The 71,503-nt window shown below is 48.5% G+C and overlaps 1 protein-coding gene across 1 annotated transcript; it reads right to left on the reverse strand.

Moving 5' to 3' along the window:
• Positions 1-22,044: 22,044 nt before the first annotated feature.
• On the reverse strand, positions 22,045-48,454 carry TRIB2 (tribbles pseudokinase 2). The gene is made up of 3 exons (XM_019451644.2): positions 46,759-48,454; positions 41,710-42,002; positions 22,045-24,587 (listed from the first exon to the last, which is right to left on the reverse strand). The coding sequence occupies exons 1-3, from the start codon at positions 47,026-47,028 to the stop codon at positions 24,119-24,121; spliced, it is 1,032 nt and encodes a 343-aa protein (XP_019307189.1). The 5' UTR covers positions 47,029-48,454; the 3' UTR covers positions 22,045-24,118.
• Between the last annotated feature and the right edge of the window lie 23,049 nt (positions 48,455-71,503).

A 71,503-nucleotide genomic window follows, 5' to 3' on the forward strand; every position in this document is an offset into this window, starting at 1 on the left:
ACGTCTTTGAGACGTGAAGCACGGGAGGCCCAGACAGGGGGGTCAGGCAGCATGGCTTCCGGTTCTGGTTTTGTCACTAGCACCTGCGTCCCTTGAACACTCATTTTCACCTCTCGGAGACTCAGTTTCCTCATCTGTACAATGGGAAGAGCACTGTCTGCCCATCGTCCCAGAGGGGGTATCGTTAGACTCAAGAGAGATGAGGATGTGAACGACCAATGTCAACTATAAAACACCAACATTTCATTGATAGAAACTCACTGCCTCCCTGGGAAAAGACACTTTATCCCCCAAACTCTCCCTTTTAGGATTCAAGTGCCCGCTGGTTGGAGGCAGGGCTTGTGACCAGGGTTTTGGAGATTGGAAGGACAGAGAATGATGAGGGTCTTAGAGGAAATGGGAGATGTATTGCTAGATTGCTGGAGTTTGCTACGTACAGCTTTTCTTCTTTCCCACATTTCCTGCTCCCCACTCTCCCAGCATCCCTTTTTGAGGAGACTCTGGGAGTCTCTCCTTCTCCGCACATGACGCTGGAGACACAGTGATGTGAAATCTCCAAGGAGCTGAGAGAGTAACGGGGGAGAAGGAAGAAGAGGGCAACTGGAATATGGCTTGTGTGGCTGTGACAGAACAAAGCACCGGACTCGGGAGAGAGTGAACTACTCAGCTGGGTGCGAATGGTCTCGGAAGCCTTGTGAGACAGATGATACCACCTGTGTCTCACACCCGAGGAGACGCACACTCAGGAAGGTTGGAAGACTAGCCTCAGGTCATAAATCAGCACGTGATGTAGCCTGGTCTCAACCCAATTTCCTAGGGTCGCAAAGATGATTCACCTCCCATTACACCATTTTGAGCAACTTTGGCTGCAATGGAGGAAGTATGATGTGAAACAAAGAAAGAAAGAAGAAAGAAAGAAAAAAGAAAGAAAGAAAGAGAGAGAGAGAGAGAGAGAGAGAAAGAAAGAAAAGAAAAGAAAGAGAGAAAGAAAGAAAGAAAGAAAAAGAAAGAAAGAAAGAAAGAAAGAAAGAGAAAGAAAGGGAGAAAGGGAGAAAGAAAGAAAGAGGAAAGGGAGGGGAGGGGAGAGGAGGAGAGGAGAGGAGAGGAGAGGAGAGGAGAGGAGAGGAGAGGAGAGGAGAAAGAAAGAAAGAAAGAAAGAAGGCTTTTGCCTGTATCAAGATTCTTAGAGTAGAAAGAGCTAATAATGCTCTTCATAACCCTCTACTTCACTAGCAAAGGACTTTTGTTCCAGGAACCCCTACTTAATGTAAGCCTGTCCCTTCTTCCACTAAGACTCCAGGCTTGGGGCACCTGGGTGGTTCAGTCAGTTAAGCATCCGACTTCGGCTCAGGTTATGACTTCATAGTTTGCGGGTTCAAGCCCCATGTTGCACTCTGTGCTGACGGCATGGAGCCTGCTTAGTATTCTCTGTCTCTCTCGCTCTCTCTTCCCCTGCCCCCCCCCCCCCCGCTCTCTCTCTCTCTCTCTCTGCCTTTCAAAAATAAATACATTTTTTAAAAAGGCTCCAGGGGCTATTGAGATGGCTTTTCTGATACTAACACTGACCTCTCCTCTTTCCGGGTCACGGGGCCAACTCTTGAACCCCCTTGATGCCCTCTGATTCTCCTTCCAACTGACCTAACCCTCCCCAATTTTCTCCAAGTTCGCTCAATCAAACTTGACATCTGTCCTTATTTCCTGAGGTCCCAGCAGCTACAGGCGCAAGGAATAAAAAGAACGTAGCTCTTGGAGTCCCAAGATCTGGGCTCAGGTCCCAACTCTGCCATGAATAGTCTGTCAACTTGAGAAAGCTCCCTGGGGTCTTTGAGCCTGTGTTTCCTTGTCTATAAAATGAGAACATTAACACTGACCCATAGGCTTGATGGGAGGTTTAAGTGATGTGATTTATTACTGAGAGCCTAAGGAAGTATTAAGCTTCTGATTATTATCAGCACAGGGGGAAATCCACAGATAGGCTTCTGATCCGGAATCAGCTCTTTTCTCTTTTTCCTTCTTTCTCCCAGCCTCACTGAGATATGATTGACATGTAACATTGTACGAGTGGAAGGTAATGACCCGATGACTTGATGCATGTATATATTGCAAAATGGTCACCACATCCACCACTCACATAGGTACGATCTTCATGTGTGATGAAAACTTTGAAGACCTACTCTCTTAGCAACTCTCAAGTGCACCAACAGTACTGTTAACTATCGTCACGGTGCCATAGTTAGATCCGTACAAACATCCGGTTATAAGCTCCTTCTCTTTCAACACCAGACCGTGTTGAATGCCTTCATTTCTATAAACTTCAAGCCATCTCTCTGGAAATAATCACCTTTCTGGCAGATGCCTCTTGCCCTTAAGCTCTGAACGTATAAATCAGCTCAATCTCAGACCTGCCTGCTTCCAACCAACGCATAGTTTTTCTCCTCCTCCTCCTCCTTCTCTCCTCCTTCTCCAACTTTTCCTCCTCCTCCTTCTCCTGTGCTTCCTCCTCCCTTTTCCTGAAAACTGGGTTTCTCTTTTCTCATGGAGTTTCGCTCCTGATATTATTAGCTGTTTTGAGCCCAGGAAGAAAGACATCATCTTGAATGAAGGCTCTGTGAATCCACCTTGGGACGTTTGGGTCCAATATCAAGAGTGATCACCTCCAGCACAGTCTACAGTGTAACTGGGGCTCCGAGGGGGAAATAGCAGTAGCAATGCTGCCTGAGTCGTTAGCATTTGGGCCAGGACCCAGGTTTGGCGTGAGCGGTCTGTGTGTTCTCAGGAGCGTGCTCTGGCCGGCAGGGCCTGGCACGTGGTGACCTTAAGGAAGTAGGATCTAGCCCTCAGTTCTTGGAATCGTCACCTGTATGCCACTGCAGCTAGCTGTGGTTTTTTCTCTGTAGTTACCCTGGAAGACTTAAACAAAAGGGAGAAGCCACCCCTTGTGAGATTCTTTTTCCCTTGCTTCGTCTTTAAGTTCTAAGCCTACATAGAAACCGAGGAGAGAGGGAGCGTATACCTCCACGCTCTTGCGAGAAGACTGATATCTGACAGCGTTCTCTGAACTCCATTGTGCGTCTTGGGGAGAAAGTCTGTATCATTTCCTTTCAACATGGGGGTGGTGGAAGGTCAGGGGGACAAGACTTTCCTGAGGCTGTTTTCTCAGCTGCAGAAAATACATGATAATGTTGCATTTAGTCGAATCCAAGCTGCCATTATTTTATGCGCTTCTACAAAAGACAGAAAAATGCTGCCGATTATACGGACACGCTATTGACAATGAAATGCATCCTGAAATCGGAGATGCTGAAGTGTTAAGCAAAGCAAAGAAAAAGCGTGCTAGAGCAAATTAAATATGGCACCTATTCCAGAGGGTTCCTATGAAGATTAATTAAGATCATGCATCTGAAAGTGTTTTGAAAACTGTCAAGCACTGTAGATACGCTGTAATATGTAACCGAGACAGCACATCGCCATGGAAAAGCATGGGCTTTGCGATCAGCCAACGTGGGTTCAAATTCCAGCAACGTCCCTGTGTGATCCTGGGTGATGTCTTCCATCCTGGTGGATCTTCGTTATCTACCCTGTGCCATGGAGGTAGGAGTCCCTGCTCTGCTTCTGTCACAAGTGCGGGATCACTAGTATATGCTTTCCCTTAAAAGTACTTATTATCTGAAATTTGAATTTAACTGAGGATCCTGTATTTTTTTTTTAACTTTTGTTTATTTTTAAGAAAGGAGAGACAGAGCATGAGCGGGGGAGGAGAGAGAAAGAGGGAGACACCGAATCTGAAACAGGCTCCAGGCTCTGAGCCATCATTACAGAGCCCGACGCAGGGCTTGACCTCACGGACCACGAGATCGTGACCTGAGCCAAAGTCGGACGCTCAAACGACTGAGCCACCTGGGTGCCCCAAGGATCCTGTATTTTTATTTCTAAATCTGACAGCCCCCTGTAAACCACAGGGATTGCAAAATGTCACGTTTTGGGGTCCGCTGGGTGAGAAGAATAAGACTTGGCAATGTTCAAGGGGCAGAATTAAGGGAGACCTGATGATAATCTGAGGCTAGGAATTCTTATAAGCTTCCTGGGGAGGGCGACGGAGGGGGCGAGGGGGCGGTTCTGAGAGTCAGTGTAGGGTGGGGGGCTCTGAGAGACCACGGAGGCAAGTAGACACAGCCTCTGAAGGCTGAAGGCTTGGGTGGCAAGAGAAAGCAGGCAGTGCTCAGATGGTGTCTTAGGGAAAGCCAGGAGCAGCAGGCTCCAAATAAATGTCTGAAGAAGAAGAAGAAGAAGAAGAAGAAGAAGAAGAAGAAGAAGGAGAAGGAGAAGAAGAAGGGGAAGAAGAAGGAGGGAAAGAAGAAGGAGGAGACAAAGAGGATGACTGCTAAGTGATTTCTAGCTGCAGGAAGAGAACCCAAGAATTGCATTAAGAACATGTTCCAATGTTTTCCAATAAATGAAGGCAAAGCTGTAAATTATCCATTTGTTATTTTTGTAAGATTTTCAAATCTATGATTTTTTTTTTCCTATTTCGTCTCCAGTTTCCGTATCCACCAAAAAGGCTTCTCCTCCTCCCTTGTAAGGAACTTTTTTTTTTCTTGCAAATGAAGTCTCCAACCACACCAAAATTGTGGATGTAAAGCTCATTTCTCCCTTTCAGGGCCCACTGGATAGATCCTAGGCCGGCTCCGGGCTTAATACTACCACCTTGTTCCAAGGAGAAGGCTGGGTTTGTGTGGTGCTCGGTTTGTTTTGACTTTAGGAGCTGCTAAATTCGGGTCTTTGATATTTGACCATGTTGCTGAGCTATTGAAATAGACTTGGATTTTAGTCAGTAAGAACTGAATGGCATTTGTATTTCCTCAGAACACACTCATACCTGTGGATTAGGTAGACTGGGGTGAGGATTCCTGGCTTCCCAGCAGGGAGACCGAGTCCCAGGACCACAAAGTGCTAGCCCACACTCTTGCAGCGGGTTGGCAAGAGCTGGATTCCAGCCCTGGAGCCCCTCCTTCCCCACTAGTTGTCTTGGCACTTCAGTTAAACCATCTGGGCCTCCATTGCCTCATCTAGGAAACACGATGGATACTGTCGATGTGCAGGGTTAGTTATGCAGATCTTGTGAAATAACATGTACGCAAGGGTATTACAAACTGCAAAATGGCGTACCAGCATCAGCAACCCGTATATATTTAGTTTATGGGCAGAACCGGGAGGAGAATCTCAATATTTCTAGATGAAGCCTTTATTGCCTATTTTCAACACACGCACACACCCTCACGTAGGTAAATGAGCCAGCTTCCCAACGTGAAGTGTTGTTCCTATGCTGAGATCTCTAGCCCTTTCACTGGAGGCAGGGAAAGCTGACCATGACTTTGGGATGCCCTCATACAAGGCAGGACGGCGTGCATCAAGGCTCTTTGGGGACTGACACACCCAAGTGCGTGTCATAAGAAGCTACAGAGAAGAAAGATCTTTAAAGAAACTTCGAATCTTTCATCATATTTGTGTAGGCAGAAGAGGGCTGTTCATAAAGAGTAAACTAGTAAGAGCAATAGACGTTCAAGATCTTTTTCAGCGCAACGTAAGTTTTGTTAAGAAAAACAGGAAAGAAAAAAACCAAGAATATGCTGGAAATATGAGAGTTTACTGCCAATTAACAAGACCGACTTCCAGAACCTACATGTGGAAAACAGTATTTGTACTTAACCAAATAGGCATCATTTTCTAGAATTTGTATTATTAAAAAATATGATCTAGATATGGACATTTAGAACCCAAAGAAATCTTACCAATCATTTAAACCACGATGTGCCTTGAACACAGAATTTGAGAACAAAGTCCATCTAAAAAGAGATTTTGACAGTCACTCATAGCAGAGGAGCACAGAGCCAGAAACAAGCTACAGTGCCCGGCTCTCACGAGCATTATGTTTTAAGAGTACCAAGCCCTTTTTGCCTTTATGTGGAATTCGTGTGCATTCTCCTACCTGGAAAATAGAGGGGTTGCTTCTTCGCACTTCTTGTCCCCGAAATGACAGTGCAGCGGTGATGCACCGAGCATTAACACCGTTGGTATCCAAGTTTTTTGACGGTGACCCCTGTGTAGTGACTTTCTCGAAGAAGCTGTCTTCATTTACAATGAGTTCTCATGGGTCCCCTATTCTTACTGAGACAGCAGGAAAACAGTCCCCTCTCAGGACAGCATGGTGGTGGCCGGTGCTTCCTGTGCCCCAGAAACTTCAGGAGTGGTCAGTTGGCCCTCAGTTTTGTTACCTTTTTCTGTACTCTCCAGCCCTCAGTAGTGTGCCACTCTCATTTGAATCACGTCTTCAGAAGATGCTGGCTCTGTTTACTTTCCACAAAGGTTAGGAAAAGAGCCATTTGGGCTGTAGAGATTGGCTAGAAAGATTAAATACTGGCCAAACAAACAAACAAACTGACACGAATTACACAAATGCCTCAGAGACAAAGGTTTCTGGGACAAACTCAACGCAGATATCAGTGTTAGAAAAAACCTAGTTACCTCCGGGCAACTAGATTCTAATATTAGACAATGAAAATCGTGCACCCTGTCTTCCTCCCCCACCTTCTCCTTCTCCTCCACCTTCTCCTTCTCCCATACCTTCTCCTCCTCCTCCTCCTCCCCCTCCTCCTTCTTCTTCTTCTTCTTCTTCTTCTTCTTCTTCTTCTTCTTCTTCTTCTTTTTCTTCTTCTTCTTCTTCTTCCTTCTTCTTCTTATTTCTTCTTCTTCTTCTTCTTCTTCTTCTTCTTTCTTCTTCTTCTTCTTCTTCTTCTCTTCTTCTTCTTCTTCCTTCCTCTTCTTCTTCTTCTTCTTCTTCTTCTTCTTCTTCTTCTTCTTCCTTCTTCTTCTTCTTATTCCTTCTTCTTCTTCTTCTTCTTCTCCTTCTTGTCCCCTTCCCCCCTCCCCCTCCCCTCCCCCTCTCCATTCCCCTTCTCCTTCTCCTCCTCCTTCTACCTGGAATGCTAGAAATTCACAGCTAAGATTGTGTCTTCTCCCAGCAACATCATCTAAGAAAAGTGTGATGGTCACTCCATCATGCCTTTTACTTTGAAATCAAAGATTTGAGTCCTAGTTTTGCTATGCTTTATTTTGAGCTGTCTGGAATCGTTTTTAGAGTTAGTCAATATTACAAAAGAATAAGTAGAATAGGTGAAAAGTTATCAAGGGATACTGTAACAATTTGAAGAGAAAGAAGTAATATAAGAGACTATGATACCATAGCTTTGGTCTTCCTCTCTGCAAATTCTCATCCTTTTTTTTTTCTCTTATAAAACTATTCTTCCATTTTTTTTTAATGCTGCCGAGACTGTCCCTCACAGTGCCCAGTTCTATCCACTGGAGTGGACACCTGAGCACTGGTTGGCTAGTAAGAGTATCCTTATGCCCTTGGCTCCACTGATTGGTTCAGAGATAAGCAAGAGACCCCAGCAGAACCAATAATATTCTTCCCTGGGCTAGGTATATACATATAGGGAGAGAAGATGTTTCCTTCTGCTGGAAGTTATAAATCTTGGGCTGCCAACAGTCATATCACCACTGTTGGAGGCCAATTAGGACTAATGAAGCCAACCAAAGATAAGCAGAATGGAGAAATAAAGAGAGAAAGGAAGAGAGAGATTATTGAGCTTATTGACCTGGCTGAACCTAAAACCTGATGTATCCAAAGATTTCCAATACATTATATTGTTTCTGTTGTCAGAATATTCTGGGTAGGGTTTTTGCACTTAGGAATGAAAATTTTCTGAATAATAAAAAGAGGCAGCATGGGTCACCTTAATGGATTAAGCAAAGGAATCTTGTCTTCAAGAGAAATCTTACATGAAGTCCCAGTATCAAAAAAGACAAAATAGCACAAGGTGGGTGAGTGGAGGGAGCGATGGAGAGTCCAACTCGATCTCCTTTGCAGCCACATGGTAGACCTTGAGTCATTTCTGTGGGACCCTAGGGCTTCAAGTAACCAAGTTTAAAACCATTTATGGGGCATAGGCTCTCGAGCTCACTAGATCATCAATTTAGTGAGGGCAGGGACCACATTTGTCTTGTTCTCTCCCGTAACCCAGTGCCTAGCACTGGGGTCAGGGAATAAATGCACAAATAGCTTTTTATGTAGACGGACTGATAGAGTTACTTCCCATTTGTGTCTCCCTCACTAAGTTCCATATTTCTCTTCTTAAATATAAATTTCTTCCATAGTTCCTGCGAATGTTAGTATCTATACTATAGTATTTAGCACGGGTCCCTTTCCACCTAGTCCCTCCAGAACGCTGCAGACACCTATTGCATTTAGTAGGTTGCACATGGGACTTGGGATCATGAGAAAGGCCCAGGTCCAGGATGGTGTGATTCTGTGCAAATTCCTCTCTCCTTCGGGCCTCCATTTCCCCATCTGTAAAGTGAGGGAGCTGAGTTAGATGAGCAATGAGCTCCCTTCCAAATCTGCCATTGCATGACTTAGTATAGAGCAGGATATTGATGACTCACTTAGCAGGATAAACAAGTTCTCCTAATGTGCAGTCTGCTAAAGTAATGAGCAATGAGCGGGACTCTTTCTAAACAGAAAAAATTTTCACACCAGACAGAGTCCAAAACCTCTGAGGGTTAACTGAGGGGAACTATAATACTAAGCAGATGAAGTCTCTGAAATAACATTGCAACACCTCCCGGCATTCCTCTCCTTGTTTCCATAGGACGTCTCCTGAGTGATTGAACTGCTATGCATGGGGACACCTGAGGTCACCTCCAGCCCTGGCCCTGGTCCCGCTCAGCCCAGCACCCTTTGCACTGTGCTGCAGAAAGGCCTATTGGGCACACGGAACATCCAGAGACTTCCTAGGGAAACCGTGGATTCATCTACTGCCAATTGGTAGTCATGCTTCTTTTCTCTTTCCTCTTAGCAAATGTTTGGTTCCAGAAATTCTGAGGGTTCAAAATAAGCAAATTAAGAGACAGACTGAAACTGGCCATCCAACCATCACAGGAAGCCATGATCGAACCTCTCAGGAAGCCATGATTGAATCTCTTGCATGTCTTATCCTATTTTCTAAATATTAGAATAGACAAATAAGGTAGGTAATCTCGTCCCCAAATTACAGACAAAAGAACACAGAAAAGCAACTTAGGCAACATCATTCTGTTTCAAAAAGGTAGAGCCAAAATTCAGACAATGACATTTTACTCCCTATATTGTCAACCCCATTATGTCTGTAGGCATGTGCAGCTATGTTTTCTTTTAATAAATGTGAGAAAATAAGCTTTGTGAAAACCAGGATAAAACTATTCTCTCCAACTGGTATGATACCGGCAACATAAACTGTGAGTCTTGGTGAAAGCAGATCATTGAGTTGGACTTGAGATCCAGAAGGGAAAATGGCCCAAGAGGACAAAATGCTCCCGGAGCTGCTGACATGGGACGGAATTTGCTCTAATCATTCCTGCACTGATTTTGCCCAATCCGGGCTGTCCCCTGTGGTGTTCTACAACATGAACATCCCGAAACCAGAGGGTGAGGCCAACCTCTCAGCAAACCCAGTAACAGGAGTTACATAATCCTCTTTGGCAGAAATTTTAATCCTCGGAAATCAATCAAGGCTCACATTTAGAGGCGTCTTTCCAGAGTGTCTTTCTAGATGGCGTCAGTCCCCAAAGAAGCATCTCTCTTTCGTGAAGCTTCTGTATTCTCTGGCAGGCTGGGCCACCTGTGTCAAAGCCGAGCACACACTCCTGGGGGCTTCGAAGGGACTGTGAGGTATAATTAGGTAAAATTTGTGTCTGAGCCTGGGACAGAGGTGATCCTGACAACATGGTTTATCATATTACTAGATGCTCTTTATAACACCTGAGAAAAAAATTGTCAGAGTTTGATGACAGGAAAGATGTGTTTTCCATGATTAATTAATGAATTTTATTTGCTCAGACCCTGTGCCTTTCATAACCTATTGTTCTAGCTTTGGGCAGAGGCCAAGAACATACCATAGTCTCCTACGGATGTGCCCTCCGATCATTCTACCTAAAAATACTTATGCGCCTTCTTGCCTCACAAATGTTACTCATCCTTCAGGATTTGGTCTCGCCATATGTCTTTTTTGTTGTTGTTGTTTTGTTTTGTTTTGTTTTGTTCTGTGCATCCTTTTATACTTCCCCTGTGATCCCATAGGCTGGATCGAGAGGCCCCAGAATGCCTCCAGATTACCTATGTTAGAGCAATTCTCAAGGAGCATGGTGATAGTCTAGTCTCTCGTCAACTTCCCCATTGCACCCTGAGTCCTTTATGTGCAGGAATGATGTGTCCCTCATGTCTGTATTCCCCGAGTAATGCTTGGTGCGGAAGTCATCAACAATATTTGCAGATTTAATGTCTGACTGAATGAATATACAAAGGGAGAGAGAGGGAGAAAGGAAAAAAGAGAGGAAATGAAGGTGGAGGTCATTATCAAATCTATGTTCGATCCTAAAAGCAATTACCCTACAGTTTTAAGCTATTTTCTTTTTCATCCTCTATCCTTTTATTCTTTGGTTTCTTTTCTTAAAGTTGTATGAAACTTTTTTTTATCCAGAAAGAGTACAGTGACTTAAGTCAATGGATAACTACGTGTAAGATCCATGAGGAGGGGCTTAGCTATAACAATGCCGATACGATTGACAATTCTGCTATCCCCAGGTCTCACCAAAGCACCAGAATCACAGAGACGTGAATTGTTGGGACATCCGTGTCACAGGAGGTGTGTCACAGGCCGTGGGGAAACTGAGTCAATAACCTTTATGGTCATTGACTGTTCCTTGTATCAAAGACACAACTGCACCTTCCAAGCCCTTCTCCCTGCTGGTGGGGGGGGGGGGAGGGGCGGGGGGAGGGAGGGATGTCCTTCCGGACAGTCTGCAACTAAGCAGCTCAAAGTACAAGCGTAGGCAAGTAAGTGCCCTGTCCGCCTGGCCCTCCCCCTGCCCTTGATGTTTTCAGTCCCCACCCCACCCCCATCCCTTCAGGGCTAATTCCATTCACAGAAGTTTCAGAAATCAGCCAAATAGTTGTCAATATTCCGGTTTTATAAATCACACTTGGGCCTGGAGAGTCTAAGCGAGTTAGCCAAATTCACATACTGAAATACTAGCAGCACTGGAATTTGAGCCCCGACTTCCTCATCTCTCATTCGTTATGCTGCCTGTTAACTGCCAACGGCTACTGAAATTTCTCTGGGACTCTGTGATGAAGATTATTGAGTCCAGGGTTCTGCTCTCGTGATCGGGCCGTTTAAGATTCACAGAGGCATTTCTCATGGGGTAAGGTCAGAATCTCATCTGGGGAGGACGATACACGTGTGGCTTAAGAAGGCTGGTTTAATGACATAGCAGACTTCCATTTCGAGGGATGTGCGTTCTGGAAATGTAGTTTCGCACAGTTGAACAAAAGTGTCCTTGTTACAATAAAGTTAACAAAAGTCTCCTCATCAGGAAAATACGTTGAAGAGAGACTCTTGGGGAAAACACCAGAAAATCCAGCTCGATAGATGGGGTGCGAAGATTGTGAAGCTTTAGCCAAAAGAGTACTGTCCTTTGAGAGACTTATCTACCTGGAACGGTCTCACGTTTATACTGCACCGAACATCCCCAGGCCGTTACTCCAAGCATCTCAACAGATTTCAAACTGACACTGGTGAGCAGTGGGAAATAATTGAAAAGAACCCCCGTCGCCTTGAGATGACTTCAAAATTGCTCTCCCTGGCAGAAAAGGTAGCCAGTGCTTCAGCTTTGCGAAGCTCCAACAGTCTGTTAAAGCCAGCGTTCGTCCTCTCCGCGAGCATTGGGTGACAGCCAGCCACTTGCCAGACCCCGCGGAACACGGAACCTCCTCCAGATGCCCGTGATGCGTAGATTTCAGTCCCTCGAAGGGTATGAAGGATTCAGACACTCGATGAGATGGTGGCTGGACTCTAGTCTTTGCCACTGTGTATATACCACCCCAGCTGCCAGCTGGATTCGAAATGCTGGAATCTGCAAACAATGGTCTGTAATGGTTCTCCCTGCAACTGTCCTTCCTCCCTGCTTGGTACCCCCATCTCAGCTGTGAGATTCCCATCATGCTCCTGTGCTCTGAATTACTGTGTGAGACACGGTTCTCTGCCTCGACCCTGAGGATGTGTCTGATCTTCGGTCACTCAACACTCACTTGATGGGTCCTGGCTCTGTGCTAAGACCGGTGGGGGCCACTGGGGATAGAGGCGGGTCAGGCTGAACCCTGCTGTACTGGAGACCACGGTTCAGAGGTAGAGTGTGACCCTTAGGCAGGGTAGCAGCTCACGCATAGCTTCCTGGAAGAGGTGACTGCAGAGAAGGTTGATGTGAGAATGGCGACCACGTTTCTTTCCTTCCCTGACTTTCAGTGTCCTCAACCATGCAAAAGGGAGACCAGACTCGACGATTCTTAAGTTTCTTTGCCATCCAAGCAGCAAATAGTTAAAGATAGCAATCATACGATGTAAGACGTACAGAAGATTTAAGATTCATGTTCGTTTTTATCACTAACACAAATCTTTCGATTTTAAAATTCCTATTCATGCCCTAAATCTGGTTCAGTTAGATGCTTATTTTTTTTTAATGTTTACTTTTGAGAGAGACAGAGAGAGAGAGAGAGAGCAGGGGAGGGACACAGAGAGAGGGAGACACAGAACTCAAGCAGGCTCCAGGCTCGGAGCTGTCAGCACAGAGCCCGACGCGGGGCTCGAACTCACCAACCTCGAGATCCTGACCTGAGCCGAAGTTGGACACTTAACCGACTGAGCCACTCAGGCACCCGTAGGTGCTTATTATATTACAAGTGAAAACACCTGGCCACCCACCCTGGCTCTGTGTCTTCCTGGGAAAGGACGCTAATCCGTGTCCAGAGCTGGTCTCACAGGATAAATCTCTATCTCCTAGCTCCACTTCCCAGGGCCCTGTGGGGACAGGTGTCGGTAGTAGAGGGTGATAATCGGCAATACTCATGCCGGGGGAAGGGGGGTCTCCTCCTCGGAAACTTCTTCCAGGCACATCCCCAGGAAGTCCATCCAGACCACCATTCCAGATTCTGGGGCTCCAGGCCACCCCAGCCAGGGGGAGGGAGGCCCTGGACCTTCAGATTCCTGCCAGGCCCCAGAGATCTCACTTTCTTCCCAGAAGAGTAAAAGTTGGCCCAAGGACGTGACACATTGTTTCTCCTTGTTGTGGGCTGAGTCGTTCCAAGGGAGAATGTGTACTTCCCTTTGAAGTTGGAATTTATTACTTTTTAATGAGGAACGATCGGAGAACTGGGAGTCCATAGGCTCTGAAAATGTAACGCCTTAACCCTGTGTCTCTCCAACAAGCTTATGAGCTCCTGGCAGTAAGAAGACCATGCTTCGTGCCGGTCTCGGAGAAGATGTGATCGGAGCATGTTTAAATTGAGAAACTCAATCTCTGGAGTGGAATTTACATTTCCTTGAAAGTTGTCTACTCGATCTACCCCACAGATGGTGTAGACCAAGGTGGGGAGGGGGGGATGGCGGGAAGGCGCCAGCTGGGATCCCCCTCGAGGAAAGGATTCCTCGGGTGCGACTGTTAGCAGCCGGCAGCTTGTAAGAATCCCAGGTCCTTCTCAGGGTGGCCCAGCTGAGGACCGAGCAAGATGGCGGTACAGGGCCTGGCCTCTGATGGCAACCATCGCCAAGGATGGACTGCCCGACCCTGCTTCCCCCCATTTCCTTCCACAGGTATTCCACCCCAGTAGGTTCATACTTAGCTTCTGCTTTGGGCAGCCCCAACTGGCGCGACGATACCACACGTAAGGGGTCCAAGAAAACAGGTGTCAAGATGGGGTTTGGAGATCAGATTACGTACCACCCAGCTGCATTGAGGACTCCATACCAGTTGGTAGGTGGAACACAGATAGCTTCTAGAACAAAGTGGTGGCTGGCAGCTAAAAGTTTCACCGGCGGGAGCTCTCCGAGAGTGTCTGTGGTCAAGGGCTATGGCCTGGCCGGAGCGCCAATCCAGGCGTTTGGAAAGCGGGGGTGATCAGTGAACAGGAGGAGGAGATTGCACTCTAATGCAGAGGACAGTGAGAAGTTGAGGACAGTTGCCGGACAATTAGAAACAGTGCGAAGACCAGAGGGCCTCTGGGGGAGCCTGCGTCTGGGTTAGTGAAAGAACACGAACTGCCGAAGCTTTAGACTCAGGATTTCATACAAAGTAGAGAGCTGCAAAGACGATTCAATGCAGCTGAGGCAGGTTTATGGTACTAAAGTCAAGGCCCTGGCTGGGAAAACCTGGGTCACTGATGCATCTGGGTGGGTCCCCCCCGGCCAAGATTTTGGCTCCGCAGAATCCTGATGCCTCCAAGTCTGAAGAAGTGTCCCTCCCCTCCCTGGGGGCGCCTGGGGGCGCCTGGGTGGCTCAGTCGGCTCAGGTCATGACCGCACAGTTCATGAGTTCGAGCCCCACATTCAATTCTGTACTGACAGCTCAGAGCCTGGAGCCTGCTTCAGATTCTGTCTGTCTGTCTGTCTGTCTCTCTCTCTGCCCCTCCCTCACTTGCACTCTGTCTCTCTCTCTCAAAAATAAATTAAAAAAAAAAAAAAAAAGCAAGACAGGGGTGCCTGGGTGGCTCCGTTGGTTAAGCAATCTGCTTTTGATTTCGGCTCAGGTCATGATCTCATGGTTTGTGGGTTTGAGCCCCACGTGGGGCTCTGCCCTGACAGCATAGAGCCTGCTTGGGATCCTCTACACCCCCCTTCTCTGGCCCTCCCCTCTCTCTGGCCCTCCCCTGCTCACACTCTCACTATCGCTCTCAAGATAAACAAATAAACATTAAAAGTTAATAAATAGGAGAGCCTGACTTCGGCTCACGTCATGAGCTCCTGGTTTATAAGTTCGAGCCCCGTGTCAGGCTCTGTGCTGACAGCTTGGAGCTCAGGACCCGGAGCCTAGAGCCTGGCTCGGGGTCTGTGTCTCCCTCTCTCTCTGCGCCACCCCTGTTAGGGTTCTGTCTCTGTCTCTCAAAAATGAATAAATATTTAAATAAATAAATAAGTAAATAAAGAAACAAATAAATAAATGAAAAGAAGTAGCCCTTCTCCTGTGTGGGGAGACACCTGGAAACAACACAGCCTCCTTCAGACTCTTTTCTTTTGGAATTACCAAGTCAGTAAATTATCCGTAGCGACTGCTTGACCCAGCTACAAGCATGTACTTTAATGATTTCCTAGACATTTCAAGGACCTCTGGTCACATAGTAGGATTGACAAGGATAGCCAGAAACCCAAAATGTCATTGTGGCTCCATGTGGGACCTGATAAGGGAACACTGGGACTGTACCCCAAAAATAGCTATACTAACTGGCCAGCATGTATTAGGGAACCAGTCAGCACTTAAGGTCCCAGAGTTTAAAGATTCTTTAAAAAAAAAATTTTTTTTTAATGTTTATTTTTGAGAGGCAGAGAGAGACAGAACATGAGTCGGGGAGGGGCAGAGAGAGAGGGAGACACAGAATCCAAAGCAGGCTCCAGGCTCCGAGCTGTCAGCACAGAGCCGGACATGGGGCTCAAACTCACAAACCGCAAGATCATGACCTGAGCCAACGTCAGACACAACGGACTGAGCCACCCAGGCGCCCCTAAAGATTCTTAATCAAGGGGACTAGACCATAAAACTAGATAAGGGAGAGTCTATTGACTTGGGGAATATTCTCCTTGGGTATAAGGCTTACTTCCTGCGGTAGGCAGAATAGTCACCTTCCCTCGAAGATACCCAAGTCCTAATCCCTAGAACCTCTGAATACATCAGTTTACCTGAAACTAAGGTTGCTGATGGAATTAATGTTTAATTAGAAAGTTCCTTAAATGGGGGCACCTGGGTGGCTCAGTCGGTTGAGCGTCTGACTTCAGCTCAGGTCACGATCTCACAGTCCGTGAGTTCGAGCCCCGCATCGGGCTCTGGGCTGACGGCTCAGAGCCTGGAGCCTGCTTCCGATTCTGTGTCTCCCTCTCTCTCTGCCCCTCCCCCATTCATGCTCTGTCTCTCTCTGTCTCAAAAATAAATAAACATTAAAAAAAAATTTTTAAAAAGAAAGTTCCTTAAATGAATAAAAGGAAGGCGAAAGAAGGTCAGAGGAAGAGACGAGATAATGAAAGCAGAGCCGGAGGGATGATGTGCTACCAGAGGAGGAAGGAAGCTACAAGCTAAGGAATGCTGGAGGCCTCTGAAAGCTGGAAAGGGCAAGAATGGATTCTCCCTCAGAGCTTCCAGAAAAGAAAGCTGCCCTGTTGATGCCTTCATTTTGGCTGAGTTCTGTGTGTCTGATTAACCTATAGAACTTTAGCATAATGGGACACCTGGCTGGTTCAGTTGGAAGAGCCTGAGACTCTTGATCTCAGGGTCGAGAGTTTGAGCCCCATGTTGGGTGTAGAGATTTCTGGGGGGAAAAAAAAAGCAGTCTGTGCTGATTCACCAGCTTGTCCAGAGTTACGTTAATGGTACTGCTTTCTCTCTTTTTTTTTTTTTTGAAAGTTGTTTATTTTTTAAGATTAATTATTTAATTTTTAATAGTTTTAAATTGTTTCTTGAGCCAATTGTCACAGTTCATACTTTTTTCCAAAAAGCCTTCCATTTAATTTAGGTTCTGAAATTCATTGGTATAAAGCTCAAAATTATTTTTATTGCTTTTAAATCCCTGCTCCCTCAGGGGTTATATCCCATTTTCATTCCTAATATTGTACATTCATTTTCTTCTTCCTTTGCTCTTGCTGGATAATTTGTGAATTTCATATCTTTTAAATGAATCAATATTAATTGACCTTTATTCGGTTTCCCCCTTTTTATCGTATCTTTTTGTATGGATTTTTTTTTCTCATTACTTGTTTATTGATTTCTAATGTTGAGCTCAGAGAATGGGGACTCTGTGATATTTATTGCTTGAAGTTTTTTTTTTAATGTTTATTATTTTTTTATTTTTTGTTATTTTTTTAACTATTTTTTATTTTTTAAAATTTACATCTAAATTAGCATACAGTGTAACAAAGATTTCAGGAGTAGATTCCTTAAGTCCCTTACCCATTTAGCCCATCCCCCCTCCCACAACCCCTCCAGTAACCCTCAGTTTGTTCTCCATATTTAACAGTCTCTTCTGTTTTGTCCCCCTCCCTGTTTTTATATTATTTTTGTTTCCCTTCCCTTATGTTCATCTGTTTTGTCTCTTAAAGTCCCCATATGAGTGAAGTTATATGATTATTGTCTTTCTCTGACTAATTTCACTTGGCATAATACCCTCCAGTTCCATCCACGTAGTTGCAAATGGCAAGATTTCATTCTTTTTGATCGCCAAGTCATACTCCACTGCATATATAGACCACATCCTCTTTATCCATTCGTCCATCGATGGACATTTGGGCTCTCTCCATACTTTGGCTATTGTGGATCGTGCTGCTATAAACACGGGGGTGCATGTGTCCCTTCGAAACAGCACACCTGTATCCCGTGGATAAATGCCCAGTAGTGCAATTGCTGGGTCGTAGGGTAGTTCTATTTTTAGTTTTTTGAGGAACCTCCATGCTGTTTTCCAGAGTGGCCGCCCCAGCTTGCATTCCCAATGGAACTGCTTTCTTTTACAATGTGTCTCTCTCCAGAGAGCTGGGCCGTCTGGACACCCACAAAGCATCGCCTTTATCCTTTATGTTGATAACATGCAATCAGGAACGGTGAGCTAGCAGAGGCTCGTCTTGGTAAGATGCCTGTAATTAAAGGGTGGGAGATAAACCTTATGAAGATCCAACAGCCCACCCCTTCGCCAAAGTTTTTTAAAGATCCGATGGTCAGGGACACCATCGTCAAAGTAAACTACACGTGGCCTGATCATACGTCTGTTACTTAGGAGAAAGCACCATGTCTCTCAGGCCTCCAGGTAGAGGTAAGGTGTTGGCAGCTCATCACAGATGAATGAAGAAGGGCTGGGAGGTTCTCGCAGGCACGGTCTGGGCTAAGGATCTGTGAGGTTAAGGTCAGAAACAATATCGCTGGGGAGCCTCAGGCTGATGGCCCAAGCTCCTTTCTTTGGTGGCTCCTTGTATCTCTACCTATTTCTTCGCCTGGGCTGAGGTCTCAGAGCCTGGGATCCTAGACCAGGAACCCTGAAGGGATGTCAGAGGAGCAGCCTCACTGCTGTAGCAGCTGCATCTTGGGAAGGGGAGCCCGGGGGGCCATTCTCCTGAGCTGCTTCCTCACCTGCTGGAGTCCTAGTTGGCTCCCACGCTTGCATCTGACTTAGAATTTTAATTTTAGCACCTAAAAGATGCAACATTGCTCGGGCCATCTGTCCTTGGAAAAAGCACGTGTGGACTACTTTACAGTTTACATAGCGTGTAAAATAACAGGAAATTCGTCACCATCCCAATAACCCTTTGTCCCCATTTCACGCACAGAGGCAGCAGAGGCGCAACAAGCGAAGGGACTTGCCACGCCAGAAACGGGCGTGTGAACCGAGACCTTCCCGTTCCAAACCCCGCTGACTTTTCATTACATCTACATGCCCACGCTCTAAAAGCTTCAACAACAGTCTGGATGAAGGTTCTCTTTGGGGAAGGAAGGAAATTCAGGTGTGCAGAAGTTGCTGTCCAAATCCGGTTGAACCGTGATTCAGTTCGGGGAAAGCCTGATGGTACACTCAGCTCCCAGACTGGAGACTGGGTCTCCAGTCCCAGGCCTCTGGGAGCCGCAGAAAACATTCTTTGCAGTGTTTCGGGGATGGGGGAGGGCGAGTCCCAGCCCTCCCCCCGCCCGATTCAGTATTTAGGTCTCTGTGCCGAGATGCATCGGCATTTCCCTGTGGCAGCGTGGGATTCCTGGATGGCATCCTTCAATTACTTTAATCTCTTGGAGGCTCGCTGCTCATTTGTAAAACTTGCTACCTCCCTTGCAAGCTTTATCAGCGGGTTAAATAGGAAATGTTGATCCTTATTTTCTCCTTCCCTTCATTTTTTTCTGGCCAAGCCTTTATTTGCAAGTCTGGTCTCCTGCAGCGACAACATATAGAGAGAGACTCAACGTGCACGGAAATCATACAGACCCAATGGGGGTTATCTCTGGGCTCAGCAAGGGACTCTATCTCCAGAGCTGAGTTACCTGGCCCTTGTGTGCTGTTGCGACACTGGGCGATTGTCTGACTTGGATGAATGGGAACACCTAAAAGGCACCGATGATGAATAAGAACATTTTGGTTTAGACATTCGATATATTGGCGTATCGTGCATAATTACTGCCAATTACCATCTGACACCCATCAAAGATCAGTTACTGAGCTAGTCAGTGAAGAGAACGGGCTGGGTCAAGGGTGAAGGCCACCGTGGACAGGATCTAAGATCACAGTGAGAAAAGTCAGGTGAGTAACAAAACCCCTGAAGTTCATACAGGGCCACCCGCCTACAAAGCTCTTGCACACCTCGGTCCTCCAGTTCAAAGCCTATTACCTACTCTCTCGGTGACTCTAGCAATGCCTTTGATTTCTCCGGACCTTGGATGCCTTATCAAAGTTGCTTCGTTTGGAGACCCTGAGTGGCTCAGTCGGGTAAGCGACCGACTTCGGCTCAGGTCATGATCTCCCGGTTCACGAGTTCGAGCCCTGCATCGGGCTGTGTGCAGAGCCTGGAGCCTGCTTCGGATTCTGTGTCTCCCTCTCTCTGCCCCTCCCCCACTCACGCTGTCTCTCTGTGTCGCAAAAATGAATAAATGTTAAAAAAAATTTTTTGTTAAGTTGCTTTGTCAAGGCTTTATCAATAGTTGGACTCGTTCAGTAGTCTTCAAACATGTCTAGCGACAGAAACTTCATCTTCCTGCCCATAAGTCAGAACTACACAGGGGAGACGCCAGCTTCGGTTATGGTAGGGGAGGCGTCTCCGTGGGTCCCCGTCACCTCTTCTTGATAGCTTTGAGAAGGCTTGATAATCCTCAAATCCAGCAGCAACCCCTCAGTCAGAAGCACCCCACCCTGGTACGCCCTTGATGACGGAAATAGTCATCATCCTGGCCAAGCACAAGACGTTCCCTTGACATGCCTCGGTCAGTTTAATCTTTACAGCATCCTCGGTCCTTATAAAAGTGAAGTGATTTTCCCGGTCGCGGCTATTAGAGGGTAAAGGTTCAGGGCCCTGAACGTTACTTCCCAACCCCTGCCCTCACTCCCAGTGGCCCAGGCCTCCTCGCCCTGCTCCGGGTTCAGATTAAGTAGCAGAGGGATGAAGCGGCAATGCCCAAGGAGACTAAGAAATAAAAGATTTCTGCTGGCAAAGCCTTGAGACATGAAGGGGGGTGGGAGTTTGCTGATCCTGGGTTCCCACTGAGGGAGAGGTTCCTAGAGAGGCTGGGAGTGTGCGTGCCAACACCCCCCACCCCCCAGCAGCCACACATGCGAAGGTTTGACAGGATACAATTCAAACAGGCATCCATTAGGCAGCGGGCCCATTTCTGCTCAATCACAGGCAGTGAAAGAGCAAAGAAATTGGATCAGACTATCAGTGCCCTAGCAAAAGCCACCGGTGGGCTTCAAAACTTGCAAAGTCTAGGGGGCGCCTGAGTGACTCTGTCGGTTAAGCGTCCGACTTCGGCTCAGGTCATGAGCTCACTGTTCGTGAGTTCAAGCCCCCGCGTCGGGCTCTGTGCTGACAGCTCAGAGCCTGGAGCCTGCTTCCGATCCTGTGTCTCCCTCCCTCTCTGCCCCTCCCCCACTCACTCTCTGTCTCTCAATACTGAATAAAAGTTAAAAAAAAAATTAAAAACAAGAACTTGCGAAGGCTGTTTTCTAGAAACCTGGAGTCGGAGGGCAACTGAGCAGCGTGCAGTGTCCCCACACAAATTCAACATCGATTCACAGTCGTTCACTGAACACCTCCCGCGTGCCAGGCACAGGGCCGGGGGCAGCTGGGGATGCGGAAGTAACGTTGCAGGACGATAAACACCTTGCGAATTTAGAAGGTTGGTCCCATCGGCTAGAAAGCCTCCGCTTCAGCCACATCACCCCCCCCCCATGCCACCCACCCCAGTCTTCGCCAGGACCTTGAGGAGTTCTATCCACAGCTTGGCCTCAGGGGCGCTCACTTGGGCAGGTGTCTAGAAAGTTCTCACACACAGTTCCCTCTGCTTAATGCTACCGGTTTGTCTTCTGTCATTACCCGAAGCCACTTCTTTCTGGATTCTGATTCGGCTGCTTCCAGGACACCTCCCGACAGACTTGGGCAAACCTGGGTTTCCATGAATCCGTGTTTACCCCGCTACTCCATTCTGCCCACCGCCTTCGTCTGTTTGCCTTTCTTTCTTGTTTCCCTAACCTGCACTGACGTGACAGAGAAAGCAGTCACTCGACGTTTTGGGGTTGAATGGACCCCCTGGACTGTAGGAACTTCTAGCAAATGGGGTGCGGCATAGATGGGATTCCCTGTAGGGCCCACTTACTTTGACCCCCTGTGGATCCGCCTTGGGGAAGGGCTGCTGGGTAGACATTAGTTTCTGGCAGTCGGGGTGGTCTCCTTGAAGGTTTCCAATGGGGCTTGCAGCAGATAGGCCTTTTCCTAGGGAACTGTCTGGAAGCCTGGGTGATTTGAGTGCAGGAAAGCTTGGCTCCTTCAAAACCACCATACACTTGCCTGGAAGCCGCTGGGATCTAACATCCTAGAGAGCATGACGAGCTTCAGGACTGAACAGACGGGAGTCAGCGCCTGACTCGATCCCTTACAGGTGCTTTAACCCCAGGCAAGTTAGGCACCTTTCTGGGCTTATTTCCTAATCTGTGATGGGAACATAATTCACACCTCCGAAGGCGGCTAGTGGCGATGAATTCAGTGAGATATCCCCTCTAAATTGGCCAGCATAGGCCCAAACGCGACGGAAGCTGGCTCTCGCTTTGTACCAACAGTCGCAGTGGCTCGGCCTACAAGAGCGAACCCCCGAGAGGACGTCAGGGGTTCCGGGCTGGTGCGCAGTGCCCACAAACCACAGACGGCAGAGAATCATCATTTGCAGGACCCCGGAATTTTAGTTAAATACGCACAATTTTATTGATTGAAGAGATTAGGACAAAAACATTAAACCAAATACAGGACAAAGCACCAGAGGCCATAGATTCCCAGCATGCATGCCACCAACCTTTCCTCCTCCAGGGGACTTAAAAAATAGGGGACGGGGAAGAAAAACAGGTCCTTCTTGACACAGCACCATCTTCAGAATGTGAAAAACAAAAACAGAAACAAAAAAACAAAACAAAAAAACCCAAACAAACAAAAACCTCTCTCCTTTGTTATCTTCCGTTATCAAAATAGAATCATGGCCGCCTTGTCTCCTGACTATGAACGGTTAAGCCGCCCTCCTGGGAACGTGAAGGCTGAGCCCCTGCTGAACAGGCATAAAGCATCCAAGGTCTGCACATACATGCTACATACTATAATGAAGCACAGATTCAAGTAACATTTACATACTAGAGTCCACGTGTTACCTACCCAAAAACATGACCATTTCACAAAACGTATACAGGCGGTAAAATCCAAACAACTGAGGTACTGGAAACACAAATATTTATGCCAAAAGTGTTCTGTATCATACAGCAATAGAAAAGCCGTAATAAAAAACAGTTGCCACTCGAAATCAAACAAAGCTATCTAGAAAAGCCAAACAAAAGGTTATTTCAGGGACAGAGATACTCAAACGAGGAAAAAAAAAAAATATATATATAAATGTTAACCACAGCATGTAACGTCATCCCAAGTCAACCCGTAATTGAAGTACTCGCTTAATACATCACAATGTGACATTTTCCTTAATAAATAGAAGAGTTTCTTGAAAACACAAAGGTGCGTATTGGGACAGAGAGCTGTTTGTATTTATAACATCCTAGCTTTCAGCTGATGTTTCTTCCCGCTTGTCTCTACCGAGGGGTTTCTGTCCAAACCAGAGGGCCTTCCGAGCCAAAAGGATCGTTCTTCCTAAAGGAAACAAAATAGCTGCCCTGGATTTCATCACGTGCGACAACCTGCTCTGCGTCACTGGTTATCCAATAAAACAGAGACAAGAGGTTTCGTTGAGACCGGAGTGTTGCAAAAAGCTTCAGACTCTCAATATGCCCCTCCCGCTAACCTGGCCCCGGTGCCATCGTCCCAGCAGAGAGGACCATCTATAAGGCAGCCCTCCTTGTTCAAAGGAAAGAAATTCGGGAGTGGGTTTCTCTTTTTTCCTTCCCTTCCCTTCCTTTCTTTTCTTTAAACTCTAATAGCGGTAATGCCTCTGGAAGTTTGACTTCTAATAGCTTCCTGCCACAAACCCATGGACACAAAACAGAGTAACTTTGTTAAAGGACAGACTTTTTTTTTTTTTTTTTTTTCTTCCCCCTTCAGGGAGCAGAGCATCAACGTGTCATTTCCTGACCAGGATGGCAAATCGTTTATTTAGAAGAAATGAGTTGAAAAGAGCGATTAAGAGACACAAACTGGACTTTTATTTTCTTTTAGCTTTAGCACCCAGGTTTCATGTCAGTCTGTGTGCACCGAATTGTTTTTTTAATGAACCCCATTAATAATTATCAGGTAGGTGGCTGGCTTGTTTCAAAAAAAAAAAAAAAGAAAAAAGGAAGAAAGAAAGAAAGAGAAGAAAGAAAGAAAGAAAGAAAGAAAGAAAGAAAAAGAATCCTTGGCCAATTGTACCTTCCCTGAATCGTGACAAGAAGTTAAAAGCTAACAGTGCGATGCCAAGATGTGTGGTTGAGGCAGAGAGTTTGGGCTCCGTCAGGATCTGCAACTATTTTGGAACAAATGAAAAGTGGGGTAGGCAGCAACAGCCCCGCTGAAAGGGTGGGCTCCGGGGGCCGCGTCAGGGAAGGGGGAAGCGCCAGGGGCTCCCACCCCTCCGACCTGACCCCAGACTCCCACCCCACATCTCTCGCCCCCATGCTACATGTTCGGTCAGCTCCTTGAAGGTTCTCCTTCTCTGAACCGAGAAAACGTTGAGTGTCAGTGTCTGTCTTAACACCAAGCCAGGCGACGTGCGTTCCCCGGAAGGACTTTCCTCTGCCCTCTCTCGCTCCCCGGGTAACCTGCTTAAGTCTCTGTGGGGCGTGAGCTCAGTTAAAGAAAGGGTCCAAGTTCTCCTCCATGTTGACATCCGGCACCAGCTGATCAGACGCCTCCTTAGCACCATATCCTGAATTCGAGACGCTAAAATCTGTAGAAAACCAGGGATGGTCCAGAATTTCCTGCGAGGTCAGCCGCTCTGAGGGCTCCCGCCGCAGGATGCTTCGGATGAGGCACTTGGCCTTGGGGGACAGGGTCTCTGGAATGTTGAACTGGCCCCGCCGGATCTTGCTGAAGAGGGAACTGGGCTCAATGTCATGGAAAGGGTACCGCCCCACCAACATGGTGTAGAGCATCACTCCCAGGCTCCACACGTCGGCTGCTTTGCCCGAGTAGCTGCCGCTGGTGTTCAAGATCTCTGGGCTTACGTAAGCCGGGCAGCCGTGCTTGTCTGACAGGGAGTCATCGTCCCCCCGCAGGATGTAGGCATCTTCCAGGCTTTCCAGCTTGACCCGGGTCCTGCAAGAGAGAGGAAAGCGTGAGCTCCTACGGGCGCTCTGACGCACACGAATCTCATCGTCGTCACATCACACGGCTCCTGCTTTAATGTTTCCAAGACCATTCATTCATTCATTCATTCAACCAGCCAAACATGACTTCTAGGTGCCTTCTAGGTGCCAGACACTGTTCCAGGGCAGGAGGCCCCAGGAGTGAACAAGAGTGACAGGGAATTTGCACGAGGCTTAAGATCTACTGGGGGTGGGAGGGTCCCACACCTCCAGCGAGTAAACAGACTCTAAATGACTTGACTATCTCCCCATCTCAGTGATGAGGCAGTAAGAGACCCAGTGCTATTCTCAAAGACGCCCTTAGGTAGTGATGGGGAGTCACAGGATTTGGACTCCGATCCAGCCAACTGGGAAGCTCCCAGAAGCTCTGTCCACACGTTCCGGCAAGCTTCCGGCTGACGTGATAGAACACGGTATGGAAGGACCTTTTACTCAACGGTATCTTGGCTTTATTAACAGTCCTTTCGGTACACATGGAAGATTTTATGATCCCATTTTACAGATAAGAACACCAAGGCTCGGAGAGCTTGAGTAGGAATAATTTGTTCACCGCCTTTTAGCTGGGAAATAGAGAAGACCTGCCCCACACTTTGCTTCATCAACCTGTCCCTCCTTCCCCAATACCAAGCTGCCTCTCCAGGACACGGGCAGGGCTGGGGAATGTATTCGAGCAGGCATCCACTACCAGCAGCTAAGCCCTCCCAGGGCTGACCTCCCCTGGCCAAGGTTTGCTGTGGAAGTTGCCTCCCGTCCTGCCAATCACATTCCCAGGGGCTGGTCCCTGACTTACGTAATACTAATGTGACCTGGTTGCTGTATCTTCTACCTGTGACAACTCACGCACGATGCTGATTTCTCACGAGTGCAGGGGCATGTCTGTCGATCTGCCCTCGCCGTTTACTTATTTATTTTTTGTTTATTTATTTTTGAGAGAGAGAAAGCACGAGTGGGGCAGGGACAGAGAGAGAGGGAGAGGGAGACACAGAATCGGAAGCAGGCTCCAAGCTCTGAGCTGTCAGCACAGAGCCCGACGTGGGGCTTGAACTCGTGAACCGCGAGATCATGACCTGAGCCAAAGTCGGTCTCTTTACCAGCTGAGCCGCCCAGGTGCCCCTGCCCCTTGCCATTTAAGGACGAATGAGCTGGCTGACGGGTTCCGGGACCCTCCTGGATGCACTCCTGAACAGAGACGGAGAAATCCCACATTGAACTCAGAGTCCCCAGGGCCTAGCACCCATCTCTGCACAGCAGGGCTTGACGTGACCACTGGGCATAAAATAAGTGCTCAGTAAATACTTTTGGAAGTTAAATTCCTAAAAATAATACGTACTTGCAGTGAACAAAGCTGAGGACCGAGATGTGAAAGGACTTGTTCAAGGCTGACGGCTGCCCCTGACCCAGCACCATAAGCCGCTAAGACCGGCATCTCTCCTTGATTCAGGGGCCTTCCGAGAATTCCCGCTTCCCTGCTCTGCCGTTCCTTGAGTGGAAAGCTAGGTACCGCTACCTTCCAGAGCTTAGGATGGAAATCCTCCTCCTGTTCTCCCGTCCAGAACCCTCCACGGCTCATGTCCAGGAGCGGTCAGACCGCAGACTCGGGCCCATTCCATCACACAGACGAATGCCTGCCACGACGGTGACAAGGGACAGGGCTGAGGGGCCGGAGTGAGGGGGTTGGGCCTCACGGACAGTGCCTACGAGGTCCCGCGAGGTCGGTGTCATTGCAACAGCTGCCTCCTTCATCTCAGAAGTGCGCACCAGAGTACGCGTCCTGTCGTCCAGAGGCGCCATGGGGCTCAAATGGCCGGGGAGGAGGAAAAACCGCAACGGGGCTCTCCTCCCAGATCTGACTTGTGACTCGGGTCCATGAACTACTGATCCTCCTTCTCCCTTGGGCTACAGGGCTTACCCCTTCAGGGCGGTCACCAAGGCTACTCAGGGAGCCACGGAAGCAAGACGAGGTTCAGGGTCATCAAGTTAGCTCTCTATAAGCAAAACGTGATGAAACCCTGGGTTGATTCTAAGATCTCATACTTGGATTACAGAAGTCTCAAAGACTAAGGAGTGACCGCATTCCCCTGCACTCATTTCTGTCCATGAGCCATAAATGGCCGTGTCACTGGTGACCGGGCTGGGAGCCCGGGGCAGGGGGACGGGGAAGACAGGGGGCAGATTCCAGGCCACACTACATCTTTTACCAGTGGTGTGGCTCTGGGAAGTCAATCTCTTTGTTTCTTTTTAAATTTTTTTTTTATGTTTATTTTTGACAGAGAGAGAGACAGAGTGTGAGCAGGCAAGGGGCAGAGAGAGAGGGAGACACAGAATCGGAAGCAGGCTCCAGGCTCCAAGCTGGCAGCACAGAGCCTGACGTGGGGCTCGAACCCATGAACTGTGACATCAAGACCTGAGCCGAAGTCGGACGCCCAACCTACTGAGCCACTCAGGTGCCCCTCAATCTCTTTGTTTCTTAAACTTGAAGAGGGGTGCTGGACAAGGTAGTGTCCTTTTTAATTTTAATTTCTTTTTATTTATTTATTTTTGAGAGACAAAATGTGAGTGGGGGAGGGGCAGAGAGACAAGAAGACACAGAATCCGAAGCGGGCTCCAGGCTCCGAGCTGTCAGCACTGAGCCCGACGCGGGGCTCGAACCCACGAACCACGACATCAAGACCTGAGCCAAAGTTGGACGCTTAACCAACTGAGCCACCTGAGCACCCCTAATTTTCTTATTATGGTACAGTATACATAAAATGTATCATTTTAACCATTTTTCACTGGACAGTTCAGCAGCATTGAGCGCGTTCGCACATCCGTCTGGACCAGACAGCCTGAAAGTCTCTGCCCGTTTTAACATCCTGGGATTCGCATCTATAGCAACGTGCCCTCGTTCCTTGCTCGCCCATATTCCACTATAACCTGGAACACACACGCTCTGTTCCTCTCCTCCCTCCTCAGTGAATGATCTCAAGACACAGGAAGGGCCTAGATGTGTTGATCTGGAATGGGGCTGCTGGAAAGCAAATCTCCTTCTTCCTGCTGCTCTTTCTAACCTAAGGTGGCAGGTGGGGCAGGCCCACACCAGCCTCATGCGATGTTCCGGGATAGGAGTTGAGTCACGGAAACCCAGAGAGGGGAGGGGAGGGGGCTCAAATCACGAGCCCAAGGAGGTTCCCTCAACAGCCTCCTTCGCCCGACCCTCACCAGCAGCAGCCCCGCCTGGCTCAGGAGCTGGCCAGACTCCTGGCCTCCAAGGTCACTGTCGTGACAGCAGAATGCCTACAGGAATAACTCTAGCTTCTGCGGCAACGATAATTAGCTGTGCAGCAAGGGACGGTCCGGTGTCCAGTGGGTCTGGGGGACGTTCTCCCCAAGGCTGCGAGGTGAGCCCCAGGCCTCTTGACCCCCCGCCCCGTTCCAGCCTCTTCACGGTCCCTCAAACACACCGACCACCCGCCACAGTCCTCCCTGGGGTCTCTGTGCACGCCTTCCCCCAGCCCCTGCCCGGAATGTTCTTCTATCAGATCCAGGGGCGTCTCACTCCTGCTCACCTTTTTCCTTCTTTCAGGTCTCTGCTCAAAGGAGCTTCATTAAAGAGCCCCTGGCTGACCATCCTACATCCTGTAGCACCCGCCCCCGGGACTCGCAGGCCCCACAACGGCGCCGGGAATCGTCGTTCAGTCCTGCATTGGTTCCTGCGGTCCCTGCAAGGGCGATCCCCTCGTTGCCACCTCCAGGAGCTCGGGAGCAGGTGGCTGAGGTCGCTTTGTATGTGGAGAACATCGCCTCTCTTTATGGCTGTATCTCCTGCACCCAGACGGGGGCTTGCCACACAGCAGACCCTCTGAGAGTGAAAGGGACAGTCACACCACGTCAATCAGAGTGAAAGGGACAGTCACACCAGGAACCCCTCAGAGCTCCAGTGTGCTCACCTCTGAAGGAACAAGAGCCCTGCTCTGCCCGCCTGGCCGGGATTAAGAGGATGTCAGGTCGAGCATCCATGGGAACAGGCTTTGTAAATTCCAACACCTCAGTCCCTGGCGGGGTGAGGACAGGTACAGATGTGCCTTCAGACCCATGAACTGCTCCTGGCGGAGCCCTTGCAGGGGACAGACGTCACCACCTCAAGCTCCTTATGCTAAACCACATCTGCAGCCCTTTTCCAGACTTATCCCCTTCCAGGACACAACACTTGACGGCGACGGTCACCTTCCCCCTGTGACCCACCCGCTCCCCCAGGTAGCAGAGACCCTATTTCCACCCCGATGCCTCTTCTGGAACCCTTTTCCAGATCAGAGGAAAAAAGCCTTCACCCGTGGCCAAGGGTTCAATCTTGTTGAGGAACCCACTCACCGGCACTCGCCTCTCTCCCCCTCCACCTCCAGCACTTGGTGGCTGTGCAAATACCCAGTGAACCCGAGAGCGTAACAGAAAGGGCACCCACGTGCTGCTGATGTTTGTCTGCCCCCCCCGGCCCCAGCTGACCCCCCCCCCCCCCCCCCCGCCCCGGCCACTTCCCCCGCCTCCCTTCAGAAGCCGGGCTTCGGATCCACCTGTCACGTTCGGCTCACTGTGCGATGTGCCAGAGTGTGCCCTTCAACACCCGCCAGGTATCTACATATACTTCCTCTTTAAAGTTTCTAACATCAGCTTCCAAGGCAGCAACTGTCATCCCTGTATGTGGACGCTGAGCCCAATGCTCAGAAGGGGTGAGCCAGCAAGGCCAGCGAGGCCAGTCGGGGGCGGGGCGCTCACCTTTCCCTTGGCTCCAAGCAGCCAGCCCCCCCTGCCCTCGGCCTGCCCCACCCACCCGAGCATCCAGTCCAGGGAACAGCAGCCAGGGCGTCCCGGTCCACGAGACCCCCTCCCCGGGGCAGCACACATGCACCCAGGGCCAGGGGCACCGACATCCCAGGCAGGCAAGGCGAGAAGAGGAAGAGAAGCCTAGGAAAAAAGATGGGGAGGAAGGGCAGGAACGTTCGCAAGCATTCTTCTGACCTTGTCTCCTTCTCGGAACACCCGGAACTTGTTTACATCAGTCCTGGGTGAGAGTCAAGGCAAGCAGTCTGGATTGCGTCTTTTAAACCAGAACCTTCCGGGCGCACACGTCGGGACCCTGGGGCTGGGCTGTAGTCCCAGCGCCAGACCTGCCGCCCAACTGCAGGGACCCTCAGAAGGTCTCTGGGGCTTGGCTTCCCCCTCTGGGGAGCAGGGCTGCCCCTCTCTCCTCTTCAGAGCGTGGGGGGAGGGGTGCCTGGCAGAGCACCTGCACCTGGCCGCTAGGGACGATGCAAATGAACCCTCTATCAACTTCTGCTGTCCCCTGATCATAAATTCCCAGGCAAAGGAATCGATTTCCAGAACAATCAACAAGGGCACAGTGGTCCTAGGAATTCAGATGTTCCACTAACGAATGGGCAGGGCATTTAAAGTAGGCACTGGGGTTAGGGACAGGACATGTGACAGCCATCTTCTCCGTTTTTATGGGGATTAAACGAAACAACGCAAGTACCTTCCGAAAAGCCTAGCACAGGAAATCTGCAAAGAAATGGTGGCGACTCTAACCCATCTTATTAGTAAGATAAGCCCCACCCCGCCTTCAACCCCAGAGCCTACGAGACAAGACAGAGGAACAAGCCTCAGGCAGATCCAAGTGGATGTGAATTCTCTGCCCATGTTCCTTCCTGGGCCCTTTGCACTTGTTTCCCCCTTGGCCTGGAATGTTCTACCCCCAAATATGTGCCCTGCTCATTCTTCTCACTTCCTTAACTCCTAGGGAAATCAGAGTGGGCTACCGGGAGGCGGTGGGAATAGAATGGTACATGAAGAATAGAGGGAGGGAGGGTGGACAACTGCTGTGACCAAAAAAGCTACGAATGACAGTGGCGACCTCCAGGCAGCTTCTTGGAGGAAAGAGCCATTAGCCTGGGGTGGAATCCACTTGGCTAAGAATCTGTATCCCTGCATGCATTTTGCAACTCGTCCCTGGCACAGGCAGGAACCAGCCTGCTTTGCTTTAATTTCTGAATGGAAAAGGCTCGCGCGGGGGCAGCCTGTGCACTTGGCTACCGGCCTTGTGCCATCAGGTCCCCAGCCAGGTGAGGAAGCCAGACCAGCAGGATACGGCTCTACTCCCGCCTCCAAGGAGCAGTGTCCCACCCACTCGCAGCCGAGGCCTGCATGGCTCCCCGTGGCCCCAGGCCCAAGACCAGTGTGACCACAGCCAGACCTTTTGGCCTCAGTTTCCCTTCTGTACAATGTAAACATACCTGCAGGGCCCGAAAAGGGCTCTTCTAACTTCAAAATTCTCAATCATAAATTGTCTTTAATCGAAACTACAGGAACTGCACTGTCTCCTCCGTGACAGCTTCATAATAACAATGACAATTATGGTGACAACAACAGTGACCGTGAATAAGACATCTACTAGGTGCTGGGAGTTTTTCAGTCCGCATCTCTATTTCTCATAACAAAACTGAAAGGCAAGTATTATGATACACGCAAACCTCTTTAGAAATAAGGAAACTGAGGCACAGGGGATTAAATGTCCTAGCCCGCAGACGGGATAATGGAGGAAACAGTTCTGAGTCTACATCTGGAGGCTTTTCGTGCTGGTGCCCGCCCCAAAACACATCCTGTCACCAGCAACACAGATTTCCTGAGTGACAAAGACAGAAAACCTGTGAAAGGAAGGCCCCAGGTTTACTGAGCACTAGATCACAGACAAAAACCCACACTCATGTGACCTAACTGTGGAAGCTCACGAGGCAGAGAGAGGCGGCTGGACCCTCTCATTTCCCAGACGAAAACACTGAGAGAGCAGATGTGACTTGCCCAAGGCCACCTAGCAAGCGATGGCAGAGCTGGGACTCAAAACCAGGTTTTCAGCTTCCAAATCAGTGCTCTGTCCAAAAAAGTCAACAGTGGCCTGGCCAAGCAAATCATGCTTTGTCTTTAAACCTTTAAACACCACCTTGGGCTCTCGGCAGGAAGGGATCAGGACAGGGTGGGCCGGGGTGGGGCTGGGCTGGGAGTTCAGCCAGACCAAGTGGGCCTGGCCGGGACGGGAAGTCCGGTGTCCTGAGGTCAGTGGAATTCAGAGAAGTCACTGAAGGCCATTCCATGGGGGGGGGGGGGGGGGGGGGGGGGGGGCGGCGGTTGTCCAAGCAGGCGAAGGGTCAACTGAGACAGGTCAAATGCGGCCAGGTCTGGCTTCACTCTGCCCAGTACTGAAAAGCTGCCCTTGGCTGCCAGCTGGCTTGTGCAAGCAAGGGTCTCACCAGGGGCTACCGCTGGGGGTGCCCAGCCACGGACTGTCCCACACCGTAGGCTGCCATCAAGCCGACGTGACAGCCACAGACTGCTAAACTCTGCCAGATAAATCGTCATTCGAGTTCTCTGCTTCCTAAGTGCACAGATTTTCTCCAACAGTTACCCCTGAGAGCCACTGACGTACCAGATCCTGTAGATTCAGTGACCAGACCGACACCAAGGTCAAGCTGCTTCCAGATCAGCAGGAGGGCAGCAGGTAACCAACAGGGAGGCATGTCGGGTCCCGGTGAGGGAAGTCTACAGGGAGGGGCTGCTTGGTTCTCCCAGGTGGTATATCCTCTCACTACCTGACCATAGTCAGGGAGGTGGGGGGGGGGGGGTTCCTGCACCCGTGTGATGCGCCAGAAAAGTCACAGCTTACCAAGATGAAGGAAGTTGCTAGGGAACAGTACGGTCGTGATGAGAAGCCCGATCCGACTCAAGCACCCAGATGTTTCCACAGCACCTCTGGCTGGCCACAACAGAAAGGCCTGTGCTGTCTGCGTGCTGGTGCACGTCTGAGCCCGACACACTATGACCACAGGACAGCGGGGAAGCCATCGCATCCCACCCCCGAGGCCGTCCCACTGCAGGGAGACACCATCCGAGGGCAGCCCGTGTCTCCACAGGAACAGACGGGGAACCCGGAGACAGGCAGCGCCGCTCAGAGCTCCTCCTCAGTCCTCTGTTCAGGACTCCTGCTCCTCTGCAGGGAGACGCGATCCCAAAGGATCCCCTGATCCCGAGTCAATCGATCCAGCCTTTCAGAAAAGGCTCCGCAGGCAACCTCCTGCCAGGGCAGGACAGCACTGCTCTGAGGGCCCACCCAACCTGGATTCTCCCAGGGAGAGGGAGCCAGGCGCCCCTCAAGCTCCTGCTCCGGCCCTGCTGCGTGGTCAGGCTGACTCAGGGTCCAGAACATTCCCACCCAGGACGACTGGCAGGGCAGCAGCAGGGCTCAGGCCAAGTCCCTCTGACCCCACCGACCCAGGGAGCACTGGGAGCAGTGGTCCAGCGCTGGGCCAGGCAGGGATTTCCACTTGGCAGAGTCCTAACCTGGGCCTCACCCAGATGGCCCAGGCACACACTAGACCAATTCTGGGAGCCAGAAAACCTGAGCCCTGCTCTGGGTCACACCGCCAACACGTTGTAGAACTTTGGAGAAGGGCATTCCCTCCTCATTTCTTCATTTGTAAAAATCCAAGGGTTGGGGTTAATTCTACCTCTTACCCACTCCTCCTTGATCCCACCGCTTGGGGCCTGGTTCAGCCTCAGTCAATACACATCCATTCTGCCCATACGCTTCCAGAATCACAACCTGACCCCATCCTGTCCTGTCTAGAAAAACCCTTTGGTAGCATTTCCTGGATTTCAGGTCAAGTTTAAGGACAAGGGCATGCACCCAGGCCCTAGACCTGTGCTTCCCTCTTTAGTCTTATCTCTGACCCCCATATAGCACCCTCCACCAGTACATCATCCCCCCCTGCACAGGCTCATTCATGTCTCTTGGCCTTTACTCATCCTTCCCGACACCCTCCCCTTCTCTCTACTTCACTCAGACTAACCCAAGAGGGAACCTATCTCCTCACTGACGCGCTCATTCTCTACACCCCACTCCACCGCTGGAACATTCTCTTCCTGCTCCCACAGGGCTCTCTAATGCCTACCCGCAACCCGTAACATGGTACGAAAAGTCACTATTACACTTTGTCTTCCATCAGGCAACAACTCCCCTTAGCGATTCTTGTACCCCTAACACCTAGCGCTGTATGTGGTACAAAACAGATGCTTAATCAATATTTGCAAAGTAGCACGACTCCCATGTCTCAGATGCCCCCAGCTCCAACATGCTGTCTGGAGTTCAGGGTATCCGGGCATGATTCTGCTTAAGAACTGTACTCTCTACAGTCCAAAGAAATTTCAAACAGGCTGGACTCTATTTCATGCTTTAGAGAAACTCCCAAGAGTACTGGATAAAGGACATTTAAAATGTGTTTCCATCTACTGCCTCCTGCCATCAATATATCTAGGGGATTTTTCTTATAATATTTATGCCTCCTGGGCATAGGGGGCTATTCACACACCCACTTAGACAACTGTCAGACATTCACCAAGTATTTACAATGCCAGTCCTGGGCCAGGTAGGGAAGACAGAAAGATAAACAGACCCCATTTCACAGTTCTGTACAGAAAACAAAACGGGACATCACAGGACTGTCCAGGGGGTTAGTGAACTAGTGGCCCATGACTGCTCAGAGAAGGTCAAGCACTGAGCTTCACTTAGACTCCGGCCGGTCAGGTCCTGCTGGTGTTTACTTGTTGCCTATTTGCATGAGAAAATTCTTTCTGGGGATCGGACACAAGGGGCGGAATTTTAGCTGGTGTCCATTTCCAACAGCCAGTGTGGTCTTTCCAGAGCCTAAGCTCGGGAGTCCCGTATCCTGGGTACAAATCCCCAGGCCTGCCGCTGATTAGCTGTGGGACCCTGAGCCTCAGTTCCCTCATCCATAAAATGGTGATAATAGCACTAACTTACTGTTTTTTGTTTTTTTTTTTTTTAATTTGAGAGACAGTGAGAGCCTGTGAGCTAGCAGGGGAGAGGGACAGAGGGGGAGGAGGAGGAGGAGGAGGAGGAGGAGGAGGGAGATCTCAAGCAGGCTCCGTGCTCAGTGCAGAGCCCAATGCGGGGCTCGATCCCACGACCCTGGAATCATGACCTGAGTCAAAATCAAGAGTCAGAGGCCCAACCGACTGAGCCACCCAGGCGCCCCTCCTCACTGGTTTTAAGCTGGTGAATATACATACAGTAGTTAATTCGGATTAAATCAGTTCACTTAACTGCCCTTGTATTTAGAAGAGGGCCTGGCACATGGTGTATCTAGGTATTATTTCACTAAACTGTAAGTCTCACGAGGGAAAGCCTTCGGTCTCGTTTGCCACGGCAGTTGCCACAGCACCTAGAACAGTGCCTGGCCCGTGACAGGTTGCTGGGTAAACAGAGGGATCTCCGGGTGGTTGGGTGGTGAGGCCCAAAGCCGGTAGCTGATGACCAGTCATGACCGCTATCCTCTTAAGGCTCTGCAGTGCGCCCGGCACCGTGCTGGGCACTGGAAGTTCACCATCTCCAACCCACGCCAGAGGAGGTAGGCCAAGGTCAAACGGCTCAGTGAGGCAGTAAAAACTCCTACGGCCGTGCCCTTGGCCTCACCTTCCCAGGGTCTCAGTCCAGCCCGTCAACTAACTGATTAAGCCCAAGCAGTAAGCAGCTCAGCCAGAAATCCTACTGAAGGATGCCGACTATTTAGCCCACTTCTAAGCGAGGAACCCTGAGAATGCTCTCCCCTCTCAATGTGATTAGAGAAGCTTTTCATAAACGCGACACCCGGCCACAGACACTGACCGCACTGTCTCAAATGTCATTCTGCGCAAATCATTAAATCCAAATGGCAACGATGGGTTAATTTCTCATTTGAGGCGGAAGGCTGAAAGGAGCTTTCTTTGCAAAGATGTCTCCGTGGGAGACCGATAAGACGGAGCCTTTCAGGGGCTCCCGATCTGGGGAATGATCTAGAGGCCAACGATCTGTACTCACCCCCACTTCTCTCTTCTCTCATTCCGTCATGAGAATCCAATCTGAGACGCACGCGCTCAATAAAGGAGATCTTCGTTCACGCAGTGCCCACCGTGTTCCGGCAGCAGGGAAACCGAGGCAGCCTCAGTCCCCAAGAAGCTCCCAGCCCAGGAGGAGACGGGGACGGTCTAGGGATGCACGTGTACAATGTGAGAGGGGAGACTGCAGGGGTGCTGTGGTCGGGGGGGATCGCTTACCCCTCCAGGGAGAAGTGGGGGAGTGAGCCTTCCCCAAGGGTTGGCATGCCTGAAGTAATAAGAATGGTCCACATAAATAAGTGAATTCCAGGAGCTCTGTCTCCTGGGAAGCAAAAAGGTAAGATATTTTCCTGAAATACGGTGAACTTAGCACTTAATGTAAATCGCTACTAACGAAAGAAAGCAGGACAGGATCTCTATACTTTGCTAGATACTGAAAGAGAGAGAGACTGGCAGGTCAGGGCAACACAAGGCCTGGGCCCCACAGGACACACAGGTCGGGTGCCCGGGTAGATGGTTACACGAGGGCCCCTAGGGCTGCGGGGTTTCTAAAAAGGGTCCAGCCTCCCTCCCGCAGAAGCAGGCACTGATTAGCTTCCACGAAGCAGAGGAAATCAAACCTGTGACGTCAAGAGATAAAAATCTTCTAAGCAAAGAAGAAACACGTACAGAGGCATGTTTCTCCATTCACATGGGGTATTTCTGTGCGGTGAAATGTCAACAATGAACTGCGACCAGGGGAGCAGGGCGCTGGGGGAGGGGGGTGGCAAGGAGCCTTGTCCCGAGGGAGAAGAGAGATCAAGCTGGCCGAAACGGGCACCACGGTGGGAGCCCCAGGCTGCAGCAGCTTAAAGGGCTCCCCACATCTGAGTCGGCCAGCTGGCCCTGTGTCACCCAGTGTCATCCTGTCACTAAGTGCACAGGATGTGAGGACGGCAGGAGCTACCGCTGGCTGATGGCTGATCAGGTTCCAAGCACCGGGTTCACCCGCATTAATTCATTTAATTTCACAAAGAAAGTCTCCTTGTTACTTCCACTCTGCAGAGGAGGCAATCTGGACAGAAGAGCTTATGTAACTTCTCAAGATTAAGTTCAGTAAGGAGGGCAGGAGCAGGGCCTAGAATCCAGTGCCTCGGCCTCCCGGTGGGAGTAAGGGGTCTTCTCCCAGCCTCGGGCCTTCCCCTGGAGGCTCAAATTCAAACACGAGGCCTCCCAGAACGGGCTGCCCGGGCAGAGCGGCACGGTCACTGCCCTCTATCTAATTCAGGGCTCCCACCCACAGGGGGCCCCTCTGACCCCATCAGCCCATCTCCGATTTTACTGCCGAAACTGTGGACGCAAAGGGTGTGTCCAGAGCGAGCCCAATCAGGGTAAGGGTTTAACTTCCTCAAAACAAAAACAAAACTGCAGGTTCGTGCTGCAGAAACGTCCCAGGGACGGAGGAGACAGCAGCAGCACAAGGCTGGGAACACAGCGGCCGCGCGGGGCCGGGGGAGCGCATGCGCCTCGAACGCTCCTTCCCCTGCGGACATCTCGTCTACCTCATGGCCTTGCTGAGCCGCCCACCCTGCCCTTTGCGCTTTTGCCCTGCTGGTCACCGGTCCCACCCCCCTCCCCGCGGCACTGATGCAATGCCTGTCATTAACCGAGAGGGCAATGTGCCTTAAATCTGAACCCTTAGACCCCCAAGGGTTCACTCCTTGTGAAATGGCGGCCCAAGGGGCGGAGCCCATTCTCCATGCACTTCCGGCGCCTTGGGAACGGCTCTTCCATAGTGGCACCATGTTACCCATGACTTTAGGAGCTGCTGGCCATCGCGAGCCCCTGCCCCACCCTGTGCGCCTCTGGATCACGACACTCAGCTCTCACAACCACCAACAGGGATGCAGACCTTACTTCTGTTCCGAGGAATCCGCAGCTCAGAAGCATTAAAGGACTCCTCCCAGACCGGGTAGCTAATGAGAGGTAGAGACAATCTGCATCTAGAACCCAAACCAAAATAAAACGGAAGCCAAAGAATCTGAGGTGCTGCGGCTTCAACACAGCGAGACAAGGCACACTGCCATCAGGCCCTAACAGAACATGGGGTGGCATCTTCAGAGCTGTTTCTGGGAACCTAGACTGATGGCCCTCACAGCGCCACCAAGAATATTCTCACGGGTTGGTCATGGATTCAGTTACAGTCCAGGATCAGAAATCCATGCATAGGAAGTCAGCTCACAGGCGGGTCTCCTTGGGAACCCGGAGGGGGGAGGGGGGGGCGCGAGGGCTTTCACCTTCAACCCCTTGCAAGAGAATCAACCAGTAAGAAGCACATCCTTGAGAGATCAAAGGCCATGCGCAAAGGAGGGGTCTGGTGATGGGAAGCTTAATAACACAGGACTTCCAAAAGCCTCCTCTGTGTTTTTTCCCCCATAGGACCAATGCATAAAGGGTCCGAACACAGACACAGACTCCATCGTTCAACGTTTCAAAGGCCTTTCCAATTCAACCCATTGTTTTCTTACAGGTGCCATGACGTCAGGAGAGGCATAGGCTCTAGTGCTATCGAAATACCTATTGAGGAGGTCCTGCTGATTAGCATGGATGGCGAGAGCTGCCAGCAGCAAGGTCCCAGTGAGGTCCCAGACCGCTGCCCCCCTCAAAACACGGGCGGGCTGCTCCACGCGGGCCACTGTGCAGACCAACAAAGAGAAACTCTGCTGCGAAACCCAATGGCTGTTGGACACACGGAGGGAGAAACACGTTGAGTGACAAAACCAGAGACTCACGCTCTGAGAACGAGACGTTAAAAACCAAAACAACAAGGAGAAAGGCTACAAGGCATTATTCCTCTTTCACAAAAAGTTTGACAGCTGGCTGGAAACAAAGTTCCTATCGGCTACCAATGAGAACATTTAGAGTGTCCTTGAGAATGAGAGCGACCTTCTCAGAGCTGCCCAGACGGAGATGCCGGTCATGCTAAGAAGGACAAGTCCACCGAGCCTTCAGCAAGGTGAGGGATAGGGAAAGAGCTCTGGAGTCAAATGGTAGGATTTCCAGGCCAGCTCCATGGGCATGCCGGCAGTGACCTTGAGAAAGGTCACTTAGCTCCTGTGCAACCCAGTCACCTCGCCAATCAGATGAGGAGTCTTCCTTCCCCGACAGTCCCGCAGCGATGCGAGGCTGCACGGGGCTCAGGTGCTCTCAGACACGCCAGGGACAGATGATGACCAGCTTCCTCCCCGTCACTTACGTTTCCTCTCTCAGAAGGAAATTGCTCTCTAAAGTTAAAAAGGATTTAGCTTTGCCATGCGTGCTCCGGTGAAGTATTCTGGTTTCACATTCACATGGGATGCTTCTTTCTAGATCTTTCTAGAAAGGGTCATGCTCTTTTGCAAATGTCCAACACAAACTCCAAAATCAACACCAGAAATGCACAGTCCTTGTGTCGGAAGCTTCTGACCTCTTGGCATTTCTATTTTTTTTTTTAAGTTTGTTTATTTATTTTGAGAGAGAGGGTGTGTGCATGAGGGGAAGTGAGGGAGACAGAGAATCCCAAGCAGGCTCCACACTGTCAGCATGGAGGCCGATGTGGGGCTCCAACTCAGGAACCATGAGATCATGACCTGAGCCAAAATTCAAGAGTTGGATGTTTAACCGACTGAGCCACCCAGGTACCCCGACATCTTGGTATTTCTTCTCTAGGCACTGGGACATCAAGGATTTTTGCTTTGCCACCATAAAGGACAAGCCAGGTCTGACTGAGCCCCTTATTTGTTTCCAGCTAGCCGTGGGCACTGGGGCCAGCACCCTCACCCCCGGGGCTCTGATTCCAGGCAGCAACAAACATGACAGGACTGAAGGATGGCCCCCTGGAGGCCCCAGAGTTTACACGTGCCCCCTTGTTCTGACCTGGGGGCGTCCACCCTACTGTGACCCACTTCCTAAGTATGTATTTACATACATGTGCTATCGCTGGACGCACCACCCCCTATACTCGCTGCCGTGTGAAATTCCTCTCTAAAGAGGCACGATCAAAGGTGATGCTTAAAAACCTGGACCCCCGTGAAAGAGGGCATCGTTGCCCTTACTGCCCAGGGCAGGCAGATGGATTTCTTGAGAGCTGATTTAACAGAGCACACGTCCTTTCCTGTCTCTTTCCTGTCTGTCACGTAGAGATTTCACACATTCTGAGTCTTCCTCTATGAAATGAACACAAGGATACCCACCCCCAACCTGCAGAGAGAATTAAGCTCAACAATAACCTGTTAACCTCTCATTTTAGAAGTTAGAGTTACTCCGTGTCCAAGAAAGGTAGCACACAGAAGGATAAAGTATCTCTGTCGGGATTCTGCTGGGAGTCACAGCCGAACTTACTTCCCAATGAGAATATTCAAAGAAGCACACACATCTATTGTAACGCAGAAAAACCTCAGAACCAATAAAACAGAGCCAGGACAATAAAAGGATTAGAAACTTGAGCCCAGAAGGCGGGGACCAATCTAAATGGTCAGAGATTATTAAAGATGAAACTGGGGTACAAACCCGAGTCTCCAGGCTCCGAGGGCAGACACATCTGAGCTGAAGACGAGAAATGGTTAAGTGTGGCCCCAGGTTCTAGATCTCTGAATGGCTCCCTCTTCTTCAGTTTATCAATAAGGGTCAAATCCCTGCACTGTAAAGGACCAGGATACTGGCTGCCACAAATGCCTAAGATATCTGTTTATGGGTAAAAATGTGGAACAATAACCAATCTCTGTGGCCACGGGCCCTCTGAACCTTGAATACTCAGCTGGATTGCAAATGCTCATGACATTATCCCATTTGGGTTAAGTAACCACAGGCCCTTTACCTTTGCTAATCCCAAAATGCTTCCCAGACATTTCCCAATTAGCTCAACCCATAAAGATGCAAAAAGACAAAACAAAACAAAAAACGAAGTGCACACCACCCGACGTCGAGAAGCAGCAGCCTACGATATCACAGGCCAAACTGACTGGAAGGTAGGAAGGTTTGACAGGAAGATCTGTACCAGACGCACAGATCTGCCCAGCGAGTGAATGAATGGCACGTATCGGCTTTGCACTCAGGACGGCTCTTAACAGCTCTGTGACAACGGACCTTCACTTCACCAACCACTTTCCTAGTAGGAGGTGAGGATGCCCAAGGCAGTCGTGGTAACTCCACGACCCACGTGTGTAGAAACCCTAGAACAATTTTTGGACGAGTCGGCAACGAATATGAATCCGTGGCCTCCACCCCTGTGAGAACGCACATTCTTCAAAAGAGAAAAGTAAGTGGCTTGGGAAGAGTTTTAACAATGGAAGTCAGCTGGAAGACAAAGCAGGCCCCAGTGGGTTTGCGAAACAGAACGCAACGAGTTAATGGAAGAAGCGTGAATGGAACTCAGATGCCCAGCAGCCTGTCCAGCTGTCGCCTCCAATAAGCCAGACCTTCACCCGGCTGTGCATCTGCACTGGAAGGTTCCTCACCGGCAACACGGGTCCTTCCCACATTGGCCGTAACACGTTCATCATCTTTCAGGTCTGGTCCGACATCGCGTCTCCTATAGAATATCTTTCTTGCCTTCCAAGTCCTAGTTAAAACTCACACCCCAGCCCCCAGTTCCCATCCGACCCGGGAGATCATCTTCTTTTAGGGCTTGGAACATTCCTTTATAGGTGAGTCAACTAGCTCATGCACACGGATCTTCAGAGTACTGAGAATTGTGATTTATACACGCACACTTTACTGACACCCACAAGCACCCTGAGGTATTCCTGAATGAGGGAACGAACGAATGGGCTCTAAATGACTGATGCCAGGCCCCGAGCGTTCTGAAGGCACGATTGTCGCCATCGTGCCTCGTGCACCTTGAAAACGCCACACAGGCTTGCAGCCACCCTTCAGAGCTGACGACACCACAACAAAAATAACGACCGGGTCACAGACTGTCCTGGCACCTGCCCTCTGAGCATCCCGTAACGCCTTTAGAGGAGCAGCGACTTGTTTTCCGAGGGCGCTTAGAACGCTGCAATATTCATTCACTCCCCACCCCCCCCCACCCCTGTCCTCCCACCCTCTCTTCTCACCTGGACAGCAGGCAGCAAAAAAAAAAAGTCCATCCTGGACAGCCTGTTAGAGTGTCAGGTCTGGACAGGAAGGGTACTCACCTCTCTTCGTCCTTAAAGATGAATTTCCGCAGCTTTAGGTCCCGCAGCACCAGCCCCCCGTCGTGGCAGTGGGCCACGGCCGAGGCGATTTGGTAGAAAAGTCTGGCCGCCTCCTCCTCCCTCAGCTTCTTGCAGGTGCGGACAAAGGAATGCATGTCCCCATAGCTTCGCTCAAAGAACACATAGGCTTTGGTCTCCCCCAGGAGAATTTCGGTGATTTGGTTGATGTTGCTGTGGGCAGTCAGGCAAAAGCACGGGGCCAGGGATTCCTGGTAGCAGCTGATATCAAACACCTAGGGCAGGGGTCACAACAAGACGGAGAGTCAGCGACCCCTCTTGTACGACCAAGAAAATCACAGGGTGCGGGCACCTCCCACCGTACAGGCTTCTGAGGGGACGAGAAAGCACACCGAACGTGGACCCAGACCACACCGGCCCTGCCGGCCGCTCCCAAAGCTGGGTCGCCTTGAATAAGCCGCTGGATCTCTCTGAGCTTCCGAACGGTCACGTGCAAAATGGGCAAATGGCGCTTGACCCACAGCGTGGGGAGGATTATACGAGCAAATAAAGGTCAAAGCGGTTTGCGCGAGGTCATACAGCACACAAACGGGAAGTCCCGATCACCTCCGCTGAGACAGGAACAAAAGCAAAATCGGAAGGTGGCCCACCCCGAGCTGCACAGACGACACCTTGTTCGCCTTCCAAAAGCAAGACGGAGCAAAAATGTACATCTCTGTACCACTACAGCGATTGTGGACAACAGATTTTATGCTTTGCAACTACGTTGCACAGCACTGTAAGACCTGAGCAATTAACAGTCAAAAACGTAGACTCTGCCTTAAGGTTATCTAATTCAGTACCTTCGTTTTACGGATGTGCAAATCGAGGCTCAGGGAGCGAGTCAAATCAAGCCCCAGCGGCAGAATTAGGAATAGGACACAGGCTGTTAATAGGAAAGCAGACACGCTTCTCTATTTCCTGCACGGCTATCTAGCTCAATGAATCAGTTATGCAATGATTTTCTGTGAATCAAAATTAGCCTGTGAAATGCCACCTCATTGTGGGGTTGTTTAAAAAGAAAATCCATCCCCGATACCTTTCTGAAAGCAACCTAAGAGGGATTAACACTACCGAGAATTTTTGAGGTCATAAGAAAAAGCTTTCATTCATTTTAAGACCTCCACTAAATCAGGACTACAAATCCCTGGGTTTGGAATGTGGTTTTCCTATCTGCCTGGGAATGTGGGCACATGACTCTGTTCTGTGCCTGCAGGAGTGAGGGGCAGGCATGAGGGGCTTTGCTGGAAAGCACTGGAGGCCAGGAATGCTCCAACAACACTCAGTGCTACAGGCATACCACCATTTAGCTTCTTAAATCTTTTTTCATTAGTTAGAACATCCTCTCCTTGATCCCCATTTTGCAGCGTGGCCTAGAAATCACCACACCGAGGCTCTAATCCTGGCTTGGGCCCCAATAATCTGGATAAGATGGCTAAAGCACTCAGGGTCACTGGGCCTCCCTCCCCTTCAGAGACGGAAGACGTTGACTTAGAACACCGTTGACCTTTTTTGGGTCCCACAGGAGAAGCTGGTAAGAGCTCTGTCCCCTCTTTGCTGACAATGCCCAGTCTCCGACGCACGCACAATAGGGGATTCATTTTTAAGGGGACTCACAGACCTTCCCAAACCCATCCAGGCACACAGGCTCTTAGGATCAAAAACCGAAAGAAATCGGTGAGTCCAACAAGGATAGTGAGAACCTCAGAGGGCTGGTGCTAACCCGGGGCGAGGAAGCAAAGTAACAGTAACGTTGTGAATGAACCATAATGAGGCATCTCAGGAAGACGGCACGGCTGCTACCACTATAACCTAAAATTTAAGAATGAATACTTCATTATCTCCAGAGACCACAAATCACACCCTGATATTGTCAAATGATGACCTACGAGCAGTGACCTCAGAGGTCCATTCAATTAGGAATCCGAAATGCCCTGAGTCAACTTTAACACCCAGGCTGTGGGCAGCAGAAACCAAGTAAAGCCTCAAAAATTTCACAGAGAGTAACAGACATGTTGCAGTGGCTAACATAAACACTCTGCGTTATGTAACGGGCATGCTGTGTTCTGAAGCATCAGGCTGCGGGCTCCGGTCGCCAGTGCTCATGAGTTAACATTATTTACAATCTCCTTCTTCCTTCAAGTTGCATTTTTTTGAAAAATAAAAGGGGATTTTTTGCTCAACACCCTCAATCTGTTATCCTGCTCCACTGATGAGAAACTGAATGGACACAGAAATTTCTTTAAAAAAAAAAAAAAAAGAAAGAAACATATTCACGGCAGCTTCAAGAAATAGCCAGTACCCTTTGTAGAAGAGATCAAATTCCAAGATGGTGGACAGAGCATGAAAAACAAAACAAATACTTAGGGTCTCCCAAATGGGTAGGAACCAAACTTTTATTAGCAGCTATAACAGGCCTTTATGGGGTTGGACTGGTATTTAAACCATAACCTTCAAATGCAAAATCAAGCCATACGCCTGGTTGCCGGCTTCTTTTAAATGTTTAATTTGGAACCTTAGTTACATAATGTGACAGCTGAGATAAGGCAGTGAGATTAGGCCATCATTAATAGCATTTACCAAAAAAAAAAAAAAAAAAAAAGTGCCCATTATGCCAAGGCACTAATTATGTCAATCTGCACTGTACTACCATCATTTCCATGAAAATGATAAGGTAAAGACCCCCTGAAGCTCCCTTCTTCCATTTGCCTAGCTTAAAGTAGGTTCCTGGAGACAATAAACAGGCTTGCTTATGTTGGTTAAATGACCCCAAATAGCATCCTGTAGAATTCTCTCTAGGGTCCTCTATAATAATGGCATCTTTACATTCGATCAGTTTTTGCAAAGACTTTCTCCTTGGGTCAACATAGAGCTAGGAGACATGAACTCTATATTCTGAGACATCAAAAGGAACTTGAGGCACTGTGTAGATTTCACAGTGCCCCACAGTAAGCTGAGTTCACACTGTATTTCTGAGGGTGGCTCATGGAAGCAGCCTTATAAAAACCACTTGGAGCTTCCTAGGATATGGACAAGGGTGCCTGCATAAAAAGTCGTCACCCATGTCACCTCTGGTAGAAAGGCAGGAAAACAGAGGCTGCCGTGTCTTAAAGGGATGACCTCTGTCCAGCGGAACAATGATACTGCACTTAAATACGCTCGCAGCCACACAGTAATTGGTGAGGGGCTGATTCAATCTTTGCAATAACTAAACCAGCAGATTAAGTACAGTTTCAGGCCAAAGAGCAAGTCCACGGATGACACTGTAAGGTCAGCCCCAAGTGAAATATGCCTTGAAGAATCTGGAGGGAGAAAGAAACAGCAGGGGCGAATCACCTCTGCCTTTAAACAAAGAAATAACAGCAAGATGCTCCTGCAGAATTTGGAGGCAGAATCCCTTTCCGTGCAAGCGTCTCCAGCCTTTGAAAAATATTGAAATGTTGTACTGAAGTTGAGCAAAAGGAGTGAACACACTCACTGCGGGGCGATTGTGCATATTTCATAGGACAGTGGCAGCTCGGTGGAATTCATTCATTTCAAAGGATGACGCCCCTATTGTGCAACGTTGTAGGTCTTCTGAGAATTCAATCCAGCTCTGAATAGCCTACTGAATTTTGGTTAACCGGGCACAGTTGCTCTGAGTCTCAATAACTTGGGAGAAGATGCAAAATACCAGATGCTCAGTACAAGGAGAGAGCTATATTTAAAGAGTCCCTGACTTTCCCAAGATCTGAACTGAGCAATTGCAAAACTGACTGAAGCCCCCCACAAAACCCTTATTTACACTGCAAGAGTCCAGTCCCCTATGAAATAAAGCAGTCTGTGGTTGATGGTAAAAGTGTGATGCATTTTTTTGTAGCACAGCTGTGCAGAGTGCCCATTTCAAAGACAGCAAAGGTCCTCATTGCTCACCACCCCTCTAGCCTCCCCCCCCCCCCGAGACCCCCAGGAAAACCAAGAGTGAGCAAATGTAAAAATAAGTGACAATGAATTCTTGATCTATGTCCAATGCCTGGGTAGCCGTAGGCTCTACTCTATTCTCTCTCTCTCCCAATCTCTCTCTCTCTCTCTCTCTTTTTGCAACTATCCCCCCTCTCATCCCCCCTCCTCTGGAGTGCACACACACAAAGACACACACACCAGTCACTGTTGGGGGTCAGAGACAAAAAGGAAACTGAAGTGCCCGGCTCTGAATTAGCACTGCGAATGTCTGGGGCTCCAAACGCCAGCCTGTAAACCATACAGGCAAAGGTGTGGGCTGGGGGTGGGGGGCGCGAGGGGGGGGTGGTGTTCAGGCACGGAAGTCCGGAGATGAGAAAAAACGAGAGGAGAGAAGGACCCAAAGGGCTCACTATTTCCTACACCCTAAGGTGCGCTGGCGGCTTTGATTTCCACCCCCAACCCTCCTTTCAAGGCTGCAGGCAGTAGAGAGCTCTTTGTAAACTCCTTCCCCGCGCTGGGCCCCTGGCTCCGCCAGAGGGGACACCTTTGTGTGTGTCTTTTAAAGGGCACCTTCCGAACAAAGGTTCAACACCTGCACGCTCCTAAGAACAATGGCTGCGAAGGGAACACAGACATCAGTGCCTTAAAATTAGCGGGGGATTCCCTACTCCACGGTGGAAGGGGAGGGGGCTAGACACGGGGAGAAATCCCTTGGGCGGCGGGACCCGGCCTTGAGCCGAGGCGCTCCACGAGCGTTCGGGAGCACGCGTGTCCGCCGTGGCCCCCGCGCCGTCCCCGCCGCCCTCCCCGCCCCAGGCTCTCCCCAAAACGCCCCCGCCGCAGCCCGCCCCATTGTCTGCAACGCTCTAAAAACTTCGCAACTAGCCGAACGTGAACAAATAAATAAACCCATTTAACGAGGCCACGGGTAATTATCCCGCGAGTCTCCCTCCCCCAAGGCTCCGGAGCTCGGCGACCTCCCGCCCCCTCCAAACAGCCGGGGAATCTTTTTAAAAGACAAAAAGCAAAAACAAACCCCGGGCTCTTTACCTTGCACACCAGCTCCTCCCCGCTGTGCAGATGCACGGCACGAAAAACGTGGTCTCCCTCCAGAGGTTCCAACAATAAGTATTTCCCGATGCAAGAAACGCAATGCGACAAGTTCGGAGTCTCGGGCGGGCTCGGGGAGCCGAGGTTCGGGCTGAAACTCTGGCTGGGCTCGGCGGACCTTATAGACGACAACTCTTCGAAATCCTGGGTTTTGTTCCGCGATCTCCCATATCTTGCTATTGTGATGGGGGTAGACCTGTGTATGTTCATGAGTGTGGGGATCGCACTCGGCAAACAAAAAACCCGCTGGAGAGATGAGTCGCTGGCGAGTGCGGCTGCAGGCGCCTCGGTGCCACGGATTTTAAAAGGGAACGAGAGGGGAGGGGACGGGAGAGGGGCGACGTGGAGAAAGAGTTAGAAGCCCCCAAATGGGCGCCGCCGGGCACCTTGTCTGCTCCGAGCCCGGCTCCCGGGGGTGCTCAGTCGGCAGCAACTCGGGTCCCTTTGTTACCCCAAAGCAGCCAGCGATCTGCAGAATCCCGGCACTTTTAGTTTCTCTCTCTCTCCCGCTCGCTTTCCAACGCGGATCTAGCTAGGCGAGTAACCGGATTGCTAAGGTGGGGAGCTGCAGCGCCCGGTCTCCCGAAGCGATCCCCACGCAGGCTTCCGAAACGCAGACGGGGCGGAGGAGCCCAGCCGTAGTTCGTGCAATCTTCCAGGGGCGCACGGCGGCGGCTCAGTCTCAACGCGTTAGAAAACCAAACAAAAAGAAAAAGGAAATAAGCACGGGTCTACCGGCTCGCGCCGCACGGCAGACAGAATCCGCGCTGCACCCCCTTTTTTGGTGGAAAGGGTGGGGGGCGTGGAAGAGGGGGCGCCGGAGAGGGTAGTTACCTACGTTTTAACTGTAGATGGCGTCTGAGGCTTTTCCAAGATCGCAAGAGCTCTCCAAAATTTAAACAAACAGACAAAAAAAGAACAGAAAAAAAAAGAATAGCGAGGGAGCATTTAACTTGGAGCGGTCAGCGCTACCAACAAAAGATTGCAAAAGCCGGGCACGGAGTTGCGGCGCGGGCCGGGCGCAGGTACCGCGACAAAGCCCGGGTTGGCCCGCCGGGCGGAGGTCAGCACAGGCTCATGCTGTCGCTGCTCGCTCGTGCTCCAGATCGTCCTCCGAAAAAAGAAAAAAGAAAAAAAAAAAAAAGGGAGAAGTGCGGGCAGGGACGAGGGTGGCTCGGCGGTCTCCGATTCCCCCGGCACGAGCTTCCGGGGGATCCTCCGGGCGCTGGAAGGGGATGCGCCCCCAGCCCAGCCAACCTGCGGCGTTCCTTTCCCGCTGGATACCTGGATCTTGCCTTGGAATAATTTACGACAACTCCGTCTCCCCCTACCCGAAAAGCCCAAATTGCCCGGTGGGGTCTGTTTTGGAGAAAATTGATGGCTCTTCTTCTTCGTCTTTTATTATTATTTTTTCTTTCTTTCTCCCCCCGAGGTAAGCGGAATGTGTATTTAAAATTGAAGGGGATGGCCGATCGTGCCCGAGGCCAATCCCCGAGCTCAGCACGCCCGCAACTCCCGGCGAGGCGGTATTAATAGTTACTTACGTGGCCGGGGATCTCGGAGCGAGCGGGGCCCTGTGTGCGCGGGTGTGCGCGCGCGCGCCTCGCTCGCGCTCCGTCTCCCCATTCAATGTCACCGACACATTTCCACGGAGCCTCCGCCCCCCCGCCCCTCCCCGCGGCACCCGCGACTGGCTCAGCCCAGGGCCGGCCCCGCCCCGCCCCCGCCCGGGCCCCCCTCATTGAGCCGGGCGCCCATCAATCAGCGGGCGGCTCCCCGCGCCCGCCAGCCGCTGCCACTGCCATTGCAGCTCCCGGCCCGGGCGCGGGCGCCGGCCTCGCGGCTCTCCGGCTCGGCCCCGGCGAGGTGGCAGCGCGATATCCTTCCGCGGCCCCGGGCTCGGGAGAGAGTGCACCCGCCGCGGGGAGTGGGGAGGGGGGGGGGGGTCGCGGCGCCACGGCGGGCGGCGGTGCTGGAGTCCCCCGGCCGCAGCTACCCACGCGTCTCCCCCACGCAGCGCCGTCAGTGCTCAGCGTACTTGTGTTCGCCTAGTTCATCTTCCAGGCGCTTCCCCCCCCCCCGGGAAGCCAGGCACCCTGTGAGCCTCGGGCCACCGCGGCTCACACGCCGCTCGGAGCCAGGAGCTCTTTCCCGTTGGCGATCCCTTGAACCAGCGGTGTTGCGCGGGGTTTCAAAAATCGGTTTCATTATCTTTCCCCAACACCTTACTCCGCATCTAAAAACAGTCACCCTTTGGGTTGGTGTCGCCCTCCTCCCTACCCCTCCACCCACTCCGCACTCCCGGCGCTTTGAGCCTTTTCAGCTGAAGACACCTTTGGACTCGGACCAAATTCAAGCCCTAATTCTTCCTCTGCACTCGGGACAGTGCCCCGAGGTCCTTGGTGGCCCAGTGAAACAGACACCTGCGGGCAAGTGCTGGGCTGCAAGGGATCTCTTCTCTTAGCCACCCTTCTCCCCCAGAACACACAAGTAGGACAGATGCACTCAATTTGGAGAATCGGGTGCAGTTTAGCCACTGGCCCTCCCCCGCCCATTATTCTCGATTTCCTGGGGAGACAGACTCAGGTTCTCTGTCTGGGGCATAAACACACCAGGCAAAGGGGCTTGAACTCCTGCGGAGGCTAGGAACTCCAGGTCCTCATCTAGTGCCTCTTGGTAAACCAGAAGCAATCTGGTTGGGGGATGAACATAAAAAATAAAAATAAATAAATAAATAAATAAATAAATAAATAAATAAATAAATAAAGCAAGAGACTGAGAAAGGAGAGTTTAAAAGACTCTTGGAGCCCTCTGAGCTTCTACATGTTCCTATGCATATTTTCCAGTGCGGGAGGGAAAAGGGATCCGTGTAATTTATTGTCCACAGTAGGACGCTTTTGAGTAGAAAGGGGGCCTATTTATAGTTACGGACACCCGGGTTATTCTGGTGATAAGAAGTTCCTGGGAAGTTGGCCAGAGAGGACACTGGGTGTGTGGCAGGCCACCACCACAGGACCAGAGTTTGAAAAGAAGGTCAAAAAATGGCCCCGTGCCTCCTGGCACTTCTCAGCATCTTAGTGCTGACAAACCTGCCTAGGATTCAGTGCCTGGCCGCAGGGGAGTTCACGAGCTCCCCCAGACTATCCCCGTGACTGCTAAGCAGATTCCTTTCATCCAGTTCTGCCCCCTGAAGACACTCACATGCTTATGCCCATCTCGGGAGCAGACCTGAGGCAGCCTCTGCAGATGAGTCAGGAAGACCCTGGTCTCCTCTGTTCAGTGGCCACCAACAGCGCTTTATAACTAGGGGTTGGGAGGCCTGGTCCCAAGCCCTGTCTGGGCCTCTGATTTCAAATGAAAATTGAGTCAAGACTTTTCTCCTCCCTGGGTCCCTGTTTCTTCAACTGTGAAATGAGAAGCATAACACCCGCCCTGCTCAGCTCACGTGATTGCTTTAGAATTACATTTTCAATTCCAGGAAATCTAGGAAGGCTTACTCTAAGCCAGGCCCTGTGCTGGTTGTTAAGGACCCAAGTATGAGTAAGATTTGGTCTCTGCCACCCAGGAGCTCAGAGTCTAGCCCCAGAGAAAGGCATGGAAATACATAATTTCATTGCATAACTATGTGGCAATTAGGATATCAAAGCCTCATGGGAGCACACAGGAAGAAGCAACTTTTCCTGGACTTCTGGGAGTTTTCCCAGAAAATGTGTTTGTTTTTTTTGTTTGTTTTTTTTTTACCTTGAATTAATCCAGAGCAAATATTTATTGAAACCTACTATGTGACAGACACTGAGTATGGAGATACAATGATTTTAAAATGTGTATATTTCCTATCTTCATGGACCTTGAAAAAGCTCTGTGAGTCATAAAATAACATGAATAAGAGATTGTAGTTGGCATTTCAGGCAGAAAGAAAGAATGTGCAAAAGCGAGATTTCTAGTAACTCGCCACGGCTCCAGGATTGACATTTTGGGAGCAGTGGCCAGGCCTGCGGCTGGCCAAATGGGTTGGAATTCGAATGGGAAGGGATTAAAAGACCAGCTGGAGACCATGCTCCTCTTGGTAGATGGGACATAGAGTCAAGGCTGATGTGGAACTTGCACGTGGAGGGGGCAGATTGGGGTTTTAGAAAGATCAAGCTGGAGGTCGGTCATATGGAGGAAAGACCAGCGAGCTTCCAAGGAAAGAGACAGCTCAGTAGCAGGAGAGATCAAGGAATTTATAAACTGAGAGTGGTGTGTAACATGCTGTACGTGGCTGATGGTATATTTACGACTTCTGACGAAAATATACATTGGCTACTTCCCGCCCATTCTCAAATGCCAGATTCATGTTCTTTGGGAGCTACTGCGGTGCAGGATAAATTAGATAATTATACCAAGCGCCTTCAATATTTTTATTTTTGTGCATATTAACGATAACTGTGTGCTCAGATTGTAAAAAAGCAAATGGCAGGACGATGTGGGTGGGCTCTTCATTCATTTGCTTGTCAGCCATGTGACCTCGGATGAATTTAGAATATCTTTATTACAAAGTGAAATTATAATCTGAATTTTACCTAAGACATGAAAATGATGGATGGTGCATATAAAGTACTAGCTCAAGGTCTTGTACGTGATAGGATTAATTGTCATTACTGTGACTATTATTACTATTATGATTATCGGAATATAGACCCACAGAGAGCAATCCAACATGCGATAATTAATAATAATAATAATAATAATAATAATAATAGATAGATGAAATAGTTAAAATCCTTATAGTACCAGTAAGGAGTGGTTAGACATGCAGTTACAGGGATGGCCAAATACAACAGCGGGTGTGATAACATATGTGGCAATTAGAGGAGGGAGATGCATTTTAACCAGTCCACTCTGTAGGACATTCAAAGCCATTGGCCTTAGGTTACTAGCCTGATGTGAATGCTCTCCAGAACATTCTGTATGTTGAAAGGGCTTCAAGGGCTCATTCGTTTCTTCTTGCCAGTGCTCTTTTGTTTATTCATTTAGCAACCATGTAGTAGGCCTGCTGTGTGAAGTCCTAAGCTAAGGGTGGTGTTGATCAAATGAGCGGGTGTTTGGTTTTTTTTTTAATTTTTTTCATGTTTATTTTTGAGAGAGAGAGAGACAGAGCACAGGTAGGGAAGGGGCAGAGAGAGAGAGGAAGACACACAATCCGAAGCAGGCTCCCGGCTCTGAGCTGTCAGCCCAGAGCCCGACGCGGGGCTCGAACTCACAAACTGCGAGATCATGACCTGAGCTGAAGTCGGACGCTTAACTGACTCAGCCACCCAGGCGTCCCCCAAATAGGCGGTTTTTGAGAAAGAATTCCTATGACTACCGTATCACTTACAGGCTAACATCTACCAAAGGTGATCACATTCATCTTCCTTAAGCAGCTCTTACGGCAGGCCATACCTGGGCTCAAAACTCTGTGACAAAGTTCCAGAACAAATGGCAAGAAGTGCCACCTTATGCTGATGTGCTCACTGCAGACTCCACGACTCCAGGACATTCCATTCCCATTAAGGTCTCTGTGAATGGCATCCCTGGAGGCGTACAGAACCGTTTCCTTGGCTGTATGTGGAACCTGGAGTTTAGATCCATTGGGCTGGAATTCAGAAACTTCTTAACAGCTTCATCTTCCAATCTTACTGTCACATACCCACCAGCTGCTCACCACTCCGTGAGCTGGGGGTTTCCACCTCTGTGTCTAGGAGTCGAGTTACACCTCCCTCCATGTCTGGTGCCTCCGTGGTTCCCAGGATACTCCCTTCCAAGGTGTTCCCTTCACCTTGCTCATCTCTTTCAGCTAAAGTTCATGTTCCCGGTTCTATCTGGCTTCGTGGATTCCTCAGGCTTTGAACGGCGTGTTCAAATCCAAGGAGGCATGGGAGTGTTTGGCCAGTAATGAGATTTGTGGTGTTAACATGTGAGTTGCAATCTAGATACGCCTGATAGGATCTACAGATCGCTTGGCATGAGGGTCAGGAAAAGTCACCAAGATAAATCCCCCTAATTACTCCTCCGTGCAAGATTTAACTAACCAACGTACGCAAAACAAAATCAGGGTGCCGCGGGGACACCCTGATCTACAGTGAATCTGGGAGACCCCCTGCCTAAACTGAGTTCTTCACTCTCTCCCCAGGTCCCTTATCAGCGTTTCATTATTCTGCGTTCAATTTCATTATTCCTTGTTGCCTTCCTTGCACATTCTGCCAACTCTGGAAAGGGTTTCTGTCACTCCTCTGTGTACGGAGGAAAGAAAAGATCCAGGGAAGAAGGTGCATACGCCTTCACTGCTGTAGCCACTGGAGATGCATTTGGCCAGGGTCACCGTGATCCTGGGGGTTAAGTATCGTCATGACAGGGAGATGCATTTCCAGTGGCGACGAGGCCTGTGGTTTGCTTCCAGGCCTCATGTCATAAATTGCCACATTACTTTGGAATCTTCTCTATTACTAACTTTAATATTGGTTATATTTAATTATGCCTTTTGAGTACCACTTTCTTTCTCCCTGGTTCTTATACAAACCTTCAAAATAAGTGTTATTACTCCCACTTTATACATGAAGGAACCAGGACCCAGATAGACTAATTAATATTTTCCATGGCACCCCATTGCTCAATGCTGTACAGGGGGGTGTGTGTGCGCGTGCGCGCGTGTGTGTGTGTATGTGTGTGCGTGGGTGTGTTCACGTGTGTTGGGGAGGAAGGGAGATAGGGCAATGAATTTCTTCTGAAACTCTATGATGTTTCACATTACCTGTCAACAGCCTTTCTAGAGAGTTCTAAATCTTTGAGCCGAACGGCTGACTCAAAACCCTCCCATAACAGTGAGTTCTTTTCTCAAAGTTTTAAAAGGGGCTTATGCTCAGAAAGCGCTTGTTGATTTCCAAGGTGATTCCTAATAGTACCTATTAAAAGGTGACTTCTTGTTTGTGTTATCCCGGCTAGGTAGGGGATGTGTTTTTCTTTTTGGATGACTGGTCCACTGGGGAAAGGCCAATGTATAAATACAAAAGAAATTGCCAGGTAGGAACCATTTTCTCCCAAGCCCCGGTTTTGTCGCTTTCCTTCCCCCACAAGAAAATAGTTGCTGTGTACTTCCCAGTGAAAGGAATAGACGAGGATTTTTTTGTTGCTCTCCAAATAAGAAGAGGGTAGAAACCCCAGCACCGGGGAATTCTCTGGGTCTTGCAGACAGACTCCGGTTACCTATTTCTGAGCAGCTAACAGAGAAGTGAAAGCAGGGAAAATGAACCAGCTTGTTCCAGGCTATTAATGCTAGATTTCTGTCAAAAGGGACTCAGTCTGCAGGTGTGCTGGTAAATCTGCTGTGTGTTTCCGTACCTAGCCCCCAGATCCACCCAGAAGGAGAAGTCCCACAAGTTTTAGGGCCCTGAAGGCCACTCTCCTGGCCTTGGTAGAGTGGAGTTAATACTTTCCTTACAGGGGGACTAGGCTAAATCAAATGATCGCTCAAGCAAGTTAAATTGCTAGCTCGTGAGCGCAAAACCAGTCCATCTGATAACATACCCAGTGTGCGCTTTATAATACAGCCCTGATTCCTACCCACTGCTTCCTTCTTGTCCTTGCTCCTTTTTCCCCCTTTCCGCCTCTATTTCTCTCCTCTCTCTGTTTCCATCTGTGTCCAAATATCATTTTACATTTACAACAGTGTGGGGATCATATGTTGGGGTCCTTACGTACAAGTTCATTTGTTTGCCCCTGGAAAAGGTCCGAATGGGGAAGGTATATCTAAGCAGAAAGGTGAGCCCTGGAGCCCCAGGCGGGCTGACAGCAGACCAGGTCACAGCATGGCAACTCAGCTCTTCGTGGGGCAGCCCGCTCAGCCGACCACAGGCAGAGCGCATGGCCCGTCCCCCCTTCTCTGTGTGATTTGCTTTGAAATACGCACATGTGCTTTTGTGGTTAATACAGTACAAAATGTAAACAGGTAACCGGTTTCATGATATGTTTTTCCCAATGGGGCCATTAAAAATGTACCAAAGTTCAGTTGCCACCACTGGAGACAACATGGCATTTTATATCCTTCAAACTGGGTCCCAGAAGTCAGAAAGCTTGAGACTTGTTCTCCATTGGATGGATGGTTCTTCCAGCCGTGAACCCAACACCCGAGGAAATGAGTCCTTCTGTATGTGTGAGTCTGGGGGCTTGGCGCACCGTGCCCCGTGTGTAAACTAGACAGGTTGACGAAACAAAGTCCCTTGTTGTAAATACGAGTTTGCACCTGACCCGTGGTTCACTCTCTTCATTTGCATAACAAAAGAGCCTACTAAAAACTATGCCCTTTGGGGGATTTTTGTCCCTGGAAGTACCATGCTTTCTATAGGGCACAGCTGTGCAGTGACCACAGGGCTTGATCCCTAACAGACTTGAGGAGACAGCATCTGGGAAAGAGCTCAGGGCAAAAGTCAAACAACCATCACTCAACAGGTCAAGAAGACGTTTGGTGAGCGTTGACTCTGAACTTCAGCAGCTCTGTGACCTTAGATCCGTTACGGATAGCCCTCGTCCTCAGTTTCTCCTTCTTTAAAATGTCACGATAGCAGGGCAGACCTCACAGTTGTCTTGAGAGTTAAGTGACACAAGTGGACCACTTGGGTTCGCCTTTACCACCACAGGGGCACCACCATCACCATGACTAAGCACTGCCAGGACACGTGGCTCCTCCTCACTGGCCTGCCCCTCCTCCTAGTCCCCCTGCTTCTCTCCCTGCCTCGCCCCAGACCCTGCACCGGACAATAAAGCTGAAGAGACAAGAAGGTCCCCTGCCTCCCCTCTGGTGAGGAGAGACAGCCCCTGGGGCACAGCGTTCAAGTCCAAAAGCCCTGCTGGGAATCCCAGCCAGAAATTCAGGTTCCATTAGGAGCTTTGCAAAGCCTTGCCAGCTGGGATCCATTCCTGTTCTCAAAGTCCACGAAAATTCCTCAGGGAAACACGGGTGAAACTGACAAAAGATCACATTTTGAAAATCCTTTACTTACCTCATCATCTCCTCTCCTTCCAAGGCCCCTCCCTATGTCATCTCAGGCGGGAAGAAAGAAGAAAAAAGAAAAAGCCGTGATGCATACAAGGAGGCCTCATCCCCAAGCGACAAGAGAGAGTCAGCCCTTATCACAGACCACGGAGTTGTATATACTGCCTTCCAGAGTCTGGGGTGCAGGGCCAGACTTTGATTCACAGGTAGGGAGAATCAAAAAGAACCAATTTATTTATTTTGAGAGGAGAGACAGAGACAGAGAGGGAGGGAGAGAGAGGGAGGGGCAGAGAGAGAGGGAGACAGAGAATCCCAAGCAGGCTACACACTATCAGGCCAGGTCCCCACCCGGGGCTCGAACTCACGAACTGGGAGATCATGACCTGAGCCGAAACCACGAGCTTAACCCACTGAGCCATCCACATATCCCAGTCAAAAAGAATCTTAACCCACTTGCTACTCAGGCCAAAGGAGTCTTTCTTTATGAATTCTGTAGCCAGGGCCCAAACTAACTAAGGAGAGTAAAGCACCTGCCTCAGGGACAAAATTTAAAGGGACCCCAAAAACCTCAATAATCAAGAGAAATCATATTTTCACGCAATATCTGAAAGAATAATAAAAATCAAAGAAAAAAAATTATCCGTGATGAAAAACATAGCCAGATTTTAAATAAAGACTAGATCAGCATTTGTGATGTTTCCTTTTGCCTCAGGCTCCAAAAGATGGCTCTGGCCGCGTTTCTGATCCTGTCTTTCCCCAGGAGAAGGAAGGAAAGGAAGAAGGAAACAAGTAAATTTTTTTCTGCACTTACTTCGTGAAGAGCACTTTGCAAACACTACCTCCCTATCTTCCTCATGATCCTCGTGTCCACTGGGCATGACGAACCCCATTTCCAGGAAGGGAAAGCCTAGATACAGCAAGGGTGAGGTGCTCTCGTTGGCTGGTACGGGGTGGAGAGAGAATTGGAATTCACATGAGTCTGAACCCGCTGCTTTGGACTCTGTCACACCGCTATGGATCTACCCATAGTCCATCCTCAGGTGTCATTAGAGCCGTGGCACCTGCCTGGGCTCTTGTCCAAAGACAGTGTATTAATCTGCTCAGGTTACACAGTTCCACTGACTGGGTGGCTTCCGCAAGAGGATTTTGTTTTCTCATAGTTTTAGAGGCTGGAAGTCCAAGATCAAGGTGTCGGCAGAGTTGGTTTCTCCTGGGGTCTTTCTCCTTATCTTACAGATGGTCACCTTCTCCGTGTCCTCTCGTGGCTTTTTCTCAGTGTGTGCACACTCCTGGTGTCTCTCTCTTCTTTAAGGGTGCCAGTCTTACTGGGCTAGCGCCTCACCCTTATGATCTCATTTGGCCTTGATTTCCTCTTCACTGGCCCCGTCTCCAAATACGGTCCCACTGTGCATCTGTGCGGGTCTGCACTTCAACATATGCATGGGAGCAGGGACACTATTTAGTGATTGGCGGTTTCTGCGCTCTGGGACTTTGTTACTATGAACATCACAGAGATTCCTGAGACCGTATCTTCGTCTTCGGAATTAATCATTGAGTTGAGGCATGCAACAGTGACGTAAATTCTAAAAAGCAGTCATAAAAAACTACAATTGTAAAACTAGAGAATTATAAACTAGAGAAAACAGGGGATTTGGTGTGCTTCTTGGTCCTTTAGAGTCCTCCTTGGCACAGAGCAGGGGACATATACGTCTATAAAATTCTGGAGAAGAAAAATAATCTTTCTAACCAGGTCATGAAGCAAGGAAAGCATTTGAGCCGACCTAGAAGTCAGAGCAGGACATGAGCAGGTCAAGAACATCAGCAGGTGTCTTCTAGGAGAAGATATAGCCAGGGGGATGTATCTGCCAGACCACGGGGAGTATGAAAGTTGAGCTAAAATGCTTGGCCTTCGTTCCACCGGCCAGATGTTCCCTGGCCTCTGAATGAAAGATGCTTATTCGCCAGAAATCACATGATGTAGTAGAAAGTACACTAGACTCAGAGCTGACCTCACTGAATTTTCTTCTTTTATGTTGTATTATCGATTGCTGCATTACAAATTGCTCTCCAAAGCTTCTGCCTCCAACTCCATAGACTTCCTGGCAGAATTCAAGTCCTTGCATGTGGCTGGCCTGAAGGTCTCATTTCTTCCATGGATGTTGACCAGAAACCACTCTTGGTTCTGGGCCACTGGGTCTCTCCATAGGGCGGCTCATAGCATGGCAGTTTGCTTCATTAGAGCAACCATTTGAGAAGGGCTAGAGAGAGGGGACAAGCTGGATGGACGTCACCATCTTTTTTTAGCCTAACGTTGGAAGTGACATCCCATATCACTTCGCCATATTCTACTCATTCAAAGCAAGCAGCCAGGACCACCACGAACTCGATAGGAGATGATTACACAAGGATGTGCCTACCAGGGGACAGGGATGATTGGGAGCCATTTTAGAAGCTGCCTGCCTTGGCATTGCCTAGGCTGACATATCAGAAGCTGGGATGGAGATTATTAGGCTTAACTGGAAGGGGTAGAAGCTAAAAGTTATTGGCCCACACTGACAGAGTTGCCACCTCTGATATCGTTGAAGGATTTTTTCCCTCTGACATGGTGGTTCCGTGGCTAGGCAATGGGGTATCTCAGTTTCTCTGCCCCTCCACCATCTTGATCCACCTCAAGACAAACAACCATTTCCCTGATTCTAAGAATGGGTAGAAAACGCCCCAATCTGGAGACATGGAGGTCCTTGAGACTTAGGGCCATATTTGATTTCCCTCTATACTCATAGTACTAGGACAGTTATGGGCACATGTTGGTTGCTCTCATTGTTTTCTGGATAAGTCGATCCATGAATGGCATTCTCTTAGAAGCCTAGGGTTGTGAAAAGAGGCTGGACCTTGGAGTGGGGCAGAGGGACCTGGGATTGACCCAAATCCGTCTGTGCCTCTGTACTTCTCTGTCCACCCAGGGCCCTCTGCCTGTGCTTGAGTGAAAGGGGCTGCAATGTTGTCATCCGGTCTTCAAATATTTTCTGGACGTTTCTAAATGATTACTTTTTAAGTCCACATTTCACAACTAAAATGATTCCATTGTGTTCTGAAAATCGCCTTAATTGAATGTTCTCTTTGTCAACCCAATAAACTGCTAGTTTTGCAATAAGATTCCCCTGGCACCTTTCCTGGGAGGTTCAGTGTGAGAAATTCACTCACATAACAAGAAGTATAGTAACAAATGTCTGTCCATTAGCTCAGTTCTGTTGATGGATCACCTTCTATGCATCAAGCACCACAGAAGAACTTACAACGTAATGACAAAGGCTTCTCATACACTGCTCTGTTTTCGCATTTTCTGAGAGTTTTCATGTTTTTTTTGTCACATTTTTCCTTGGGCTGTAAATTACCAAGATTTTCTTATACACACGAGGTAACCACAGTAGAAAGATAAATGTGCCAGTTAAAGACAACCATACATTTTTGACACTCCTCCCATTCAGAGGTGGGGTTCATTCGCCTCCCTTGATATAATGACTGGTCTGAGACTTCTTGGACCAGTAGACAATGGTGGATATTATGCACGGCCAGGCTAAGGTCTTGACTTTGAGAAGACTGGAGGCTTCCTCGTTAGTCTCTCAGAACCCTAAGCTACCGTGCATTAAGTCCGATCGACTATCCTGCTGACAAAACCACACAGAAAGGTCCAAAAGGCTACTTGGAGAGGGAGGGGGCCAAAGGGAACCAAGCCTTCCAGACAAATGTTGATAAGCCTCCAAGCATAAGAATAAACCTTACTTGATTCCTCTGCACCAGAGCAGTAACCAAGAGAATACCACAGAGGTGCCCCAGTTATGCCATTTTCCCAAATCCCTGCCCCACAAAATTATGATATCATAAAGTTGTGGCTGTTCTACACACACCATTAAGTATCAGCTTAGTTTTTTACTCAGTAATAGAAACCTGGGATAATGTAGTATAGTTATCTTACTCAGTCTGCTAGGCAATTCTTCCAGAAGTCATACCCAGAGGGGTAAAAAAATACCTATAATGAGAACATATTTCATAAATAGAGGCTGAATCAATCTCAAGCCCTCCTTCTTCTGACAAACGCGTTAAGGAAATGTCTTCTTTCCTGAAGAGCACAGCATCATTTGACAATGACTTTATGATGAATGCTGATTAATCTGTCACGATTGTGTGAGGTGAACATTACTTTCTCAGGGGATCAGGAGTAAGGACTAGTCTTCTCTTGTCTCCTCTGTTCTGCATTTGTCACAGTGTTGGGTACCTATGTGCCCAGTGTTGCCCAGAGAATGCAAATCCATCAAGAAAACAATGATTGCTTTGGTCTAGAGGTTTTTAGAAGTCATCCCATCCTTAGGAAAGCCTTGACATCATCCAGGGGACCTCATATCTGCTCTTGCTCTGCCACTGGGCCTATGATCCAGTTAATTTTTCACTCCAGAACTCAGTTGCCTCGTCTGTAACGTAAGGACATTAGATTAAATGATGCTCGAGTCTCCTCCATCTCTAACAGTCAGTATTCCAACGAGGAGTTTTTTTTAGCATTCATTTTTCAAACATTGGTAGCCCAGCTGCCATAGGAAACTTTACTAGATTATGGAAAGCAACACATGTTTCTCTGAAGAGGAAGATAGTGGGTTCCCTTCTTTAGGGATTTGCATACTAAGGAGCATCTAGATAATTTACGATGATTCCTTTCTCCTAGTTCTAATAAGTTCAACATTTTACAGCAAACAATTTCCCATGGAGATGGGCACAGTAGCTGCCATGAGGGTCTGGGGAGGTGAGTTGCATCTGCCATAGTATGAGGACTCCCCCCAACACCCCTTTCTGGATTTTCAGATAATACTGATGTTTGCACTAATAACTAATATTTTTAACAGCTACACATACGGCTTGTTTTTTGTTTTTTTGTTTTTAATCATTCTGTGCAATGCAATATATGCTCCAGTAACTGATGCTCAGTGGTCTTGACCGTGTGGAATATTCTACTCACCTCCATAAATCTGGCCAAGATTCATCTTGAGCACTGTCTCTCGGGAATTCTCGGGTTGAGCTAAGAGTCTCTCTACTGCGCATAGCTCTATCTCAGCCAAGCCATTTTTCGTTGAGATGATCTCTGCCTATTCCCATTTTCAACTTGTTAGTTCGCTGAAAGCATGGATCATATCTCACTCACCGTTGCATCTGTAAGGCTTAAACAGCACCCACACATTACAACTGACTGACCCAGCCCTTGTGTCTTATTACAGTTTATAATGGGTGTTCTTTATTATCCCTGTTAGACAACTGAACTGTGGCTCAAAGAGGAAAGTGACTTTCTTAAGATCACCTAGCCACACACAGAGCCCGCCCCCCGCCCCCCAGAGGTTTGCTAATATTCTTCCCCACATCCTGAGAATTTGGGACTTCTCCCTGGTGGGAGGGAGAGAGCTAGAGCCCTGTGCTCCCCATGGATACATCGTCTTTGTTTTCAGTGTCTGGGAAATGCCCCAGGATTCCCTGCTGCGTTACCCCGGGAGACTATTGCTCAATCCCAGCAGCTGTTCTAGAGGAAAAGAAAAAGCAGACATTCTGAATGTATCATACATACAATGCAATATTGAATTGACGATCGCTAATGAGCGAGAATTCTTATTGTGCAGTCTACTTTCGGTGAGGTCTAGCTCTTAATTTTCAGTGGGCGTAGCAGGAAGCACTAGTGGAAAAAAAAATAAAACATATATATTACTAATACTGTTGCTATATAAAACAATATTTGGCCAAGATGGTTAAGATATGATTCAGTCCTTGTTCATCAAGTTGCTAAATATTATTCAGTGAGTGGAGTCACCATATGGCATAACTGAGTTTCCTCGGGGAGGCTGGGTAAAATATTGTGTTGGATATAGAATTTGGAATTGGGCATGTCTCCGGTGGAGAGAGTCTGGATCAAGCTGCAGACTGCTAATTCCATTAAGACTAGAGACTAGAGACAGGCAGAGACTAAAATACACATGCAAATGGGAGAGGCACAGCCCTGCACGTCTCCCTCTATGAGGTCGTTTCTCTCAGAAACTGATGAAGGGTGGGCAGAGCCCCACATCTAGACACAGATGCAATCTTTAAAGAAAAATGTGTGTGGGCAAGTACAGTACCAGCTGGGAAAGTCTAAATGACTGAAACCTATGACTCAGAAATCTTAAGTTGCCTTAAAATTAATGAAGCTCTACAGGGATGACTCAGTTCATTCATGTCCTTAGCTTGCAAGCTTAAAAGCTTGCAGGAGGGGCTGTTGTCCAAAGCTTGGAAGGTCAGGCCCCGCAGGGGAAACTAGCCTCACCCTGGCGGGGGGGATGTGGGGTGGGGGTGGTCTGGGATGCACATCCAGGAACATTGGCTGGAGAGGCGGGCCCTCTCTGGATCTGATTTCTGTCCCTGCAAAATGGAAAGGAGAGATCAGATGATTTCTCAATTTTCATCAGCTTTGATATTCTGATTAGCTACGGTCCCAGCAAGGAACAGAATTTGCCCCAGATGGTTCACACGAAGAGATTTCAGTACAGGCTCCCCCTTGCAGATGTGTGTGTGGGTTAAGAGAACAAATAAGGAAGAATTAGTTAGGCACCCAGACACTAGCTGGGGAGCACTGGAGAATAGGCACGAAGCAGTTACCACTCCCACGGCCAAAGGACAAAGGAAAACAGGGTTACTGGAGCCCATTGAGAATTGGCACGCTGGAGGAGACCCACCCAGAACTTGGCAAGAGGCCACCCGGTGGGAGACCCCGTCCTGAGGGTCCCACCGCCCGTCCCAGGCACGCAACATGGATGCAAAGACGGAGCACAGAAGAAATAACCTTAGTTGTATCTTCTCCCCTCTCCCCCTCCAGTTTCTCACCGGTGCCTCTGGTTGGTCAAACCCAATGCCATCAGGCAAGGGAGCGCAGAGTAAGCAGGCCGCAGGAATTGGTCTCAGTGTGGCACCGAGAAGTGAAAAGGTGAGTAGAGAATACATCTGGAGGGGCTGAAAATAGAAATACCAGCACCTGTCCTATGACTTCATACACGTTACTACGCTCCTACGTCAGAGAAAAGGGCCGAACCATATCTTCTTCCGGGAGAGATTGAAACACGTTTCTCAAACAGAGCTCTAGAATGCAGGGACCCAGCTTTCCTTTACCTTTTTAAGCCTTCAGAATCTACCACATCATTTGGCGCTTGGTAGACAATCAGGAACTGTTTGTTGAATTAGAGACTGATCACAAGTCAGCATTTATAAACAGCTACCAGTGCACAGGACATGATGCATGGCGGACCCTCTGTTAATATCTGTTGAATGAATAATGAATGTGTAGGTTCAAAACAAATTACGTAATCCTTCGGATGAGAGGTTCTGCAAACCTCAGGCAAACCCTTGGTATTTTTGTTCTCATAGTTGTTTCGACGATGATTTATGGTTGGCATTGCACAATCTGTGTAAATTTCCTGGACTGTGGAAATGGGCGCCACAGTGTGAGGCCCAGTGATGTAATAAATTAATAAGGAACAGTGGGCTTCAAGGAGACATCTTCTGCATTCTGTCAGTGCTGAGTTTTTCCAGCAGCAGTGCTTACGAGGGCAGAATGTTTGGCACATTCAAGCACTCGTGAAATCACCTCCGGACGTGTCGATGCTCTAATAGCAAGATGCTCTTCAGAGGCAGATAAGCCAAAGACGGACACCAAGCTGGACCAAGCTCTCAGCTCTCTGACTTCGGACGAATACTTGACCCACTGGGCCACACTTTCCATCAGATGTCTGTCTGGCCCACGGGGTTAATGGAACAACTTCAGGACGTGACATGTCACCGGCATCTAGTAAAGATCCCCACAAGGGGGGCATCTGGGTGGCTCAGTCGGTTAAGCGTCCGACTTCAGCTCAGGTCATTGTCTCACGGTTCGTGGGTTCGAGTTCCGCGTCCGAGTTCTGTGCTGACAGCTCAGAGCCTGGAGCCTGCTTCGGATTCCGTGTCTCGCTCTCTCTCTTGTTCCTCCCCCACCTGTGCTCTCTCTGTCTCTCAAAAATAAATAAAGATTAAAAAAAAAAAAATCCCCACATGGAATAGACGTTCCTTTCTTCTCAGCTCCAGCCTTCTAGTAGAGTCATTCATTACCATGGTGTTGCTGTAACGTATAAGACCAAGGAAGAGAAAAAGGTGTTTTCTGCATTGCTAGGAATATGATATTTAAAAGAAAGGTGCTTCTTTTATTATGGGGACAGCCCTGTGCATAAAAGAAGCATGAAGAAAGAGTAAAAGTTACAGAACTATTATTACTTCTTCTTCATACCTAGGAATTGATGTTCCCATGTATCACCTTAGCGTATAGAGCATCATCACAGGTTTTCGTATTTGCTTAGCTGATGTGCAGTCACGATTGTCTGCATAGTCAATAGCCATTCTCCCACCTTTCTACGGGTGCCTGTATGGAACATGAAATGCCAGATGCTTTGTTCCCGGCCTTCCTTGCAAAGGAGCAAGGCCTAACGTTGTCATCTTGACCAAGGGAACTAAGGATAGTTAAGAAAACTTTGGAAAGGGGTTTCCCTTTCCCTCTGGTGAAAAAAAAAAAAAAAAGTATTTCCCAGGGAGAAGCCCTTCTCTTGCCTTTGAAATTGCAATGTGAGGATGTGATGTTTGAGGCTTTAACAGCATCTTGCGACCTTAAAGGGAAAGTCAAGATGGGATATTGTGACTTATAATAAATACGTATTTGGTCTTCCTCCCTGTTCCTGGCACACAGCTCCTAAAAAAAAAATCCTTGTGATTTCCTACCTGAGAGCCATGGGGTCATCTTTTGTTATTTTGTTTTGCCCTCAGTTGCCGAAATAGCTCCAGGGACAGTAAAGGTGAGTTGGGTGCCTTCTCTCATTCATGACATGCCCCTTTCAGTTACACCTGAGTTTCTGTTAATGGGCTGACTTTTGGAAAGCCCCCTGGGAAGGGGGCTGATTGCCAGGGGAACCAGCCTTGATAACGGGGTGGGAAATGTCAGCCCTACCTCCAACCTCCAGGCAGTGGAGAGGGGCTGGAGACTGAGCTCAGCACCAACAGCCACTGATTTACTCAGTCATGCCTGTGTCAAAGAGCCTCCATAAAAACCCAGAAAAGTAGATTCGGAGAACCCTAGGTTGGTGAACCATCTGCGTACTAGGGGGTAATGCACTCCAAACTCCATGAGGACGGAAACTCTTGTGCTCAGGACCCTTCCAGACCCCGCCCTAGGTATCTTTTCATCTGGCCAGTCTTTGGTGTCTTTAAATATCCTTTGTAATAAACTGGTACTCTGGTAAGCAAACTGGTTTCCTGGGTTCCGTGAGCTGCTCTGGCAAATGCAACGTAAGCCTGGAAGGGGGTTGTAGGAACTTCTGATTTATAACCTATCTGCTGGAAGCATTGGTGAGAACTGGACTTGTGATTGGCATCTGAAGCTTGTGTGTGCGCGCGCGCGTGTGTGTGTGTTGGGCAGTGAAAGGGCAATCTTAATTAGACTGAGTCCTGAACGTGTGGAAACTGACACTATCTCCAGGTCAGAAGCGAGTTAAATAGTAGGACATCCACTATTTAGTAGGACATGTAGTAGGACATGTCACAGAATTGCCCGATGTGAGGAAAATCTACGCCCCTAGTGTCCAAAGTGAAGTCGCGTTGTGGTAGGGTAGTATGAGCAAAGGAAACACACCCTAGGGCTGTTGTTTTCTCTTGTCCAGAAGAACTGGCCCACAGTTGTCCAGAGGTCTGGTAGAGTGGAGCTGTGAATAACCAAACTCCTATCTGGAGAGTTCGTGAGCCTGGAGGTTCATTTTCAAACACTTAGGCCTTAGGCCTTGTTTCGGTCCTGTGTTCTGTTCCCCGCTGCCCAAAGCGCTGTGACACGGAAGTTCTCTACAGATTTGTCCTGGTTGAATGATTGAGTTCCTGTGCTTCTGTTTCTTTTCCCCAGTGGGGGCATTAAAAGCCTAGGGGTCAGAAATCACATGTTAGGTGTTTTTGATTCTTCCATCCACTTATATTGATCCATCCAATGAACCATTCATTGTCTAGTCGATCCATTCAGCGCGTACTTATTCAATACGTACCTATTCCTTATTCTGCTGGTTGGTTTCTGTTGATGTCTCTCCTCTGGCGTCACCACCTTGAGGAAGTCTTCCTGGGATGTCCACGCTCAGCTAAATGCCCTTCCTGTGTGCATTCTGAGCAGTCTGCCATTACATCCTTTTTGGCATTTGTCATATGATATCGAAATAATTTGTTTGTGTATCTTCTCAGCTGGAATATACTTTTCCTAATTGCAGGGACGAATCATATCCCCCTCCCTCCCTTTCTCCTTTCTTTCCTCCTCCTCCTTCTTTTCCTCCTCGTCCTCTTCCTTTTCTTTTTCTTCCACTATGTGCTCAAAGGGTTGAAAAGTGCTTGGCCATCAATGAGTGTTCAAAACTCTTTGTAGACCGGAATTCAACTGGGTTTTATGAGAAACACCGAAGGATAACACAGTTGGCAATTAAGAGCGAAGATTGTGCTTTTTAACTTTGCTGTCCTATCCCTGACCCAGAAAGAGTGCTTAGTACATGTTTGCTGAGTGAAAAATTGGACTCAAGGAGAACTGACATGGCGTAACTGATATATAAGAATCATTTCGCATAGGAGTTAATGCTGGCTTGTGTACCATGAAGTAATAGTGATGTTTCGTAAATATGTATTAAGTAAATAATGTCTGCCTTTAATGCATCCAGAATTTAAAATGAAAAATTCTGTATGTTGTGAAGTATCACTCTGTCCTGAGACCTAATAGCTTTGCCCCATTTCGTGGAGAGTTTATTCTTCCTCCGGCGATCGAATTATTAGCTTCATCAAATGTAAAATGGATCATTTTCTGAAATCCTTATTTTATTACCTTGAACCTTACCACACCACACTGCTTTTTTTTAATAGTAAAAAAATTTTTTAATGCTGATTTATTTTTGAGAGAGAGAGAGAGAGGGAGGGAGGGAGAAAGAGAGATTGAGCAACAGTGAGCAGGGGAGAGGTAGACAGAGAGGGAGACCGAGGGTCTGAAGTAGGCTCTGTGCTGAAAGCGGAAAGCCTGATGCGGGGCCGGAACTCACAAACCATGCGATCATGACACCCGACCGACTGAGCCACCCAGGCGCCCCTGCCACACTGTTTTAGTCAGTGTGTGTCTATGAATGTGTGTATCCCACATTGGTCTTCCTTTATTTTTCGGTAATTCTGAGACATTTAAGGATCCAGATAAACTTTGGGATCAAAGCTTAAGCTCCATCAACATCTCAAAATGATTTCTTAAAGTTGAGATAGTACTAAATTTAGCGGTATGGCACAGTGACTAAAAGCACAGCTTTGGATTCAAATGCCCAGTCCAAAAAAGAATGGCTCTACAACTTTCTAATTGTGGTATTTGACAAGTCAGTGAATGTGTCCTCATCTGGAAAATAAAAATAATGATACTACCTGTACATACGGTTGTTAACTAGATAAAATAGGAAAATTCATATAAAATATTTATCCCAGTGTCTGGAACATAGAGAATGTTATTGGAAATGAATTGGATGCAACAGTTTCCAGAAACTTCTCACATCCCCATCCATGGCTGATTGGGTGAAGGTAACACTTTAACCCAAGGGAACAAGTTCACAGGAAGGGGTGAGTAGTGCAGATTTTTTATGTCTTTAGGAGACTACGAAAATACTCAGATGATGGTGTTGGATTGGGGGGGGACTATGTAGTCAGACAGGGAGCTGGGGGCTGCCGGCCATGGTGGGTCCTGAGGAAATCAATCGAGCCAAATAGATGAAGAAAAGCAGAAATCAAAAATTCAGGGTGACCCGTGGTGGAGAGAGAGTGCCTCCGTCTTCTCTATCTCAGTTCCTATGCAGTCAGCCTGGTAGGATGTTGTTAACTTGTCACGTGAGTTGGAAAGGTAATCCTCTCAATAAATTTCCCTTTCAACCGGTCGAGGTTGCGAGATGTTACTTTCAACTCCAACAGCCTTGGGCACAGAGGGGGTCTAATTTTATGCCGACTTCCCCATCAGATTGTTTTCGGGATCAAATGAAGTCATGTAAAAAACAAAAACACTTGAAAAAGGGAAACCTGGCTCTTTTTTAATTTTTCTATAAAAATATAAGAGACTTGTAACATCGTTCTATCCTCCTCAAAGTTGACTGCATAAATCCAATGAAATGACATATGTGGAAATGTCACCTAAAAATGAAAAGGGTCACAGCCACGTGAGAACGGTGATTACACCGCTCGCATGGACCAAAGCTGTATCTAGAATGTTCTGGGGATTGCATGAATGATCACTGTTGGATTGCTTCACCTTGCCTTCATTTCAGGTGCAAAGTTCTTGCAAATATCTATGAGCTTTGGAACATATGTGTTTTACTTTTTTTTTTTTTTAGGGTTTTATTTATTTTTGAGACAGAGAGAGACAGAGCATGAACAGGGGAGGGGCAGAGAGAGAGGGAGACACAGAATCCGAAACAGGCTGCAGGCTCTGAGCGGTCAGCACAGAGCCCAACGCGGGGCTCGAACTCACGGACCGTGAGATCATGACCTGAGCTGAAGTTGGATGCTTGACCAACCAAGCCACCCAGGCGCCCCGGAACATATGTGTTTTATAACTAGGATCCCGAGGTCCAAAGACACATGCCTGACAACTTATACATCGTCACATTAAAATGGCCTCAGCATTCTTGTCTGAGCTATTTTTAAAAGGCATTAGCCCTGAGGCATTAATGGTTAAGCCTCCAATAAAGATAGAAATGACTAATAGAGGCGCAGGGTAGGGAAGTACACTCTTGTATACATGATTCGTGGTGTACAGAAAACCCTTTTATCACGCTTGTTTGCTTGGACAATTCAGTGTCACGTTGAGCAATAAGGAAGCACTGAAATCTCCTGGTCTTTGTGCCAGAAGCTCACCGTAACATTCTCTGAAACCCTTTGTGACCAGTTTATTCTGACAATCTACGGCCACGTGCTGCAGCAAAGACTCTGAAACATGTCGCTTTTCCTCTAGACCAGTGCAATATAAGAACGGACAGGACACAGAGTTGTCCCTTGAGATACTATTTTATAGCTGGCATATGGGTAATGATATGGCTTTAAAATGAGGGTTTTAAAACTTTTTTGGCTTGTGACAACAAAAAAGGATCCCATTTTTGACCATATCTTGGAATTTCTCGCTGCTTCTTAGAGAGGTTCTCCTAAGGAAACATGAATGGTGATTTTTCAGGACATTTAAAAGAATGCAAGTATTACCTAAAAAGAACATCAGAGCCTTGCACTATCACAAATTGCCCTGAAACATATTTACTTTCTTGACCCAAATCCTGGGTTAAAAAAAAATTTGAACGTTCATTAATTTTGGAGAGACAGAGTGTGAGGGAGGGAGAGGCAGAGAGAGAGAGAGGGAGACACAGAATCTGAAGCAGGCTCCAGGCTCTGAGCTGTCAGAACAGACCCCGAAACGGGGCTTGAACCCATAGACCTGGAGATCATGACCTGAGCCGAATTTGGATGCTTATCTGACTGAACCACCAAGGTGCCCCCAAATCCTGGATTTTTAAGAGGCACAGATTAAGGGAAAATTTCGGGGTGGGAGGAAGGGACAGAGAGTGGGAGACAAAAAGATCACAGATATAGAAGAAAAATTACAAAAATGAGAAGCTGTCAGGAGTAGACCTCTTTTTCTTTAGAAGCAACTGTCATTTGTTACTGGGCCCAGTGTGGCTGGCTGGATACTGAAACCTTGTTCTGGAATCTTACGTCTACACAATTTAAAAGGCAATTTTGAAGCACTCATTGATGGCTTTACTTAGAACAAAAAGTATTACTCTGAAAGGGATCTGGAAATACAGTGACTTTCCAATTTATTTTTGAAGCCAGGATATATTTTGAGACTGAAAGAGTTGAAATTAAATATGTTTTAAAACTTTTTTGTTGTTGTTGTTTACTTATTTATCCCCGCGTGAGTGGGGGAAGGTCAGAAAAAAAGAGAGAAATGGGGCGCCTGTGTGGCTCAGTCGGTTGAGCGTCCGACTTCGGCTCAGGTCATGATCTCACGGTCCATGAGTTCGAGCCCCGTGTCGGGCTCTGGGCTGATGGCTCGGAGCCCGGAGCCTGCTTCCGATTCTGTGTCTCCCTCTCTCTCTGCCCCTCCCCTGCTCATGCTCTGTCTCTCTCTGTCTCAAAAATAAATAAAACATTAAAAAAAATTTTTAAAAAAGAAAAAGAGAGAGAGAGGAAGGGAGGGAGGGAGAGAATCCCAAGCAGGCTCCACGTGGTCAGGGAACAGAGCCAGACATGGGGCTCAAACTCATGCAACAGTGAGATCATGACCTGAGCCTAAATTAAGAGTCAGACGCTTAACTGACTGAGTCACCCAGGCACCCCTGAAATTAAATGTTTTTAAAAATGTATTTATTGGCTAGCAAATTAATTGTATAATATTGATGATCTATAACCTAGTTCTATTCAAATCTATTTCTTTTTTTTTTTTTTTTTTTAATTTTTTTTCAACTTTTTTTATTTATTTTTGGGACAGAGCGAGAGACAGAGCATGAACGGGGGAGGGGCAGAGAGAGAGGGAGACAAAGAATCGGAAACAGGCTCCAGGCTCCGAGCCATCAGCCCAGAGCCTGACGCGGGGCTCGAACTCACGGACCGCGAGATCGTGACCTGGCTGAAGTCGGACGCTTAACCGACTGCGCCACCCAGGCGCCCCTATTCAAATCTATTTCTAAAAATAATTTTGAATAAAAAAACATATCTGCAAAAAACAATATATATCCATGTAGGTTAAAGCCAATGTCAAACTTCATGCTGATTGTCTTGACTGAAAAATAATCTAAGTTGAATGAATAATCTTAGAGTATATCTATACAAACAGTTTTATATAACTGTGTATATACTATATATATAACTGTATATAATTTATATAACTGCATATAACTGTATATGTAACTGTATATAATAACTGTATATAACTGTATATAACTTATATAACTGCATATAACTGTACATATAACTGTATATAATAATCTTAGAGTATATCTATACAAATAGTTTTATATAACTGTATATACTATATATATAACTGTATATAACTTATATAACTGTATATAACTATATATTTAACTGTATGTATATAACTGTACATATAATTGTATATAATAATCTTAGAGTATATCTATACAAACAGTATATATCTATACTAAACAGTTTTAAGACTATTTATGTCTCGACAATTATGTCAATATTTCCCTGAAAAAATTTTTTTCAGTAGTCTTATCTTTCATTTTAATAAAATTGTCTCCAGTCTGCAGAGTTTGAAAAATGGACATTTGATACTTACAACTGATTGACTTTTCTAGAATGCACTTTAAATTGTGAAAACATTCTCTCCAAGTGAATGTATTTGGTAGAGCCAGAACAAATTCTGCTTAAGAAGAATAGTCTTTAAAAATGTTTCCTTCAGGGGCGCCTGGGTGGCTCAGTCGGTTAAGTGTCCGACTTCAGCTCAGGTCATGATCTCATGGTCCGTGAGTTCGAGCCCCGCGTCGGGCTCTGGGCTGACAGCTCAGAGCCTGGAGCCTGTTTCAGATTCTGTGTCTCCCTCTC

The sequence above is a fragment of the Panthera pardus genome, unplaced genomic scaffold (assembly GCF_024362965.1).
Source record: "Panthera pardus isolate Hobbes unplaced genomic scaffold, ASM2436296v1 HiC_scaffold_26, whole genome shotgun sequence".
Taxonomy (NCBI): Eukaryota; Metazoa; Chordata; class Mammalia; order Carnivora; family Felidae; genus Panthera; species Panthera pardus.

Bases quoted from the DNA above. Each gene is read 5' to 3' on its own strand.
- TRIB2 (XM_019451644.2), bottom strand. From the start codon at position 47,028: ATGAACATACACAGGTCTACCCCCATCACAATAGCAAGATATGGGAGA. The intron at 42,003-46,758 runs GTAAAGAGCCCG...CCCCTGCCCTAG, and splicing joins GGGAGGAGCTGGTGTGCAAG to GTGTTTGATATCAGCTGCTA. The intron at 24,588-41,709 runs GTGAGTACCCTT...TCTCTCTTGCAG, and splicing joins ATCTTTAAGGACGAAGAGAG to GACCCGGGTCAAGCTGGAAA.